Here is a 72,089-nt window from a genome sequence, read left to right as displayed (position 1 = left end):
ATTGCAGTCATATGTTGTGCCCAGGATAGATTTCAGAGATACTGAAAGCAGATGGGTGGCAGAGAATTACAAGGAAATAATTCCAGGAGTGGGATAACACTGAGAGACTTCATAATCTTGGTGGGCTGAATAGCCTTCAAAACCATATGAGATATTATGCAAAACTGATTTGCATCTGAAAATGCATATAACGTTGTTGAATCCCAGCTTCCTCTTTATGAATCAATTCTAAAACAGTACAATACATGATTGAATTTCTTATGCTACCCTAAGCAATTTAACTCAGTAGTTTCTTTTAGTTTTATTACACTAAGCTATGGTTTGCTGCCCAGGTCAGTTCTGGAAGTGTTTTTGCAGTTACACAGAACACTGGTTAGACATCTGAGACTTAAAAATTTGTTCTGAACACTCCGCCTTAAGAAGAATAGATTCACAGAAAATTTATGGCACAAATGAAGGCTGCTTAGCCCACTGTGTCCATACTGTTCAGAAAAGAACTACCCACGTTCCTGCGTACAATCTGCAGATCGCTGCCCGAGTACATATTCAAGTAGCTTTGAAATGTGATGAGGGCTCCTGTCTTCACCAACAATTTGAGCAGTGAGTTTCAGATTCCTACCCCCCACCCCCAATCAAATATGTGTTACACAGAAAGGGCTTCATTATCACTATAATTTGCCTTAAATGTAGGTGACTGTAGAGTCTGTGTGGAGTCGAAGGGAATTCGGTGGGGGGGGGGAATAAAATGGAATTACTGTAGATTTAATGTAAGTGGATGCTTTGCTTCAGCTTGTGCGTGGGAGCGGGTGCACTGGGGTTCTAACATTTTACTGTCATTCATTCTTTGGGGTTTCCTTCCGTTACGTGGATCTCTGCGAAGAGTAAGACTTTCAGGTTGTATACTGTATAGATTCTATGATAGTAAATTGAACCAATGAATAATGAGCCGGGTCTTGTTGGGCTGAAGGGCCTGTTTCCTTACTTTATGACTCTCCGACTTGATTATCAGTGGTGATTTAACAAGAAAAGGACTTAGCCAGAATAAAAATAGGGTTACTAGAGTTTTGTAGTCTGGATGACTAATGACTAAAATACAATAGGGAATCAATGGGGTGTCTTTATGCTTGAGGGAATTGATGGACATTCCTTCAAGTAGAAGTGCCTACAAGGAAGGAAGAAATTTATTTATTTGTTTCCAGGGACGCAAACTTTACTGACAATATCTATATTCATCCTTAACTGCCTGGTACTGAGGCAGCAGTACAGAGTCAATCACATATAGGCCAGACTGGCAATGGCTGGTAGACTCCCATTCCTGGAGGACATTAATGCTTCATATTGGCACTTGTAACAACCCAGTAATTTCATGGTCACTTTTAATTTTGCCATTAAAAAAAAATAAACTATATGCTATTCATCACTCACAAAATGCAGGAGGTACTCAGCAGGCCAGGCAGCATCTATGGAAAAAATATACAGTCAACATTTCTCCTATATACTGCGGAACGTCACCCTTAAGCCGCCTTCATTCTAGGGAAACAAGTCCAGACTATTCAATAGCTCTCCAAAACTAAAATCTTCAAACCAAGTAACATGGTGATGAATATCTTCTGCACTCTCTCCACTGTTTTATGTCCTTGGTATTGTGTGATGAACTGCACAAAATGCTCCTAACTACCATTTTGTAAAATTGCAACGTTGCATCTCAATTTTAGTGCTCCACACCCTAATCTATAAAGGAAGGCATGTCCTATGCCGTCTTTACCGGCCAATCTACCAGTGTTGCCTCTTTCAGGGAACTATGGACATGAACCCCAAGTTCATCAACATTCCTTAGCACCCTACCAGTTACTACCATCTGCCCTACCACTGTCTAACTTTCCAAGATGCATCACCTTGCTAGGATTAAATTCCAAATATGTGCCAAGCTGATTAAAATCAGATGCAGGAAGAAAATGTCATCCCAAGAGTTCTTTTTTTAATATGTTGCTTGATGTCCAGGAAACCACTGTTATAAAATCGATTGAGGTACAGTATTTACACCGAAACTTGAGGACACAGAGGATGATTCCATGAATAGTATTTCCAGTGATGAATAGAATTTACAAGGATACTTATTACTGAAGTGGTATTTTCATCACCAGTGGCAAACTGGGGTCTAGGAGCCCATATTGCTATGGTCAGCCATCTTGTGTGTGGGTACGATATACAGAGTAAAAGCACAAGAGTCCTTAGGTTTTTTCAAACATAACACAGCATGTCCAGTAGAGAGAATGGTCTAGTCTTACTGCTGTGGATCGGTCAGATCAGTAAGCGATTGATCATATGGAAACCTAATGACTTGGAATTGATTGGCATGTATTTACAATGGAACAGATGTACTCTGCATTGGTTGCCATAACATCTTGCACAAGCAACCTTATGATGATTTAGGGATGCTGTGATGTGATTGAATGTGAAGTGGATTATTTGGGAAGACACTTTGCCAACTTTGAACTGAAAGCCACTTCAATTCTATGAACGGAAATGCCTGCCTGACTGCTGGAGGTATACACTGATGACTTTTTTTTTACTCAGCTGGCTTTTATTGTTTTTATTATTATTTATCAACTTCCTTTAATCCTCCTGCCTTCTTGCAACAGGACCTGCTTTTGAACTTTATTTATCTCGCTGTTTGGTGACGGGGAATCATAGCCCCTTGGTAGTGCTTTCCTGCGGTAATATGCAGATGGGCCTGAAAGAGGTCAGCCCAGTAGCTCACAGATTGTGGGTTACTCAGTACAGCATGAAAGCCGTCAGCACGTTGATTTGCAAGCAGCTGTTAATCCAAATGTTTGCTGTAGCCAAACAAAGGCAGACAGCTCCAAAGGGTCCTTGGCAAAGACCCAAGCAAATATGTTCCACGGCACTTTTGGTGAATAAATGTAGCACTTAGATGTGCCAAAAACCTAGCTGGTGGCCTGTTTATCTTCAGACACTTGTCACAATTCATTTCCATATATTGGTCCCCTTTTGTACTGGGTTGGGTTACATAGCAGTAATGGATAGCTTTGTCTACGTGTCATCAACTCAGTTTTAAGCATGTCCTTCAAACAAGATTACTTTTTGTTAGTTTTACAGGAGAAAGAGTGTGTGTGCGTGCATGTGTGTGTTTACACACACAAACCGTAGAAGACTTAATTCCTACAAAGTGTATTGATTGTTTCAAGAAGTGATACAAGCTAAAACTATTGTTCACTTGTAGTACAGTCCTTTCCCGATAAGAGGACCCATGCAGATTTTTTTTGCAGACAGTTTCAGAAGAAACAGACCTTGTGTCGATTCATCTGCTCCAGAAAATTTTATCTGAGGCTTTGTTCAAGGTTCAAAATAAATTTATTATCAAAGTACATGTATGTCACCATATACAGCCCTGAGATTCGTTTTCTTGCGGGCATACTCAATAACTCTATAATAGAGTAATTACCATTAATAGAATCAACGAAAGACTGCACCAACCTGGACATTCAACCAGTGTGGGGAAAAGGACTAATTGTGCGAAATACAGAAATAAATAATAAATAATTAAACAATTAAATAAATAAGCAATAACTATCGAGAACATGAGATGAAGAGTCCTTGAAAGTGAGTCCATAGGTTGTGGGAACATTTCAGTAATGGGGGCAAGCAAAGTTACCTACTTTGGTTCAAGAGCCGATGGTTGAGGGGTAATAACTGTTCCTGAACTTGATGGTGTGAGTCCTGGGGGGTTCTGTTCCACCCTCCTGGTGGCAGTAGCGAGAAGAGAGCATGTGCTGGGTGGTGGGGGTTCCTGATGATGGCTGCTGTTTTCCTGTGACAATGCTCCACGTAGATGTGGTCCATGGTGGGAAGGGTTTTATCTGTGATGGACTGGGCCATATCCACTCTTTTTCTGTGGGAATTTCTGTTCAAAGGCATCGATGTTTGCATACCAGGCTGTGATGCAGCCACACAATATACTCTTCACCACACATCGAAAGAAGTTTGTCAAACTTTACCTGCGACAAACAATTGAAATCGTTACCTCAACCTATCCCTATGCTTACTGACCTGCATTCTGGTTAAGCAAAGTTTCAGTTTAAAATATTATCACCATGATTGTCCATGTCTTCAGCTGAAAGGCTCTCAGCTTTGGAGTTTCTTCCCTAAACTTTTCTGCTTCCCTTTCCACCTTCAAGTTGCTCCTTAACACCAAGCACTTCAACAAAACTTTTACTCATTTACCTTACCATTTTCTTATATGTCACAGCATCCAACTTTTGTGCGATATACAAATGTAGTTCTATAAAGCATTTTGGTTAGCCCCTTTTTTAATGTTAAAACACTAAAAAAAATGCAAGTTATTATTGATCAGTAATTTTATTTGATTTCAATGCCACAGCAGCATAACTCGTGGGGTTACGGAGTTCAATTCTGGTGCCATTTGTAAGGAGTTTGTACATTCTTTCCGCAAACCATGTGGGTTTCCTCTGGGTGTTCCAGATTGCTTCCACAATCCAATGAAATACTAGTCAGTAGGTTAATTGGCAGTTGTAAATTGTCCTGTGATTAAACTAGTGTTAAAATAGCTAGCTTGCTGGATAGTGCAGCTCAGTGGGCTGAAAAGGTCAGTTCCATGCTGTGTCTCTAAATTTTAAAAAATAATGAATTAATATGAGTATCAATGCTGAATATGGAGCTGGTAGGAATTGCACCTTAAACAAGAAACAGAATTTTGATATTTTTGTGCAGGTTAAACTAGAAGTTACTTGATTTTATTATTTTAATTTGTCTCCAAAATGAACTCAGATTTTTTTTAAATGGAGTACATCACGTTTGTAGAAAATACAATGGCCAAAGAGACTATTTACAATGGCATCATTGTACAAAATGATACCCTTTGTCAACTTAATGCACTCTTTTTTTTTAAAAGGACAGCCAGGTTTAGAAAGTCTCATTTCCATTGATACACAGTCACCACACCAGGCAGCACTGGGTTATCTAGAAAGGTATGTAAAGCAGTTAATGAGATTAACAATGTTATTTGCAAAATTTGCTCTCCACATTCGTGATTTAGTTTCTGGCAATCAACACTGCTTTGTCTGAAGTCTGTAGACCAGGGGTCCCCAACCTTTTTTTGCACTGCAGACTGGTTTAATATTGACAATATTCTTGCGGACCGGCCGACCGGCGGGGGGCGGGTTGGCGGGTAGGGTTGCCAACGGACAACAGTAGCAGTCAAATACGTTGTGTTTAACCTGAGAAAGACTACCATGTCCATGAAGCCTTGCGCAGGCACCTGTGTGCGCATGTGTGTACGTGCCAATTTTTTTCTACAAATCGTTTTTGGCGATTCTGTTCGGGGGGTGGTGTTAATCACAACCGGAATATAGGTGATAAGTGGTTAATACACTTAATTTCGTTTCTAAAAGGGTTTGTCTAACGACTTTAATATTAAACACACAGCGCATATTTTCCTCGCATGAATATGGTGATAAGTCAATTATCAGGGGAGGACAGGAGAGCTTGAAGTAAGTGTTGAATGAACTTCCAGTAGAAGTGGTAGAGGTATCATTTAAATATTATCATTTAAAGGAAAATTGGATAGGTATATGGACAGGAAAGGAATGGAGGGTTATGGGCTGAGTGCAGGTCGGTGGGACTAGGTGAGAGTAGTGTTTGGCACGGACTAGAAGGGCCGAGATGGCCTGTTTCCGTGCTGTAATTGTTATATGGTTATATAAGTCACTTATAAGTCAATAGCATCATAACATTTTAAGTAACGTTTGGATATTAAACACACAGCACATATTTTCCCCATATGAACATATAAAATCATTGAAACACACCAATATCGCTGAATCAGTGGGAGCCCTGGGCTTGTTTCCCTGCAACAAGACGGCGCCATCAAGGGGTGATGGGAGACAGCGATACTCGAAGGGGGTTCCTTATGTCCAGTCTATTCTGCAATTTAGTTTTCGTTGCATTCATTGCAGAAAAGCCCGCTTCACAGAGTTATGTTGGAAATTGAAGCAACGTTTTCGGTGATTTCATGGCTATCTCAGGATATTTAGGTTTGACTTTGATCCAGAATGCCGGCAGAGATGTTATGTCAAACATACTTTTCAGCCCGCCGTCATTTGCAAGCTCGAGGAGTTGATCTCCTTCCCGCGCTGACATGAGTGATGCGCGGGTAATGAACTCATGTGCGTTCAAGTTCGACAGTGGGTGTGACAGGGAATGAGGAAAGGTGCAGCTGACTCATATCGCCAAATCATATCGTTTCCTCGCGGCCCGGCAGCGCATGCTTTGCAGCCCAGTACCAGTCCACGGCCCGGTGGTTGGGGACCGCTGCTGTAGACTGCTCCAGTGCAAAATGTTCTTTACACATTCAGTGGCTACTTTATTAAGGGCTCCTTGTTCCTCCTGTAGAGATGCCATTAAGTGCATGCTTGCGGTTTTCTGCTGCCCATGCCTATCTACTTGAAGGTTCGACATGTGCTCTGTTCAGTGATGCTCTTCTGCACACCACTGTTGTAATAAGACATAAGATTCAGGAGCAGAATTAGGCCACTCAGCTTATCGAGTCTGCTCCGCCACTCAATTGTGACTGATTTATTATCCCTCTCAACCCCATTCTCCCCAAAATCTTTGATGCCTTGACTATCAACCCCCACTTTAAATACACTCAATGACTTGGCTTCCACAGCCATCCATGCAATAAATTCCATAGATTCCTTCTAATCCATATTCTAAATGGATGTCCCTCTATTCTGACACTGTGCCCTCTGGTCCTAGATTCCCCACTGCAGGAGGCATCCTCTCCACATCCGCTGTGTCTAGGCCTTTCAATATGAGCTAGATTTCAATGAGATCCCCTCATTCTTCTAAACTCCAGCAAGTACAGGCCCAGAGCCATTGAATGCTCCTCGTACATTAACCCTTTCATTCCTGTGAAACCCCTCCAGACCCTCACAATGCCAACACATCTCTTCTTAGATAAGATGCCCAAAACTGCTCACAATACTCCAAGAGCAGTCTAACCAATGCCTTATAAAGCCTCAGCATCACATTCCTGCTCTTATATTCTAGTCCTTTCGAAATGAATGCATTTCCCTTACTTACCACTGATTCAACCTGCAAATTAACCTTGGGGAATCCTGCACAAGAACTCCCAAGACTCTTTGCACCTCTGATTTATTTTGGAAATTCTCACAGTTTAGAAAATAGTCTATGCCTTTATTCCTTCTACCGAAGTGTATGACGATACACTTCCCTACATTATAATATTTCATCTGCCACTTCTTTTCCCATTCTCCCAGTCTGTCCAAGTCCTTCTGCAGACTCCCTGCTTTTTCAACACTACCTGCTCCTCCACCTATCTTTATATCATTTGCAAACTTGGCCACAAAGCCATCAATCCTTCATCCAAATCATCGACATATAACATGAAAAGAAGTGGCCCCCTGCGTAACATCACTCGTCAGCGGCAGCTCACCAGAATAGGTTACTTTTATTCCCACAATTTGTGGCCTGCCAGTCAGCCAATCTTCTACCCATGCTAGGATCTTTTCTGTAATACCATGGGCTCTTATCTTAGCCTCAAGTGAGGCACCTTCTCAAAGGCCTTCTGAAAACCCAAGTACACAACGTTCACTGACTCTCCTTTGTCTATCCTGCCTGTAATTTCCTTGAAGAATTTTAACCGATTTGTCAGGCAAGACTTCCTCTTAAGGAAACCATGCTGACTTCAGCCTACTTCATCATGTGTCTCCAAGTACCCCAAAACCTCATCCTTAGCAATGGACTCCAACATCTTCCCAAATACTGAAGTCAGGCTTATAATTTCCTTTCTTCTGCCTCCCTCTCTTAAAGAGTGGAATGGCACTTGCAATTTTCCAGTCCTTGGAACGCTTCCAGAATCCATTATCTCTTGAAAGATCACTATTAATGCCTCGACAATCTCTGCAGCCATCTCTTTCAGAACCCTGGACCATATGACTTATTTACCTTCAGAAGCTTCAGCTTCCAAAGCACCTTCTTCTTAGTAATAGTAACTACACTGTCTTCTGCCCTCTGACACTCTCAAATTTTTGGTATACTGCTAGTATCTTGCACAGTGAAGGTAGAATACTTAAGTTCACTTGTTGTCTCTTTGTCCCCTATTACTACTGTTGCAGCATAATTTTCCAGCAGTCCAATATTCACTCTCTCCTCTGTTACTTTTGCATATCTGATAACACCTTTGTATCGTCTTTGATATTATTGGCAAGCTTACCTTCATATTTCATCTTTTTTCCTCATTATGTTGTTTTTTTAGTTGCCTTCTGTTGGTTTTTAAAAGCTTCTCAATCCTCTAACTTCCCTCTAATTTTTGCTGGATTATAATGGGTAGTTACTTGAGTTACTTACACCTTCCTGGCAGCTTGAACCAGTCTGGCTATTCTCCTCTGATCCCACTTATTAACAAGGCAATTTTGCCCACAGAACTGCCTCTCGCTTGATATCTTTTTTGTTTCTTGCACCATCCTCTGTAAACTCTAGATACTGCCATGCATGAAAGCCTAAGGTGATCAGCAACTTATGAGATTCTCAAGCCGGGGCAGCTGACACCAGCAATCGTTCCACAGTCAGTCACTTTCTTCCCCCATTCTGGTGTTTGGTCTGAACAACAACTGAACCTCTTGACCATGTCCGCATGCTTTTATGAATTGAGATGCTGCCCCATCATTGGCTGATTAAATATTTGCATCAATGAGTAGGTGTACCTAATAAAATGGGCACTGAGTGTGGTCTGGTTTTGAAAGTGCTGACGAAATCCTGGGCTTGCAAAATAGTGACTGAAGGAGTTGGTAGGTGTGATAGAGAGTGCATTTGTACTGAGGACTCCATGTTCATACAGCACACGTTCAACCAGCAATGAATAATAGGTTAGCAACAATCTCAGAAGAAATTACTCCAGGTACTGTAAGCTTCTCAGACAGAATTTCTATCATCTAAGGGTTGAAGCCTTCTGTACGTGGCATTCATAGTAGTCGAATGCACACCTGCAATTCTGCATGAAATTTATCAAACGTTCATTATTAAACCTTGTTCATTTCAATCAAACAATGCAGAGAGAATAGTGTGTGTCATATGCCCAAATTCTGGGCACGAGTTCAATGTAATAATGCCCAACTTTGATAATCAGGGGACTCGTGTCTGCTTCAAGACACTGATATTAAAGAGGGCAGTAATTATGTGGAACATGTCCAATTTCCAGCTTTTACTGTGAATCACCAACACTAACACAACAGGGAATCATTTGTAACACTGTGAGATTTTGGCAACTTTGCACTGGGTTTCTCTGCAGTGACTGGGTGCAGCTTAATAGGCTGTGAGACAAATTTTGGAAGGATTGATTTCAGCGAATATTTTATATATCTTTCCCATATTAATACTATAATCATCAGCTTTAATGATTTCCTTAATCACAGTGATTAAATGGAAATTAAAGAAAGATCCAAAACTTTCAGACTGGTAACTAGAAAGTAAGTTATGAATTAGAGAGTTGTCTTATGAGGAAGGGTTGAGCAATCTGGGTCTGTTCTCTTTGGAGAGGAGGAGGATGAGAGGTGATTTGATAGAGGTGTACAAGATGATAAGATAGAATGGGGAGCCAGAGACTTTTTCTCAGGGTGGAAATATCCAACTTTAAGGTGATTGGAGGAACGTATAGGGGAGATGTCAGAGATAAGTTTTTTTACACTGAGTGTGGTAGGTGTGTGAAACACATTGCCAGAGATGATGGGAGAAGCAATTACATTAGACACATTTAAGAAACTCTTAGATAGGCACATAGATGAAAGGAAAATAGAGGACTGAATGGGAGAAAAGGGTTATATTGATCTCGGAGTAGGTTCAAGGATTGGCACAACATTGTGAACCGAAGTGGTCTCCGTTCTATGTAAAATACTGCTAGAGGTACAAGAAATATGCTGGCCTTTCTTTCCTCTCTTGGTGTGACGTTAAAATAAGGAAAAACTGATAGAAACAGAAAGCCTTGACTCTTCCATCTCTGATGCCCTTCATGTAAGATTACTTGCAGAAAATAAATCTTTCCCACTTCAGCACTTCTGGGTGCTAAGTTGACTACCTGACTTAGGGGACAGCTAGTCTGGGAAATGAAAAAAAAAGATTTTCTACAAGAATTGGGTCAAAATATATCTGTGAAGACAGATTGCAGGAATTTTTACAGTATTTTTTTTCCCAAGCTGTCACTGTCATGGGAGGGCTTGTCATTTATTCTTGTGGGGCATTTGGGATGTGCTTCCAATTAATGAGTTCATAGTCTCCATATATTTATATGTAGAACACTAGAGGGTGCTGTGTTACTATCGGCATAAGTGACCTTGTACCACTGACAATATTCTGATATTTAATGATTTACATTCACTTTTGATATGGAATATTAAAGTAAGAAAGGATTATTGCTTAAAAGCTTTGGGCCCAATTTCAATTCCTGGAAAGAGGGATCAGGATGAGAAAGAGTGAGCAAGGCCTTGCACATCCTGGAAGAACGTTCCATCTGTTTTGTCCCACAAGGAATGTTTCTTACTGAGCATAAAGTTCTGTGGTGTACACGTAACAAATGATCTAACCTGGACCCACAACATCACCTTCTCACTACTCAAGAAAGCACAGAAGCATCGACACTTTCTAAGGAGACTGAGGTCTGCAAGGCCTCGAACAACTTTCTACAGCAGAGCCATCAAGAATGTCCTGTCTAGCTACATCATTGTGTGGTACTGAAGCTGCAAGGAATCGGACTGCAAGACCCTACAGACGATAGAAAAACGGCTGAGAGGATCACCGGCATCTCCATCCCCCCCTATTTGTGACATTTAGCATGAGTGTTACAGACAAAGAGCTTTGAGGCATTGTTGAGGATCCCAACCACCAATCTAATGATCTCTTTGACCCACTGCTGCCAGGAAAGAGATGTAGAAGCATCAGGGCTAGGACTGCCAGACTGGGTAACAGCTTCTTCCCTCAGGCTATCGGACTAATGAATACCCTGCCACCACCAAGGTTCGTCACTAGGACAAGAGCTGTTTATTATTTAGTGTACCGTTAACTGTTTACCTGAGCTGAGACTGCATGAATTTTGAATTATACTTTATTAATTTATGGTAATATTTTGGTTTATGTGCTCTATGTGATATCTTTTGTGGGTGCACTGTGGTCTGGAAGAACGTTGTTTCATTTGGTTTTATATATGTACAGTCAAATGACAGTAAACTAAATTGAACTTCAACTTGAAGCCCCTGCTCTACGAGGGGTGATTGATAAGTTCGTGGCATAAGGTAGAAGGAATCAATTTTAGAAAATCTAGCATGTTTATTTTTCAACATGGTCCCTTCCTACATTTGCACACTTAGTCCAGCGGTCGTGGCGCATACGGATCCCTTCTTTGTAGAAGTCGGCGTCTTGGACATCCAGAAAGTGGTCCACAGCAGGGGTGATTGGTAAGTTTGTGGCCTAAGGTAGAAGGAGATGAGTTATACAGCTCCCAATACATGCACGTACAGCTCAACTCTTTGAGTGATTATGCAGAAAGTTTGAAGTTAATAACTTATCTCCATCTACCTTAGGCCACAAACTTATCAATTACCCCTGCTGTGGACCACTTTCTGGAGGTCCAAGACGCCGACTTCTACAAAGAAGGGATCCGTATGCTCCATGACGGCTGGACTAAGTGTGCAAATGTAGGAGGGGACTACGTTGAAAAATAAATGGGCTAGGTTTTCTAAAATTGACTCCTACCTTAGGCCACTAACTTATCAATCACCCCTTGTATTTCTCTATTTTTTTCCCCATGTTTTTATTCTGTCAGTCAATTTAGTCTGATGGTATAGCCACCATTGTTCCGATTCAGGACTCAGAGTGAAATTGCAGTGTGGGCCTTGTTGATATCATTGCAACAGAATCTGGACTCTGTATGCTGGGGCAGTATATACCATCTGTCTGCATATAAAATTTCAGCTGGCAAAATCAGGGCAGGAATGAAGTGAGCAAATTCTCCCACTCAAAGTTTCCAGTGGGAGGAGGAAGTCCTGATGAAGGGTCTCAGCCCAAGATGTTAACTGTTTATTCCTTTCCACCTGCTGAGTTCCTCCAGCAATTATTTTAATTTATTTAGCGATATAGCACAAAGTCAGCCTTTCCAGCCCTGTGAGTCACTTCACCCCAGCAACCCCACAACCGCGATTAACCCTAACCTAATCACGGGACAATTTACAATGACCAATTAACATACCCAGTACATCTTTGGACTGCGGGAGGAAAGCAAATTGCTAGGGGAAAACCCACGCATTCCACAGGGAAGATGTACAGATAATTTATATGTATTACTCTGGATTTGCAGCATGTGCAGAATCTCTTGTGTTCAAAGCCATGTTTCTGTTGAGTAAATAGCCCTATAAAATGAAATGTCATTGGGAGAGTGATCACAGGACACATAGAAATTGCCCAGTAAGTGGTTTCAGTCAGAAAGTGCTGTCAATAAGCCTGATAACTTCCCAATAAATTTGAAGACATATTTGGGACATCAAATATGCAATTCTTTGGGTTAATAGTGAACAGGTTTGTCAGAATACAATCAAGATAACATCAGGTCAAGAAGTTAGTAACCAAGATACCTGGGCATTGCAAGCAAACATTTGTTGACTCGATTCCAGATCTTTTACCCCAAAAGTTGAATTTCTGTGCACAAGTCCATGATGGCATAACTTGTTTTGGACTTGGTAGGCCAATTGACGCTTTATTTTTGTACAGAAATAAACACTGAGCTATTCAAAGAACATCATAATCTAGACAGAGGCGGAAGTCAGAGTGATTGAAGAACTCGGTCTGAGCCCTGAATTACAGCTTTCAAACTCTGAATATGTTGTTATAGACTACATACAACATATATCTCCTTAATAGTGATTTCAAATTTTATATTTCTGGTTGACAGTAGATATATTGCAGCTGCAAGAGCAGAACTCTCCAAGGATGACCTTCACATCGAGGAAAACTGGCCTATAAAACACAAGAGGAGAACAAGACTGAAGTACTTGGTTGTATCTTGAACACAAACTGCTGGTGTTGATTGGTGGTCCACATATACTGTATATTTAGGTAAAGAACTGAATAAAGACTTGTGTAAGGTTGTTGCAGAGTTAAAGATAAACCATCTTGAGCTGTGTTTGGCTTTTATAGCTTTATTCCAAAACATCTACAATACAGCATTCTTTAAAAAAAATTAAACATGCAGCAATATAATTTTAAAATAAGAAACAGTTTGCTGTGTCAATCTGACCAATGCATCTCTGCCCTGTCAATAGGGTTATGGATATAATGCTGAATAAACTCAATCCACAATTTAAATTGCTAATTTGAGAGTTCAAAATCAAGATAATGAGAAAGCACACGCATAATGTTGTCCCTGTTTATCTGCACTGAGCTTACTTCAAGTTTATAACTCCAGTGATGTGATGCCTTTAATCTCCAAAAGGGCAATGAGATTGACAACACAATTGATTGATAAAAGCATATGAAGGAATTTATGCATGGTAGTCTGAAGATGATGCTTCCACAGATTGGGAAGTCAAGAAACTGTGTGGAGAAACTGCCATTTAATTCAGGAATTGTTTCTGGATGTGGATGACTGATCTTGTCTGGGCACGATGAGACTACTTGGTACTAGTGAGAAGGTAAGTAGTAAAAACTCCCATCATTCCTTGCACCACTCTCCTCTTTGGTGGACTGAAACACATCAGTCATTGGCCTGGTCACATCTATAATTCAACAACATCAATATTAAGTGAGCCAACTTTTAATTATTTGGGGAAAAAGATAAACTTGGCGTCATTCAGTAGACAACTACAGCATCCAAATATCTCACTAAAAAGAGGCAAGATCATATTGGATTGCATGTTGGCATGACAGTTGATGAACGTCACTTCACCTCCACTAGCACTTCATCTCATAGTTGGTGACTGTTAGCAGAGCTGACAAGAAATAAAGGGATGTAAATTTGGTGATTTGGAAGGAATGAATTGAATAATCCATTTCTTTAAAATGATTCAGAAAATATTGCATCCATCTGTTATAGAAGTGGCTTGAAATGTTTGTAACGCAGCTGCATACTTTATAGGCGGCTAGCAGTGTAGTGGCATCTGCATTGGACTTTGAGATGAGTGGTCCTGGGTTCGAATCCGGCTGGCTCCATGCACGCTTTCCATCCGTGCTGGGTTGAGCATCGAGCTAGCAACTCGGCCTTGTAAAAAAACAGACAAAGGTTTCCACCTGATGTGCCTCAAGGCTTGGGGAGGAACTACAACAACATACTTTATGGATGACCCTTCCTAATTAACCAAATGAAATTAAAAGCATTATTCAATTTTCGCCAGATTCTACAATCTACTTGAACCTCAATAATGAGTAACGCTTTCTGGAGAGTGCTTTAGAAATGAGACTTCATTGGTATTGCATACTCATTTGAATAAGCATTCTAACCACTGCTATTCGTAGAGTTTCCTCACAGACTAGGGAAATTTTCTACCAGTGACCGCAGCTACGAGGCACTGTTCTTGAGATACTATGGTAGATTTTATTTAAAGATTCAACTATATCATCCTCTCTTACGTTTTATTTCTCACAATAAGCAGCATTGAAATTGATCAAAAATTTTTGCAGCTCCTAAGTCATATTAAATAAAATTTCCTTTGCCTAAGCATCATCCTCTAACACACGGATTAAGCTATCTCCCCAGTGCATAGAGCTGTTGTCAGATGCATATTGAAAGAATTGGCGGGTCTCTGATGCAGAACACATTGTTGTGATCTAGATACTGTTATGCAATCACTAAAACTCAACATCATTTGCAAGTCAGTGACTTATTGGAGGCACATCAACCCCAGTGGAATCAGAAACTAGAGAAAAAGATAGATTTCACATCTCTCTGCTGGACCCTCTTGCATTTGTATTTCCATGTTACATGTCCTCTTTGTGCATTCTCTGGTGTCCTTTAAAAAAATTATTCACTGCTAGTATCACTTCATCACCTGAAGGAGAGCCCAAGAGGATATGATGGCTTTTCTATATAATGAATATGCTCACATTTAAAGATTTCACCTCCTGCATGAGCTGTTATTTATTTAGAGCCAGCCTTGTGGTTCTCACTGACAGATCAAAAACTATTCACTGCACAGTGTTGCTCCGTATTCGAGACCCGTGTAAAAATAGGAATAATAACTAAGAGGGTACTGCCCACTATGAAAGGCGCAGGTTTAAGCAGTGCTTTACCACATCAGAGTGTTTCCCATGCTAAGGTGGAGTAGCTACTGTAATGCAGGTAAATGTGACATCTATTGAATACGTAGCACGATCACACAGATAACGATGAGATAGATGATCGGTTCATCTGATGTTGATTGAGGGATAAATGTTACAAGTAGTACCATGGGATCTTTTAACACCCAGCTAAACAAGCAGATGGGACCTCGGCTTAACATTTCATCCGATCAATAACACTTCCAACAATGCAATACTCCCTTGCCGGAGAGCCTGGTTAAATTCTGTTGTCAAGACCGGGAGCACAGCTTGAACTCAAGGCCATTTGTGTCCTTTTCATATAAATAATTCTGCTCCGTTATGTCTCTGCCAATGTTGCAGCTAATTCTTGTCTTGTTTAGTAAAATAAAATGCATGTGCACTATAAGACAGAGCTCAGCTGAACAGCAATTTGCCTTACCAAACATTAATCGTCCATATATTGAGTTGCCTTAACTCATCTGTGTGGTTGCTTATACAAAGAATGAAAGGAGATTTGCAACAAGGAACAATTTTGTCTCTCCACTGAATAGCTGTGGTTGAAAAGAAGATCTCTACTGACTTTTAAACAATGACAGGTTAGTGATAAAGGAGTCATGAAAACAGAATACTGTACAATTACAGCAGACCCAAGAAATCGAAAGGAATGAGCATCTCTTAGGCTGTCTTATTTGCATTGACTTGAAGCATAGGAAGGTTAAAATAAATATAGTCTACCAATCTAGTGTTTATCTCAGTATAACATTCTTATGCTAACCCTATTAGCCTTTGATTCTCTTAATATCCAAAGATATAATGATTTCTATATTGAATACATCCCACAGACTCTGGGTAGAAATGTTCAAGAAATTTCATCAATCAAGAAACTCTTTCATTCTCGTTCAAGGAACCTCATTTAAAAATCTTTCATGAGATGCTAACTCCCCCTCCCCTTTTTTAATATTGTAAGCATAGGTTTCAATATTAAAACCTATTTTAATATTTCAATATTAAGATCAAAGCATTTAATAAAATGAAGCACAATAAGTTATTTGAAATATTACAGGAAACTCTAGATCTAGATTTGAAAGACCTTCGCCTAATCAGAAATCTGTACTAGGAACAAATTGCCACTGTAAGAATAGATGGAAAAGAGAGTCTGTTTATGAAACTCAAGAGAGGCGTTAGACAAGGGTGTGTTTTCTCCCCTGATTTATTTAATATGTACAGTGAAACAATATTACAAAAAACAAGAGACATCTTGGGAATCAAAGTTGGCGGTGAAAACATCAATAATTTCAGATATGTAAATGACATTGTGTAAATTACAAGTACGGAGGAAGAACTACAAAACTTAATTGATATAATTGTTGAAGAAAGTGCAAAAATGGGTCTATCTATCAATTGCAAAAAGACAGAATATATGGTGATATCCAAAAAGAAGGAGAATCTTATATGCAGGCTGAGAATAAATGGGGAAGACATAAAACAAGTACAGAACTTTTGCTACTTAGGAAGCTGGGTGACATCAGACAGCAGGTGCGACTTGGACATCAAAAGAAGAATAGGGATGGCAAAAGATACCTTTAGGAGAATGAAGAGTATACTGACCAATACTAATCTAGGCATGAAAACCCCTCTCAGAGTACTGAAATGTTACGTTTATATGTTATATGGCTCAGAATGTTGGACAGTATCTAGTAACATGAGGAGAAGAATTGTAGCAGCAGAGATGTGGTTTTTGAGGAGGATGCAAAGAATATCATGGATGAAACGAATATCTATTGAGGATGTCATGAACAGAGCAAACACAAAAAGAGAAATAATGTATGAGATCATGAAAAGGCAATGTGACTTCATTGGACATGTGATTAGGAAAGAGGAGTTAGAATGCATGGTAATTATGGGAAAGATTGAAGGGAAGAAAGCAAGAGGAAGACAAAGACAATTGATGATGGAGACAGCAGCCAGAGAACTGGAAATGAATACCAATGAATTGATCCACTTGACCCGAAACAGGAGTGTGTGGGCCATGGCAGTCAAAGCTCATACTGGGCATGGTACCTGATGACGATGATGATGAAGCATAGGTTTGAGACATTTTAGCCATTATCCCTCAATATGTCAAGGTTGTGGGAATTTTGCATATTTCAATGCAGTAATTGTTCACACTTTCTAACTCTAGAAGTTGTATCAGGAAAATTGTCCCATCTCAGGAATTAATCATGTGAATTTTCTCGTCACTACTTTCATCATGAATATCTTCCCTCAAGTAAGGAGTCCAGACCTGTACACGATAGTTCAGGTGCCATCTCATCTGGTCCATGTATAATTGTACTAATACTTCCTTATTCTTAAATTCAAATCCTCCAGCAATAAAACCTAAATGCCATTTACTTCTTCGACTGCTTGCACACATACACATTACCCTTCAATAATTCATAGATGCTCCAGCTTCTTTGATCACCAACCTTTGTGATGGTATTGGATTTGCTAACTGCAAAGTTTTAAGCTCAAAGACCTTAAGCCCTCTCCAATATAAATAGTCATGAGTACCCTCACTAAAGGAAATTATACTGTAACCACCCAATCTTCAGAGCTAAGTTTATTTCCCTGTTTATTCTCCACAGTGAGTTTTAGCTGCCAATACCCACTATTTGAGTGATGGGTCCCCCTCCCTACCAAGACGAAGATGCTTCCAGCTAGCAAAGTTTAAACACAGTTCATTTATTTTCACTGATGCACATTTAAATTCTAACAATGTTCTGAAAAACATTTAAAAATCAGAGGATTTCTATGTTATGAAGTATTTCCAAATTACAAACATTTCTAAAACAGAAAAGTTTTTCAAAACACGGGTACAATTCTTATAAACTTAAAACAACATACTAATAATGCTGATGAATGAAACTGAAACCAAAGGAATAAATTCTAGTCACCCTATCTTCCTATCATTCTTCTTGATATTCCTTATGCCACTCATAATAGGCATGAAAATGCTCTCTACATTTATACCTTTTTTTCTGCCACTTGGGTGACTTGACACCTGCAGGATATGATATTTCCTCAGATATCCCTTTAACACAAATAGTCCAAAAGCATTTTGGAAACATAGATCTCAGCTTAATGTTCCTAGTTCACAATTAATGGTGTAAATCTTAATTCCTTGGGCATATAAACCTTCCAACTATAAGCATATTGATTATTCGGTATGCTAAATGAGTTTCTCCATTTAGTTCTGCAAGCTTCCTTGAACTAAGCAACTTAGAGTCAGCTTCTCTGTTTGAAACAAGCCAAATTAAACAACCCATTGTCTTATACTGCATCTCAGACAGCAATACTGAGATGCAGTATAAGACAGTGAGCTAAGTCTTATATCTCACAGACAGAGCAGCTACTATCTACAGAGCTCGCTTGTAAAGCTGTTCTATGGATAGTACTTGTTTTAACTTCAAGCTCATTGCTGCTTGCCAGTTACGTTTTAAGAACTGAAGATAGACTTCAATTTATGATTTTGTTTATATAAATAAATAACGGCTGGGGTATGAGGGGCAGGTGGGGCATTAGCGGAAGTTTGAGAAGTCAATGTTCATGCCATCAGGTTGGAGGCTACCCAGATGGAATATAAGGTGTTGTTCCTCCATTGGCTTCTATAACTTCCGCTAATGCCCCACCTCCCCCTCGTACCCCATCTGTTATTTATTTATTTATATACACACATTCCTTCTCTCTCTCTCCTTTTTCTCCCTCTGTCCCTCTGACTATACCCCTTGCCCATCCTCTGGGTTTTCCCCCTTCCCCCTTTTCCTTCTCCCTGGGCCTCCTGTCCCATGATCCTCTCATATGCCTTTTGCCAATCACCTGTCCAGCTCTTGGCTCCATCCCTCCCTCTCCTGTCTTCTCCTATCATTTTGGATCTCCCTCTCCCCCTCCCACTTTCAAATCTCTTACTAGCTCTTCCTTCAGTTAGTCCTGACGAAGGGTCTCGGCCCAAAACGTCGACTGTACCTCTTCCTAGAGATGCTGCCTGGCCTGCTGTGTTCACCAGCAACTTTGACGTGTGTTGCCTGAATTTCCAGCATCTGCAGAATTCCTCATGTTTGTGTAATTTTAACCACATTATATTCTAGTTGCCATGTCCTGACCTATTCTCTTAGCCTGTCTATATCCTCCTAAAGGCTTTTCATATTCTCTTCAGAAGATACACTTTTATCCAACTTTGTATATTAGCCATATCCAATCAGATTACTCACTATTACTCAAGTACAGGTTCACTGAAAAGAGTATATTTTCACTCAACAAATGAAATCTTGAGTAGGTGGCTTCAAACTGTTTTCTCACATGAAAATGGTTTGGCTTTTTATTTAGGCCAAGAGTGATTATTAAAGCTGACCAAAACCTGAGCTGGCCTGAGGTAAAAACAATCAGTTCTTAGTGACAAAAGGTAAAAAGGGATAAAAGGTTTAGAGATGTATTTCCAGAGATTATGGCAAAGAAGACAGAAACATCTTTGCTAATTGTGCAGTAAGGACTCAAGGGTTTTGGATGAGTGGAGCGACGATGGATTTGAAAGTGAAGACTATGATTTAAAATTAAGGCAGAGGAGGGCAGGCAGCCATAGCATCCAGAAACAAAGGCAGGGTTGATGCATGAGTGTAAACTTGTAGTGCGATATTATTGTGCTAAAGCATGACTGCAGGGGCATTCTGTGTGAATTCTATTGTACAGTACCACAGCAGTGCAAATCTTGTGGTACAGTTTAATTGTTCTGTAGTTTTCTAGCTTTCAATCGCTTACTTTGTATCTGTGATACACTATCAATTCAGTGTGACTCCTGTGGTACAGAACATGTGCAGTGCAAATCCTGCCATACACTATCAATGTGTATTTTTTTCTGCGCACTGTAAATTCTGAGGTATGTTATCAATGTAGTTTGAATATCACTGTTGAGTGTTTCCAGTGACACAATTTCTGAGCAGAATAATTTCCCTAGCATACGATCATTGTCCAGGGAACCTTTTGCTACATTATGAGTTTGCCATGAATTCTATGGTCTGCTATCACTATTTTGTGAATTACTTGGTTATGGTAGTGATTCAGTATTGCCATATTGTCAATTCTTTGCTCTAGCATTCCTGACCTGTGACTCTTGGGGAACAGCGTCACTGCCCTGCAAATCTTGTGGTATAGTGTCATTGTACTTTGAATGCTGTGGTATCACTCTCCTGTGAATCCTGTGGTACAGATCACTGTCTCGTGAATCCTAGTGGTAGGGTATCGCCGTACTGTGAGTCCTGTGGTACAGTATTACAGTCCTGTGAATCCTGTGGTATAGTGTTAATGTGTTATGAATTCTGTGGTACTGTGAATCTTACTGTACAGAACAACTACACTGTGAATTCTACTACACATGATCTGTTTGGTGTGGAACCTGCAGTACATACCATTGTTATCTGAAACCTGTGACATACTATCATTCTAATATGAGCCTCATTGGGTAGTAACATTAGTCCATTGTTATGAATGTAAATATGAGCAGCATAGCATATCATTGCTGAATGGCGAATCTAATAGAATTGTAAGTTTTCCATGACCACTCTAATAAAGGATCACTTTCATGATATTGTACTTTGGTTTCACTGTGACTTACAATGTTTGATACAACATTATATAGCATGAATCTCGTAGTTTCATATTATTGTAGTGTGAAGCCAAAATAATTCTTTTTGTTTCTTGGGCCCTTCACTCCCTGTGGAGCACAGGCCATCGATGGACTCCTGTCTCCATTGTCCAAAGTCGATGGTACGGTTGGAATTCATCAGTGCTTCTGCAATCCATTGCATCCTTCCTACAGAGGATTGGCTATACAGCTTCACGAGAACCCTGTTGGCCGGCCTGACCCATTTCCACCTCTCATCACAGGGATGTAGGGCTGGACTTCGAGAGGCACTTCAAAAACTTCGTGCATTTCATGGCACATCATCACTTGAATCCTTTGGTACAACATTACCGCACCATGAATCATGTAGTTCACTTACAAGACAGTGTATATCATTCGTAAACAACATTGCTGTAATGCAAGTTATTTGGCACAGAACCACTATATCTTAATTTACTCATGTCCATTTGAATACTTTGCATGCAGAACAAGCAAAGCAATCTGAACTTAGGAGTAAATTGGCAAGTAGCATAGTGGTCAGTAGAACTCTTTACAGTACAGGTGACCCAGGTTCAATTCCCGCCGCTGACTGTAAGGAGTTTGTACGTTCTCCCCGTGACCGTGTGGGTTTCCTCCGGGTACTTCAGCATCCTGCCGCAGTCCAAAGACATATTGACTAGTAGGTTAATTGGCTAGTGTTAAATCAGGGTGGTGGGGCAGGAAGGGCCAAGTCTATGTTGAATCTCAATAATAGATAAATAAATAAAAATTGGCTTGTTAATATTAAAAGAACTGACATTAAAGGTTTTGTAACCCATCCTTATGGATCATTTCATCACCTCAGTGCACTGAGGTAGCATGAGGGAAAACAATACCAGAATGTAGAATAAAGTCTGACAGTTACAGAGAAAGTGCAGTTCAGGCTGACATTAAGGTGTAAGGCCATAATGAAGTAGATTGTGAGGTCAAGAGTCCTCCTTTATTGCACTACAGGATCATTCAATAGTCTTATAACAACAGGATAGAGGCTGTCCTTGAGCCTGGTAGCACGAGATTTCGACCTTTGTATCTTCTGCCCGATGGGATGCAGAGAAGACAGGATGTCCAGGTTGAGTGGGGTCTTTAATTATGTTAGCTCCTTTACTGAGGCAGCAAGAAGTATGGAGGGAGTCCACAGAGGGGAGGCTGATTTTATGATGTGGTGAGCTGTGCCCCAACTCTCTACGGCCACAGGCAAAGCAGTTGCCATAGCAAACCATAATGGGTAGGATGCTTCCTATCAAGCATCTATTGAAATTGGTGAAGTTCAAAGGGGGCATGTGATGAACCTTTTCAGGCTACAAAGGAAATAGAACCACTCGTGCACTTTCTTGGCCATGTGATTGGACTAGGGTAGGCTGTTGGTGATGTTCACTCCTGTGATGTTATGGTGATGTTTTTATGACGAGAGAGTAACCTACACATAGTATGAACTCTGAAGCAGAATGAGACTGAAATGTTTTTTCAGCTCTGTAAGCCTGAGCTATCAATCAAACAGATAATTGATTTGCTTTTCTATATCGTTTAGATGACAATTAATATCTAATCATAAGAGGGATTCAGTGCAAGATGTGTGTGATCTTGCACTTCTGTCCAAAAAGAGGTAGATGGAGTATTCTCCAATGGGTGAGTTATCAGGAAAACAAAATAATAGAATGTTACATGACAAAGATTATTAAAAAGGAAATTATCATGTTGTCCTTTATTTCAGAAGACTAGCATACATAAAGATGAAGCTGTGCTGGAGTTGAACTAAATTCTAGCTTAGCCACAAATGCTGATCACAACACAGGAGGAAGATATGAACATGCAAAGAGCAGTTTAATCAGATTGATTCAGGGCTAAAAGGATTAAAGTGCAAGGATTAGGTGAAAACACTGGCCTTGTCTCCCTTGAGCTGAACATTATGAGGTGATATAAGACAAGTGTTTAAGGTGGATAAGGATTTACTGGGAGGAGGTTGCCTCTACTGGGCAAGTCCAGAACAAAGGGTATATGCTATAAATGAGAGCTAGGTGGTCCGTAAAACAAATCTTCAAATAAATTCAAACTGTTCTCTAAATGAAGATGTTGACTGAAAATTGAAATTAAGTTTTGGTAGGCAACAGAATTACAGAATATGGGGCCAGAGCTGATAAACATTTTTGAAATACAGATCATAAAATGATAAAGCAATAAGATACACTTAGTGGCCACATTATTGGATACGCCTATACATCTGTTCGCTAATGCAAATATCTAATCCGCCAATCATGTGGCGGCAACACAATGCATGAAAGCATGCAGACATGGTCAGGAGATTCAGTTGTTGTTCAGACCAAATATCAGAATGGGGAAGAAATGTGATCTAAGTGACTTTGACTGTGAAATGATTATTGGTGCCAGATGGGGTGGTTTACATATCTCAGAAACTGCTGATCACTTGGGATTTTCATACACAACAGTCTCTAGAGTTTACAGAGAATGGTGCGAGAAACAGAAAAACAACATCCAATTCTGTGGGTGAAAATGCCATGATAATGAGAAAGGTCAGATTGGTCAAAGCTGACATGAAGGTAACAGAAATTCAAATAACCACATGTTACAACAGTGGTGTGCAGGACAGCTGCTCTGAACGCACATCAAACCTTGAAGCAGGTGGGCTACAGCAGCAAAAGACTACAAAACATACCTAACAAAGTGGCCATGAGGGTACACAGGAGCAGAGTTAGGCTATTTTGCCCATGAAGTATTTTCTACAATCAAGTGTGAAGAGAACCACCTGAGTAAGAGAGGGGACGGAGAGAGGACCAAGGAGACTAGAGAGAAGAAACAGATTTGTCATGTGGAATAAGGATAAAAGTCTTAAAGGATCCAAATGTTAAATAATCCCAATATATTCATGGCAATGTAATGGTGGCAACGGAAGTTGTGCTGGCTGCAGTGAAATATTATAGGGGGCATGGTAGCATAGTAGTTAGCAGAATGCTTTACAGTACTGGAGACCTGGATTCAATTCCCACCGCTGCCTGTACATTCTCCCCGTGACCGTGCAGGATTCCTCCGGGTGCTCAGGTTTCCTCCCACATTCCAAAGACTTACTGGTTAGTAGGTTAATTTGTCATTGTAAATTGTCTCGTGATTAGGCTGCAGTGAAATTAGGGGTAGCTGGGCGGCAAGGCTCAAAGGGCCGGGAGGGCCAAATCCGCACTTTAATCTCAAAAAATAAATAAGTAAATAGATTAATTAATTGATTGATTGCTTGTTGGTAAGTCGCAGTGAAAGGCTTTTTTTCATGACTTTATTTTTATTTAGAGGAAACAGCATGGTGATTGGCCCTTCCTGCCCATGAGCCTGTGCCACCCAATTACACCAAAGTAACCATTAACACATGAATTGGGTGTCTTTGGAATTTTGGAGGAGACCAGACCACCCATAGGAAACCCACACCGTCATGGGAAGAATGTACAAACCCCTTACAAGCAGTGGCGGGAATTGAAACTGGGTCACTGGCGCAGTAATAGCATTACATTAACCACTGTGCCACCTTGCCACCGTATACATGAAGAATAACCTTTACGATGAAGCACACATTCTCTCCGGTTAAGCACAATAATCATTTTTGCATCTGACAATTGTTGGTATTTACATTAAAGCCACAAGACATCACAGGTTGATAATCATGGTACTCGAACAGTCGGATTTTCTCAAAACTGTATTTTTGTGACAGATACCTGTGTAAAATAGACTGTTCCTACTTCCTTTACACCTGCAGCAACCGATAAATGTTGATCCGGGTTTCAGACTGCAGAAATATGATGTGCGTGTATAGAGTTAGTTGATAGATTGAACTGTTTACCAGGACGCAGCTTGGCTGGTTTGATGAGCACTGAGGACAAAGAATGACATTCTAATATGTTGCTCTACTTCATGCCTTTGTCCCCTGGTGCTGCCACTAATTCTTTTATCTGCCCTCAACACTCCAAGTATTATGTGCATTCATAAAAACTAACTGATGCAGGGAAAATTACTGTTTTATGCTATGTAGTGTAGATAAAATCTGTTGAATATTGATTTTTTCCCCCTCACAAAGAAACCAACATAAGTTGGTCTTTAACCCTTTATCTTAAGCATGCAGAAAGACATTGGGACATCTTACTCAGTGAAAAAATAGGATGCTAGAGAATTACTGTTATCTTATACCCAGAAGAGAAACAGGGTAGATAAGGCTGCTTGAAGAATTAAAGGACTGTTGTGTTTTGGCTGTAAATTCGCACTCAAGCCACGCTATTAGACTGTCACCAAGGTTCATATTTTTGAAGCTGTTTTGATAGACTCATTGTGGGGAAACTACATAGAAAACTCATCAGCAGTTGATGCCTGAGAGCGTTATCATCACTAGTAACCACATGGTTTAGACTAGGAAAGATAATGGTGGGCGCATAAAAGAGATAAAGACAAGGCGCTTCTCATTAAGGGCTATCTCAGGCTTTGCACGCCACAGTGTATTGAGTGGCCAGAGCCCTCCACATTGTGCGGATAGCAGTGCATGAATTAAGAGGAGTGTGAATGAAAAATCCAGTGTATGCATACAGCAACTATCCTGATAAAACGATGCTCCTCCGTGCAATTTACAATACAACCGAATTCATTTGCATGACAAAATTGGATCTTCTTTTGCTGTGTTATAGCAAAACAGCTGTAACATTCCAAAGAACAAGTAACCATGGGGAAGGTTGCTGTTTGCAATAAAGAAATGTGCTGACCTGAATTCATTGTCATTTTTTTATTTTTGCTTCTTATCTTGGAGAAAAATGAATGAGTCTGTTGTCTATGAATAATATGCTGCTTTTCATTACTTCAATAAGAACTTAAGATTTCCCACATAATCTAAATATATGTGTCCCTGGAACTGTAAAATTTAAAGTGTTGTAATTGTAGCTGTCTCATATCCCTCTTGGTTAAGATGAAAATTTAAAATTTGAGGGAACTTACATACTGCCTTTTATGCTGCTGGCGATTAGGGCAGCAATGAAGGTCCCCCATCTCTGGCAGTGTTCAGGGCTTCCTTTATCATGTCAGTAGCCTCCCCTCAATTTTCACCACTGTCAGTCATGCAAGTCTTGAATGGAGGCTCAGGAACAATCACACTCAGATGTAGAAGGATACATCATTGATGTTTCCGTAAAAATTTTGTTTGACCAGTCAGGGTTGTTAGCCCTGAGCTGAATCCCCGAATCTGGAGGACTGGTGAACCACTCTTAGCCTGGCTTCTACCCTTTGACCTGTTTGGCATGGGTCACCCTGCCAAGAGCCAAAGCATAAAGCCCTGAATCCAGTCAATATAGCTGTCTGGGTCATTGAGGCACACAAACCTCCAAACCACAACAAGGTTGTGGTCCTCTTGAAGGAATTTGAGGGAAGCCACAACAAAAATGTACTCCAAGAGGACCATAACTTTGTCGTAGGGTTTGTAGGCTTGTGTGCCTCAATGACCCATAGAGCTATGCTGGTGGGTTTTGGAAATTTTAATAGCTTCTTCATGTTGGAAAGGCATAATGAGTTACATAATAGTGGAGTCTATCAAAGGGCACAGTGACACAACTGGAGCTCCTACTCCACAGCTCCAGCAACCTGGGTTCGATGCTGACCTCTCTGGTACTTGTGAGGAATTGGCATTTTCTCCCTGTGGCTACATGTTTTCCACATGCCAAAGATGTGTCTTGGTAGGTTACTTCATCACTGTAAAACATCCCTAGTGTGTAGGTGGGTGGTAGAATTTGAGAAGTGGTAACGATAGGAATCTGCAAAGAATAGGTCATGGAGGAAACTAACATGAGCCAGCAAACTATTGACAGGCTGAAATGGTATCCTTCTATTTTGTATGGAGATGTGAAATACATGGAAATCAGAATATTTCAATGTGTTTTGAGAAGTGGTTAAAATTCAGGAACTTAATCCCAGTACAATTGGTGTGTGTCCTACAGTTGAAATTGGAAGTGAAAACATTTCCAAGTGCTGGAAGTCAAGGGTTTGGGAGAGACTGATAAGGAAAGTTACGCTGATAGGAAATACATTTTTGATTAAGCCATGGAAGTTGTGTTTTCTGCATAGAATGAACTGTATCGAATTGGACACTTTTGATAATTTGCTGTTTTTGGATGTACAGACATATAATCATTTCTGTCAGTAATAAAATTAAACTTGGAATGAAGCATGATAAATAACTCAAAACTTGATTAGAACATGATTCACATTAAAGTTCATGCACTTTTTAAAATCGTCTGCGATGAGAGAGGATACAATGGCCAAGTAATTCTACTAACATGCAATAAGTACACACCAAAGTGGCCTCCTTCTGGGATTCCAGCTAGTTTTCTCTGATGGTATGAGGTGAGACATGTAAAACATTTCATGCTCAAGAATCATAAAGCCCGTGTGCGCAGTGCAGAGAAACATACACAAGATGCTGGAGGCCCTTGACAGGTCAGGCAGCATCTATGGAGCAGAATAAAAAGCCAACATTTCAGACCAAGACCCTCCATCATGACTGCAAACAAAAGAGGTTAAAGCCAGAATAAAGAAGGTGAGTGGAGGGGAAGGAGTACAAGCTAGAAGGTGATAGGTGAAGCCAGGTGAGGGAGAAGGTGGGTGGTGGCAAAGGGTGATGAAGTGAGAAGATGGGAGGTGATAGCAGGAAAAAGTGAAGGGCTGGAAAAGGAATCTGAAAGGAGAAGAGAGTGGACTGTTGCAAGAAACGTATGGTTGTGATAATAGGTGATTTCAACTCCCAAATTTCTCTCTAATTAACTCTCAAAATAACTCCCAAACTAACTGTCTACTTAAGTCTCAAATAGGGAGAGTGCAATACTAGATCTCCTATGAGGGAATGAGACAGGGCCGGTGACAAAAGTTTGTGTAGGGGAACACTTTGCACCTAGTGATCACAATGCCATTAGTACTGAGGTAATAATGGAGAAGGACAGTTCTGTCTTCAGGTTCAGATTCTAAATTGGGGAAAGGCCAATTTTGATGGTATCAGAAAGGATCAGACAAATGGGGATTGAGACAGGCTGTTTTCTGGGAAAGGTGTGTTTGGTAAGTGGGAGGCCTTCAAAAGTGATATTTTAAGAGTACAGAGTTTGTATCTTCCTATCAGAATAAAAGGCAAGGATATTACGTTCAGGAAACCATGGTTTTTGAGAGATATTGAGGCCCTGGTTAAGAAAAAGAAGGAGGTGCATAGCAAGTATAGGCAGGCAGGAACACACGAGGTACTTGAGGAGTACAAGAAATGCAAGAGAACACTTAAGGAAATCAGAAGGGCTAACAGAAGACACGAGGTTGCTCTAGCAGACAAGGTGAAGAAGAATCCTAAGTACTTCTAAAGATATATCAAGGGCAAAACAAAACTGGTGTTCCAAAAGATCAGAGTGGTAATCTATGCGTAGAACCAAAGGAGATGGGGGAGATCTTAAACGGATTTTTTCCATCTGTATTTATTTGGGAGATGGACACAGAGTCTATAGAAATGAGGAAATGCTGCAGCAAAAAAGATCTAGTGCTTTCCCAGTGGTTATGATGAATGAACTCTTATTGGGCTTCCATCCAGGTACAGGTATCGATTATAACAGACGCTACGAAGACAAACTCTGCCATCTTCTTCAGGTATTATGCCTGGACATGTCTAGTCCAGTGGTATTTATACCTCTGTATTCCATCCCTACTGATCGGTTAGTCCTCATGCAATCAGGTTTCCAATTTCCCACTTTGCTTATGATCAAATTCCAGTTCTTATGTCGAGCGAGACAATCAACTTTGTTAAACCTTGTTGCAGCAACTTCATCAACCCCATACAGATTACAGAGGAGGAAGAGGAGGTGTTTGCTATCTTGGGACAAACTAGGATAGATAAATCCTCAGGGCCCGACAAGATGTTCCCTCAGACCCTGTGGGATGCTAGTGCAGAAATTTCAAGTGTCCTAACAGAGATATTTAAAACATCCTTTGCCCACAAGTGTGGTGCTGGAGGATTGAAGGATAGCTAATGTTGTTCCTTTGTTTAAGACAGTCTCTGAGAATAAGCCAGGAAACTATAAGCTGGTCAGCCTCTTATCAGTTGTGAAAAAGTTACTGGAAGGTATTCTGAAAGACCAAATATATAAGTATTTGGATAGACAGGACTGATTAAGGACAGCCAACATGGCTTGTGCATGGTAAGTTGTGTCAAACCAATCTTAGAGAGTTTCTCAAGGAAGTTACCGGGAAAGTTGGTGAAAGCAAGACAGTGGATATTGTCCACATGGACTTCAGCAACGTCTTTGACAAGGTCCAGCATCGGAGTTTGGTCCGGAAGGTTCAGTCGCATGGCATTCAAGATGAGGTAGTAAATTGGATTAGACACTGGCTTCGCGGAAGAAGCCAGAGGGTGGTTGTAGATGGTTGCCTCCGACTTGAAGCCTGTGACTAGTGGTATGCCGCAGGGACCATTCCTGGGTCTATTGCTGTTTGTCATCTGTATCAACCATCTGAATGATAATGTGGTAAACTGGATTGGGGGTGTAGTGGATACCGAGGAAGATTTAACAAGTAGACAAGGATGGGAATTGAATGTTAAAAAAATAGGACACAATAAATTAAGGATTAGTTTGCCAGTGCTGGAACATCACAAAGATTCATTATTGAGTTAGATCTTCAACAAAGTTGCACTTCGAAGCATTAGCAGATAGGCCTGTTACTGGGCTAGTTCCTAGAAGAAGCTGTATCTCAGGCTTCACTTGGAAGATCCCAAAGGTGTGAAATAGCACAGAGCTGATTGACTCCTCATTGTGTACTTGACTTGCTGAACCGGTGCCTGGTTGACCTGTGCAAGTATAGCCGTCTCATTCAAATGAACTGGACAAAGCAGCTGCCAAGAGAAAGGAAAGTGTTTAATGACAAACAAGAGAAAATCTGCAGATGCTGGAAATCTAAGCAACACGCATAAATGCTGGAGGAGCTCAGGAGGCCAGGCAGCATCTAGGGAAAAAGGTATAGTTGACGTTTCGGGCCGAAACCCTTCAGCAGGACCCTGAAAGTGAATAATTATTTCACCTCATTGCATTGTTCTAAAAACATATAATTGTTTGAAGTATATAAACGGTCCATATATGTATGTGTGTGCACACAGATTGTTGGACCTTGTGTACTCGTTTTACTCAGCGTAAGTATTCTTTATGTTCCCTCAGCCATAAGTTTATTATTGTTTATAGCAATTGTTTAGAAGATACTCAGCAATTCCAAATTTAGTCCCCATATATAAAGATTAGCTTTATTTGTCACAGGTACATTGAAATATAATGATGTTTTGTGTCAATGACCAACACACCTGAGGACTGGTTGGGGCAGCTTGCAAGTATGTCCACGCTTCAGGCGCCAACATAGCATGCCCACAACTTACTAATCCTAACCCATACGTCTTTGGAATGTTTTGGGGGGGGTGCGCGGACTGGAGCATCTGGAGGAAACCCATGCTGTTAAGAGAACTTACAAACTGCCCACAGACAGCGGCAGGAGTTGAACTCAAGATTGATTCCTCCAATCGATTTTACATCTGGAAGCTTATTTAAGGAAGGATTTACTGACCTACAGAAGATCCATAGAGATTCACAAGAATAATCCCAAAAGTGAAAAGCTTAACTTTTGAGGAACATTTTATGTCTCTGAGCTTGTACTCAATGGAGTTCAGAAGAATGAGGGAGGATCTTACTGAAACCTACCAGATACTGAAGGGCTTGAATAAGGCGAATATGGAGAGGATGCGTCCCTTGGGAGAGTCTGGGATCCAAAGGCATCGCCTCACAATAAAAGCGCATTCCTTTAGAACTGAGATGAGGAAGAATTTCTTCAGCCAGTCAGTGTTTCTGAGCATATAAGTCACAGCAATTGTTAAATACCAACTATTCTTTTTGTTGTTTTAACACTTTCTTGCTTTCAGGCAGGCCTTATATGAATCTGAATTTCAAAGGTATTCATAAGCATTTGATTTAAGCAAATTTGAGAGCAGGGAAACCTACGGTTATGTTCTCAGTCGCAAAGCTGTTCCAACTGGGAATGACTTTGCATGGCCCTGGAATTCACACATATTTATATTCTGTTACAGATTTATTTATCAAAAAAATGTAACCCTGCCACTGGAGTCCTAGCAAACTTCACTCGTTAGCAAACTCTGGCGAATGATCCCATGACTTATCATCACATGGATAGCAGTGAGAAGGCCACCTTCAGTAAGCAATGCACGTCTAGGGTTGGTACGATTGGAGTTCAACCAGACAGGAAAATTGGAATGTTCCAGTGAGGGAATGAGAATTGTGGTGAATGCTGTGTAAACACTACCCCTTGCAAAGTTATCATTCATCAGGAAACATTTGAATCAGGTTTATTATCACTGGTTTGTGTTGTAAAATTTGTTAACAGCAGCAGTTCAATGCAATACATAATATAGAGGAAAAAAATAATAAATCAATCGATCAATTACAGTGTATGTATATTGAATAGATTAAAAATCGTGCAAAAACAGAAATAATCTATATTTTAAAAAGTGAGGTAGTCTTCAATGTCCATTTAGGAATTGGATGACAGAGGGGAAGAAGTTGTTCCTGAATCACTGAGTGCGTGCCTTCAGGCTTCTGTACCTCCTACCCGATGGTAACAGTGAGAAAAGGGCATGCCCAAGGTGCTGGAGGTCCTTAATAATGGACACTGCCTTTCTGAGACACCACTCCTTGAAGATGCCCTGGGTACTTCGTAGGCTGGAGTCAAGATGGAGCTGACTAAATTTACAATCCTCTGCAGCTTATTTTGGTCCTGTGCAGTAGCCCTCCCATACCAGACAGTGATGCAGCCTGTCAGAATGCTCCCCACGGTTCATCTATAGAAGTTTTTGAGTGTATTTGTTGACATACCAAATCTCTTCAAACTCCTAATGAAGTATAGTAGCTGCATCGATATGTTGGGACCAGGTTAGGTCCTCAGAGATCTTGACACCCAGGAACTTGAAACTGCTCACTCTCTCCACTTCTGATCCCTCTATGAGGATTGGTATGTGTTCCTTTGTCTTACCCTTCCGGAAGTCCACAATCAGCTCTTTCATCTTACTGACGTAGAGTGCCAGGTTGTTGCTGTGGCACCATTCCACTAGTTGGCATATCTCACTCCTGAATGCCTTCTTGACACCATCTGAGATTCTACCAACAACGGTTGTATTATCAGCAAATTTATAGATGGTATTTGAGCTATGCCTAGCCATACAGTCATGGGCATACAGAAAGTAGAGCAGTGGGCTAAGCACACACTGCTGAGGTGTGCCAGTGTTGATTGTCAGCGAGGAGGAGGTCCTCACCCAGGTTGTCACCAATCCACACAGGTTCTGGTCTTCTGGTTAGGAAGTCAAGGATCCAATTGCAGAGGTGGGTACAGAGGCCCAGGTTCTGTAACTTATCAAACAGGATTGTGGGAATGATGATGTTAAATACTGAGCCATAGTCAATGAGCAGCATCCTGACGTAACTGCTTGTATTGTCCAGGTGGCCATGTGAAGAGCCATTGAGACTGCATCTGCCATTGACCTATTGTGGCAATAGGCAAATTGCAATGGGCCCAGGTCCTTGGTGAGGCAGGAGTTCAGTCTAGTCATGACCAACTTCGCAAGGCATTTCATCACTGTAGATTAGAGTGCTACTGGGTGATAGTCATTAAGGCAGCTCACATTATTCATCTTAGGCACTGGTATAATTGTTGCCTACTTGAAGGAAGTGGGAACTTCCGCCCGTAGCAGTGAGAGGTTGAGAATGTCCTTGAATACTCCCACCAGTTGGTTGGCACATGTTTTCAGAGCCTTACCAGGTACTCTGTCGGGGCCTTCACATTGCGAGGGTTCACCCTCTTTAAAGACAGTCTAATATTGACCTCTGAGACAGAAATCACAGGGTCACCGGGTGCAGCAGGGATCTTCACAGCTGCAGTTATATTCTCCCTTTCAGAGCAGGCATAGAAGGTGTTGAGTTCATCTGGTAGTGTAACATCACTGCCATTCATGCTGTTGAGTTTCACTTTGTAGGAAGTAATGTCTTGCAAACCCTGCCAGAGTTGTTGTACATCCGATGTCGCCTCCAACCTCATTCGAAATTGTCTCTTCACCCTTGAAATAGCCCTCTGCAAATCATACCTGGATTTCTGGTATCGATCTGGGTCGCCAGACTTGAATGCCACAGATCTAGCCTTCAGCAAACGACGTACCTCCTGGTTTGGGAATGTACAGCAAGCTTTTGTAGGCACACACTCATCCACACAGGTTTTAATGAAGTCGGTAACAACTGCAGCATATTCATCCAGGTTTGAAGATGAATCCCTGAATACAGTTCAGACCACTGATTCAAAGCAGTCCTGTAGGTGCTCCTGTGCTTCCATTGTCCATAACTTCTTGGTCCTCACTACAGGTGCTGCAGTCTTCAGTCTCTGCCTATACTTAGGGAGTAGAGGTACAACCAGGTGATCAGACTTCCTGAAGTGAGGGCGTGGAATTGCATGGTAGGCATTCTTGATGGTGGTGTAACAATGGTCCAGTATGTTGTTTCCTCTGGTATTGCAAGTGATCTGTTGATGGTAACTGTTTAGTGATATTTTTCCAGACTGGCCTGGTTAAAATCTCCCAAAACAATGGTGATGACGTTAGGGTGTGCTGTTTTGTGCGTGTTGATCCCATTGCTTAGATCATCTAAAGCCTGATCGACATTGGCCTGAGGTGGAATGTATCCTGCTACCAAAATGATCACGGAAATCTCCTGCGGTAGGTAAAATGGACAGCACTTAATTGCGGGATATTGCAGGTCTGATGAGCAGAATTGGGACAGCACTGATATATTTGTGCACCAGGAGGAGTTGATCATGAGGCATACTCCTCCACCTCTGCTTCTGAGAGATTCTATAGATCTATCCTGATGGTGTGTAGTAAACCAGTTGATCTGAATTGCTGCATCCGATATAGAAAGGGTTAACCGGGATTCTGTGAAACAAAGGACACACATGGTCCCAATGTCCCTCTGATCCCACACTGGAATAAAATTACAGTGGAAGTACATTCACCAATATTTCAACTTTAACAAACATTTAACTGGAAAAGAAAAAAAAGGGTCCATTACAGTCTAACTGTACACATAAACGTTGGAGCTCGTTTCCGTAGTATTTGGGTGTATTACTTTACTCATGGTGCTGAAATCCCATCATCGGCCACAGGTCGAACTTCCCTCAAAGAACGTCACAAGCAAACGAGCTCATTCAGAAGTACTGTACCTTTCTCCTTGAAACACTCCTTGCAGTAGAGTCTACCCTACGTGTGGGATTGTTGAAGCATCGTCCCTTGTGCCCTTCTCTGCACCTCCTCACTAAAGACCCTAAACCAGACTACTGTCCTTCAGAAATCTGATCCTGCCCAGCTCTCTCGACCTTTACATGGCATCCCACTGGGTAGAATGTTACATCACATTACCAAGACAAACCTGATTGGCTGACACAACATTCCTAAATTGAGCAAATGGCTCCTTATCTCAGCTGAAGTCAGAACACTAGGCTATGAGGCTTAAATAGCAGGACTCACTGTGTTTGCAGAAAAACTGTTGAAATAAAAATACCTCACAGCGTAGCAGCAGAAATACAATAAAACATGTTCTTAATCAGGGCATTACAGAAACATACAAGGAAATGTGCCATTTGCATTAATGACCAACACCACCTAAGGAAGCGCACACACTCACACCCATACCCACACCCATACCCACACTCCTCCACCTCCAGGCCTCTGGGCATCCAGTCAGCTATCGGTCTTTGATTTCTGAACTTTAGATCAACCTTCGGGCTTTAATCTTCAGCAGCAGCCCCGGTCTAACCAATGATGGAACCTTGAACTCCAGGCTCAATCTCCGGACATGTCAACGGGCTGGCCCTCATGCATCTTGCTCACATGGACATCTGATTCTGGGACCTACTGACGTGGGAGAGCCCGACATTCGTGTATGTCATTTATCGTCTGTCCACATCGATAGCCTTCAAGCACGGAGCAGAGGCCTAGGCTCCAGGTTTCCATTCATCACTTCAAGCCTGGAGCCGAGATCTGGATTCCAGATTTCCTTCATCACCCATTTACATCACTGGACTTCAAACTCCTCCACATCCCCATCTCTAAATCCTAATCTGTCCCCTAACCCCCTCCCTATCCCCAAAATCATCCCTACAAACTTAAGAAAAAGATAAATCTTGACATGGTGCTATAGCTAGGTGCCCTGAAGTAAATTGTGCCTGTAAATCTACTGGAAGGAATAGCTTAGTCCAGGGTGAGACAGAAGCAAATGAGACAACCAAAGTTTGCAGAAGAACTGTGGCAAGTTCTTCAAGATGCTTGAAACAACCTACCAGCCATTTTTCCTATAAAACTGCACAACAGTGTACCTCAGAGAATTGATGCAGCTTTAAAGGAAAAAGGTGGTCACACCAAATATTAATTTGATTTAGGTTTTTTTTATAGTTCACTGCTCTTCACAGTATTTTTTTTGATATTTAGAAACTTTTGATTTCATTATTTTTGGAGGTATCTTTGCTTTACAGAATGTTTTACATGACTTTTTCACAGTACTGTATAGCTAAGATGTCCAAGACTTTTGCATAGTGATGTATGCAAAAGACTTTTGCATAGTGATGTATGTTCTACCAAGGTAGAACATACAGAGTAAATGGTAAGGCACTGAGGAGTGCAGTGGAACAGAGGGATCTGGGAATACAGATACAAAATTCCCTAAAAGTGGCATCACAGGTAGATAGGGTCGTAAAGAGAGCTTTTGGTACATTGGCCTTTATTAATCAAAGTATTGAGTATAAGAGCTGGAATGTTATGATGAGGTTGTATAAGGCATTGGTGAGGCCGAATCTGGAGTATTGTGTTCAGTTTTGGTCACCAAGTTACAGGAAGGATATTAATAAGGTTGAAAGAGTGCAGAGAAGGTTTACAAGGACGTTGCTGGGACTTGAGAAACTCAGTTACAGAGAAAGGTTGAAGAGGTTAGGACTTTATTCCCTGGAGCGTAGAAGAATGAGGGGAGATTTGATAGAGGTATATAAAATTATGATGGGTATAGATAGAGTGAATGCAAGCAGGCTTTTTCCACTGAGGCAAGGGGAGAAAAAAACCAGAGGACATGGGTTAAGGGTGAGGGGGGAAAAGTTTAAAGGGAACATTAGCGGGGGCTTCTTCACACAGAGAGTGGTGGGAGTATGGAATGAGCTGCTAGACGAGGTGGTAAATGCGGGTTCTTTTTTAACATTTAAGAATAAATTGGACAGATACATGGATGGGAGGTGTATGGAGGGATATGGTCCGTATGCAGGTCAGTGGGACTAGGCAGAAAAGAGTTCGGCACAGCCAAGAAGGGCCAAAAGGTCTGTTTCTGTGCTGTAGTTTTTCTATGGTTTCTATAGTTTCTATGTTATTTCTTTCCAGTTGCCAAATAACACCTAACACTGCTAAACTAATTCACAGCAAGGTACTCTCATTTCTGTTTCCCAACCACCTTCCTATACTAACCAATATACAGTTCTGTGCAAAAGTCTTAGGCGCCCCCTCTCTCTATATATATGTGCCTAAGACTGTCACAATCCCGACTGTTAATTCCTCTTATTCTCCTAATTCCCTTTTTCCTGTGTTCTCCTGAGCTCCTTGATTGCGACAACTGATTCTCATCTAAACCTGCAGCCTAAAAACCCCGGCTTTGCATCCACTCGTTGCTAGATCATTGCTTCAATCAGTGCGGTAATTCACATTCCTGGCCGTTTAGAATGGTGTATTCTAAGTTTTACTTCAGTATTGAGGTTTACCGGTGTAACTCTGTCTCTCCGTGTCAAGATAGGTATTGCCTGCCGTTTGTCTTTCCGTTTGCTGCTTCGTGTCAAGATAAGGATTGCCTGCCATTTGCCTTTCCATTTAACACTCCGTGTCAAGGTAAACGTTGCCTGCCGCCTTTCTCCTGTTTGCCGTTCAGCTCCAGCAACGCCCTGTGTCAAGAAAAGTTTTGCCTGTTCCTGCTCTTGCATTCATCCGCGCTGTTTGCCTGTGTTATCTCTGTCTCTCGACCGCTTAGAATTGTGTATTCTAAGTTTTGTTTCTGTGCTGTTGTTTGCCTGTGTTAACTCTGTCTCTCCGTGTTACTAGGAGCATGGCTTGCCGCCAGCCGTTCTCCCCTAGCCACGCTCATCCCCTTGTTTGCATCCCTGCTCTGCCTCGTCCCGCCGTCCGTCTACACTCTCTGTTGGCTCAGTGATTAAACGCCGTGTTCTCACTGTAGCAACCCGGGTTCGATCCCCGGTCCAGCCTTGCCCACTCCTCAGCCTTCCTCTGCCTAATCCGCGCTCCCCGATCTTCCCTGCAACCATTAATAAACACTCGTCTGATTACGCTGCCTCCGTGTCAGTGTCCTGCGTTTGGGTTCACCCCTTCTTCGCTACAACAAAGACTTTACTGTAATTGCAAAGTATAATAACATGTGGTTAGCATTTCCCTCTCTGTTGCACAATCATTTGTGTTTGGATGCCTCTCGGCTATAGCATTTTATCATAACACTGAACTTTAGTGGCAAAAATGAAATTTCTATCCATCCAATAGGGCAGGATATCTCTTCCTGTACAAGAGAAAAACAGGTTTAGCGTTGCAATGCTCAGTGCACAGTAGTTCATTTTGCAATTGGCTTTCGGTGACATTTAGTTCCCTTGACACAATAGTAAGCGTTGAGCACTTTCCTTCTTTTCTAAGCATTTCCTTCCCAATTTTACTTTGCAAAAAAATGTACAACTGAAGATTATATGAATTCTATTTTGGTACATTCACTAGTTAAAGAGATATTTTGGAATGAACATTCAAAGTCTCAACATTGACAAACTAAGGCGTACAAGTGATTGGCGTGTGGGAAAATCAAATCCATCATTTTGTGGCTTAGGCCAATATTTCTTCCTCAGACAAAAACTCCACTGTGGACGGTCCCAAGCCTGGCTGTGAAAGGAAGAGGATTGGGGCTGGAGCTGGCAACCCCATCCGTAAAAACCACATGCTACAAAAACTCCAAAAACCTCATGTGGGGGAGAAGAAGGATCCGAAGGTGGACTACACATGGGGACAACTTGAAAGACTGACCTAGGTCAGAGGACTCCGAGTTGATATCAGTGGCCTATATCAGTAGGGGTGATGGGCTTAAAAAGGTGCAGAAGAGGAAGAAGCAAAATCTAATATGGTGTAGGGACACAACACGCCAACCTCCTCTGACGTCTCCAAATCTTATCCTCCCCTGACCCTGCCTCCAACTTCTGCCATGTCTGCACCATTCCCTCTGATCATGCCCTCTCTGAGAGAGAGAGCGTTCTGTCCTCAGAAAGAGCCTTACCTTTGACCTCCTGTGCCTACATCTCAGTGAGTTCCATGCCTGCCAAGCTTTTCTTCCATTGCCTCCATATCCAGGCCTACATTTTTGGCAAGGATTCCCCAACCCCTCTCAGCTTCTCTTGTTTGAACCTTCCTCCTCCTCCTGGACATCCCGCTCTGGTCTTCTGCCTTCTCTGGATCTTTTCCTTCATTAACTGCTGATGGGACATCAACCACCTTTACTTCACCACTCCCCTCACGTATTCCAACCTGACCCCCTTTAAATGCGCTGCCCTCCACTCTCTCCACACCAGTCTTAACCTTATCATAAAACCTGTGCTGTTATTGTCTGACGAACTCACTCTACCTTGCTGAGGCCAGACAATAGCTCTTGGACACCTCTTCTTACCTACCCCTTGCATAGTATTCTATGAAGAAACATCAGGTTATTGCCTGCCACGTCCCTACCAACTTCATCGCCAGTGGATACTTCCCATATACAGCTACAAATCTCATAGTTCCCGTACCCTGCACTGCTTGTTGCTACATCCCACACAAGATACACAAACCTGACTATACCAGGAGGCCATTGTTTCTGCCTGCTCCTGTCCCATTGTATTCATACCCCACTCCATTTTGTCCCCCTTGGCTCAATCCCTTCTTGCCTACATCCATGATGCTTCATGTGCTTCCCTTCACTTCAATAACTTTCATTTCCCTGGCCCTGACAACCTTATTTTCATAATGGATGTCCTTATACACTTCCATCCCCTCATCAGGAAGGCCTTGAGGCTCTCTGCTTCTTTTCCCCAACTACCCATCCTCCCCCTCACCTGGCCTTACCTATCACATGCTGCCTTGTACTACCTTCTTCCCCACACTTACTTATTCTGGCTTCTGCCCCCGCCCTTCCCAGTCCTGATGAAGGGTGTCAGCCTGAAACATCAACTGCTTGTTTCCCTCCATAGGTGTTGCCTGAGCCGCTGAGTTCCTCCAGCATTTTGAATATGTTGCCTAATATGCTGAGCATAAACTAGTTGCCGTGTGTCTTACAGCATTGACTATACTTTGAAAGCAATTAATAGGCTGTAAGTCACTGTGGAACACTCAAGTGTTCTAAAAGGAACTGGAAAGAGGTTAATGTTTCTTACATTAGAAACAGCAACTGTAAAATCTTGATACATAATTTGATTATGAGTGGAACAAAATATGTAGCCAGTTCATTCTTGTAAGTTATTTTTCCTTTTCCTTTTCTTTTCCCTACATTTGCTTACACCACCTTTATGTCAGAAAACAGAATTGAGATCTTCACACATTTTCTACAAATGGGCTTCCTCAGATTGCTACAACTCTTACGCAATGACAGCCAGCTTGAGCCTGCCTCTCCAGTATCTGTTCAGTGCTCTAGCCAGGTTTGCACAGAAGAGCTCTGTGGGTTTGAAACTGTAAATAAATACAACCGGATTGCATAGTGTGATGAATAAGAACTTCATCCCCCTCAAAGTAACCATCTTCAAGTTGCATCTTCAGTCCTTTCGTGTGCTTAATGATGTGTGAGATGCTTCATCACTCCTTGGAGTCCTTACTGGTATATTCCTCACCGTAGAGCTTTCATCCATTAAAACTAATGGATGGGAAATTACAACCAGTGGGAATTAGTTGACCTTGAGTAACACTAACGTGCTACACCTCCACCTCAAAGTTCCAGTCCAGATCACTGGCATTTTAACTTGGAAATTTATCGCTTTTCCTTTGAAATTGCAGGACCCAAGTCTTGGAACCACCTACCTAATACCACCTTCAGATTGTGAGTGTAATTGCTCAGGAGAGTGGCTGAAAGGGAATCGGGAGTGGGCATTTAATATTGACCTTGCCTGCAACGCAATGAAAATCTCTCCTGTTGCAATTAAAGTTGCTACTTGTTAACCATTCCATATATAGTATTTCAAACAAGTGGAAGGTGTAAAGTTATTTCTCAGCAGACTCTGCTTTCCTCAAACTTCCTATAGTGCATCAAGCCTATAAAACGCAACACTAGAGTGATCAGCAATGTGCACCTCCATTCTAGAAAAGATATTATCAAACATTGGATTGCAGGAATTACACAAGATTAATCCTAGAAGAGAATTTAAAACTTTAATCTGCTTCAAAGTGACTGAATAGTTTTTGAAAGAAATGTGAGTAAATAGGATTGATGACTTGTTAAAAAAGTGAATATTTAGCATAGTAATTTAATGAGATTTTTGTATTCGGTGCTTATTTCCAGCACCACACCTTTTAACATAAAATACACTACGTGTGGAAAATACCCATCTTATGTGACTTGGAAGAAAATATTTAATAGAGTGTTGTGTACCTGAGATAATGTGGTAAATGCAAAATAGATATCTGATGGCATCAACACAGCAATATTTTAATATTCAGTCACACCTTTAATCAGTCTTCCAACCAGCATGACACTTATTAAGTAAAACAGTGGCAGCATTTTCATCAAGCAAGTCCAATCACATAGACTCCTTTCTGCTCTGGCTGCTAAAACAGGATTAGGTGCCTGACACAGGTACTTGATATTTTAAAAGGCTGCTCTTTAGAAAAGGCCTTCTCAGCAACACAGTAGGTAATCCCTTCAATTACTGTATTCTGCACTGTACAGAACAAATCTGTTACAGGATGACAAACCACTAATTTTAATTTAATATTTCAGGTTCCAACAAATGACAATGTGTAGGAAAGGAAGCATATATCCCATCAATGCTTCATACTGCTTTCCCGATGGGGAGTTTTAGCGAAATTGTTAGAGAACAATTGACTATCTTACATTTGAATTAAATTTAACCCTGGGGTGCTGCAGCTTTCGAGCAGTTGGAAGCCAAGTTGTAAATCACGATTGTGGATTCCATTTCTGACAAGTACTTCCCATCAAGATGACATTTAAACCATTAATTAATTAACAGATAGAGAGACAAAGAGATTCTGAATTATCCCCATCTGGATAATTAGTATTGAGGACATTCATTATTGTGATTTACTTATGGAAGGTATTCCTTGCTACTTCAGAAACAACTTGATAGGTATAGCATAAGTAAATGCTCAAATAAGATCCCCTTCTTAAATGAATGTGCTGACCAAATATGTAGATTAGAAGTGTAGAAGTGGAATTAATAATTTAACTGCCATCGCTTGCTTTAATTAAAATTATTTTGTCATTGCAATTTGGAAGGATAAATGATTACAAACAATTTCCAGTTGCAAAGCTGAAAACATAAACTGAATGGCAAATGATCCCATTTGACAGACTTCCCAGCATGGGAGTTGTTCTTTATTCTGTCAATGAGATGTGGGCATTGATGGCAAATTCATCCTTTATTTCTCATTGCTAATTGACTTCCAGAAGCTGGCAGTGAACTGCCTTCTATAACGTCCATGGCTCAAATTATATCACTCTCGCCTCTAAGTTAGAATATTGTATGGTCAGGGCTTCACATCCAACCCCATAGTCTTGAGCAGAAATAGTTAGGAGGTACAGAAGCCTGAAGGCACACACTCAGCGATTCAGAAACAGCTTTTCCCCCTCTGCTATCCGATTTCTCAATGGACATTGAACCTAAGAGCACGTCCTCACTAGTTTTTTTTTATTTCTGTTTTTGCACTACTTTTTTTAATTAAACTATTTTATATACATATATACCTTAGTCCAGTTCTTTTTCCTATATTTATTATGTATTGCATTGTACTGCTGCTGCAAAATTAACAAGTTTCGTGACATATGCTGGTGATATTAACCTGATTTTGATCCTGATTCTGGTTCATGCTCCACCATGGTACTAAGGGAAAGCTGTAATAGAAACATAGAAACATAGAAAATAGGTGCAGGAGTAGGCCATTCGGCCCTTCGAGCCTGCAACGCCATTTATTATGATCATGGCTGATCATCCAACTCAGAACCCAGCCTTCCCTCCATACCCCCTGACCCCTGTAGCCACAAGGGCCATATCTAACTTCCTTTTAAACATAGCTAATGAACTGGCCTCAACAGTTTGCTGTGGCAGAGAATTCCACAGATTCACCACTCTCTGTGTGAAGAAGTTTTTCCTAACCTCGGTCCTAAAAGGCTTCCCCTCTATCCTCAAACTGTGACCCCTCGTTCTAGACCTCCCCAACATTGGGAACAATCTTCCCGCATCTAGCCTGTCCAATCCCTTTAGGATCTTATACGTTTCAATCAGATCCCCCCTCAATCTTCTAAATTCCAACGAGTACAAGCCCAGTTCATCCAGTCTTTCTTCATATGAAAGACCTGCCATCCCAGGAATCAATCTGGTGAACCTTCTTTGTACTCCCTCTATGGCAAAGATGTCTTTCCTCAGATTAGGGGACCAAAACTGCACACAATACTCCAGGTGTGGTCTCACCAAGGCCTTGTACAACTGCAGTAGTACCTCCCTGCTCCTGTACTCGAATCCTCTCGCTATAAATGCCAGCATACCATTCGCCTTTTTCACCGCCTGCTGTACCTGCATGCCCACTTTCAATGACTGGTGTACAATGACACCCAGGTCTCGTTGCACCTCCCCTTTTCCTAATCGGCCACCATTCAGATAATAATCTGTTTTCCTATTTTTGCCACCAAAGTGGATAACTTCACATTTATCCACATTAAATTGCAACTGCCATGAGTTTGCCCACTCACCCAACCTATCCAAGTCACCCTGCATCCTCTTAGCATCCTCCTCACAGCTAACACTGCCACCCAGCTTCGTGTCATCCGCAAACTTGGAGATGCTGCATTTAATTCCCTCATCCAAGTCATTAATATATATTGTAAACAACTGGGGTCCCAGCACTGAGCCTTGCGGTACCCCACTAGTCACCGCCTGCCATTCTGAAAAGGTCCCGTTTATTCCCACTCTTTGCTTCCTGTCTGCTAACCAATTCTCCACCCACACCAATACCTTACCCCCAATACCGTGTGCTTTAAGTTTGCACACTAATCTCCTGTGTGGGACCTTGTCAAAAGCCTTTTGAAAATCCAAATATACCACATCCACTGGTTCTCCCCTATCCACTCTACTAGTTACATCCTCAAAAAATTCTATGAGATTCGTCAGACGTGATTTTCCTTTCACAAATCCATGCTGACTTTTGGCACTACTTTAATTTGGGTCTCTAATGGATATACTTTCAGTAATTCACAGTTTTTTTCTCTGTTATTATGTATTGCATTGTACTACTGCTGCAAAATTAACAAGTTTCGTGACATATGCTGGTGATATTAACCTGATTTTGATCCTGATTCTGGTTCATGCTCCACCATGGTACTAAGGGAAAGCTGTAATGCTGTCTTTCAGATGAGACAACAAAATCGGGTTTAATACCACTGGCATATGTCGTGAAATTTGTTGAATTTGCAGCAGCAGTACAATGCAATACATAATAACAGAGAAAAAAAACTGTGAATTACTGAAAGTATATCCATTAGAGACCCAAATTAAAGTAGTGCCAAAATTGAAATAATCAAAGTAGTGAGGCAGTGTTCATGGATTCAGTGTCCATTCAGAAATGTGTTGACTGGAACTATTGCTGGTCAGCTAGATGTCTCAGACTTCTGCATACCCCAGCATCAAGCAGGTCTGGATGCTGTTTGCATCAGGCCCCTTAACATTATGCCCCAGTGGAGTGTTGCAGAACACTGACTGGGTTGCTGACACTGAAAAGCAAGGTAATATAGATCATGGTCTTAATTATTTTAATATGTTTTACTTTACCCCAGTGTTTTAACTATTTTCAGTATTTTAACATACTTTTAAATTTATTTGGTTTCTCAGTTTTTCCAGTTTTTTGTGTCATATGAAGACTACTCAACGCTTGGAGCCATCTTTACTTTGTCAGATCTGAGGCTCCGCGTTTCACAAAAGTAAATGTGGGCCAGCAGATTGGGCTCAGGGAAACTTTAATGGATGTAAAAGACCCCGTGGTACCACTATGAAAAAGTGCAGAGGACATGATGGGGTTGCTGATAGTTGAGAATTTCAACCGGAAGAAATAGAGATTTAGCTTATCACATGCTCTTTGAAACATACCGCGAAATGCATCATTTGATAAATAAGTTAATCTGATCTGATCTGATCTGAAAAATATGAGGCAAAGCATTTTGGTGAAACGTAATAAAACTAGAAAATGCACAATGAGCTATATGATTTTGGGAAGTAATGAGACACAAGGAGACTTTAGTGAATCCCTTAAGACAGCAGGCAGTTAAGATAACTAAGAATTCATGTGTCAAAGTTGGTTTCATTAGCAGGGATATAGAATATAAATGGTTATGGTACACAAAAATGGAGAATTGTGTATAGTTCTGCTCACCACACTGTAGGAAGAATGTGATGTACTGGAGAGCATATCAGGAAGATTCAGTAGGACGGTGCCTGGTGTGGTGAGTTTTAGCAGAGAAACCTGGGGGGGGTGCAGGGGGGACTTGAGTGATGTATGCAAACTAATGACGGCATAGATAGGGCAGATGGTGGAAAATATTTCTCCTTGGTAGAGATGTCTGCAACCAGTGCTTATAGATCTAAAATAAGGTCCCTGTACCTCCTTCATATACATACTTGAAGGCTAGCATTGATATGTTGAGCCAAAGAAACCATTTGGATGCTGTATAATTTTATGGCTCTAAGGGGTGAAAAAGATTGGGGAACTCCTGCAAACGTATATTTGAGCTAAGATTGACCTTCAACAGTACAATCATCTTAGTGCTCGGGCTACTGATTCCCATTGATTTCTCTGTGGTGCCAAATTCAATCAAATGTGACCTTAATGTTAGGAGCAGTCACTCTCATCTCATCTATGTGTTGTCCATGTTTAGGTCAATGCTGGTAATGAAGTCTGCTGCCAGATCCCAAACTCCCAAACAATTGATGAATAAATGCCAGCTGATATCACAGTTAACAACATCTTCCATCACTTTGCTAATGATTAATTGTAGGTTGATGTGGGTTTAATTGGCTGGCTTGGATTTCTCCCATGTTGCTTGGAAGGAACATACCTGAGCAATTTCCCGCATTGTTAGATAGATTCCAGTGTAATAGCTTTACGCAGGTGAATGGCGTAATAGCTCCAATATCGGCAAGAATGTTAAAAATTATAAGTGCCAATAAGAAGTAAAGGGTTACAATATGAAGGAAAATCAGGCCCAAGCCAAGAGGCGGCAAACTTGTGATATCAATCTTCTTGGCACCAGGGCCTAACAACCATGGGATCTGCAGACGATCAGAAATTGTATCTGATATTCATTCAATATTCTGTGAACTGATAGATTGCCTTTCAAGCACCTGTCACAGGCCTCATCCAGATCCCCACAGTCACAGCAACTAGCCAGTATATCAGTTCTCTCTCCATGATGGTCAATGAACTCATAACAGCAGGGAGTGCCATCCTCATCAGACATCTTAGAACATTTTTTCTTCATGATAGTTTTCTCTTCCTCTCTTATACTCTCTGAAGAACCAGTCTTCTCTACTATAGTTGGTCTGTTATTGTTACCATAGTCTTTACTGTACCCACTGATATTGGTCCTCCTGATTTAATGTGAAGTGATTCTAATTAGCTTGTGGCGAGAAAAGATCACAGGATTATCATTTTAAATTTATTGTGCTGTTCCTAAAGAATAGGGGTCTTTTTGTTAGAATTTTATATGAATATAAATATCTAGGATTTAAATATTCTGACCCACACTCTAGTTCAGAAGGTGGCGGTAATACACCTTAAAGCTGTTTGTCAACTGAATAAGATCTCAGATGTGTTGGCCAAGTTGTTAAGGCGTCAGTCTAGTGATCTGAAGGTCGCTAGTTCGAGCCTCAGCTGAGGCAGCATATTGTGTCCATGAGCAAGGCACTTAACCACACATTGCTCTGCAACGACACTGGTGCCAAGCTGTATTGACCCTAGTGCCCTTCCCTTGGACAACATTGGTGGCGTGGAGAGGGGGCACTTGCAGCATGGGCAACTGCTGGTCTTCCATACAACCTTGCCCAGGTCTGTGCCCTGGAAACCTTCCAAGGCACAAATCTATGGTCTCACAAGACTCACGAGAATAAAGATCTCAGAAGAAGATAATTATGGTGGGGAAGTTAGGAGATGTCTAAGATGAATCATCGATTTGACATCTTTGCCTGACGTCTGACATGTATAGGAGCAGGAGAAGATGGCGGCGTGATGGCAGCGTGCACGGCCTCTCCAGTGAATGATATCTGTAATCTGTCAAGTAGGGGACCGTGCACAGTTCTGATTTGATGGAGACAGACGTGAGAGTATGGAGGAACATCTGGAGAAACTTCTGAAATGCCCGCTTCGCTGCCGCTGCTACTGTGTGGTAACTGGAATCTCCAGAACAGAAGGCCCTGAATCCCTGGCTTTGCTTGTTTCAGCAGCTGGGGTGAGGTTGAAGGCGCTCGGCAGAGGATGGCGCTTGGGAGGCTGAATCGGAGGGGCTGGTTGAAGGCGCGAAGTTTTCAGATGGATGGACTCAGTGTTGGCTGCTTCCAAGGCATCAGCAAGTTGACGATGCCTGGAGGTTTATAGCAGGGAGTTTCTCCCTTTTGCCGCCTGCTATCAGGGACTCGGGAGTCAATCGACTCGGGACTTTGAGACTTTTTTTACCATGCCCATGGTTTGTTCTTCATCAAATTATGGTATTGCTTTGCACTGCTGTAACTATATGTTATAATTATGTGGTTCTGTCAGTGTTAGTCTTTGGTTTGTCCTGTTTTTCTGTGATATCACTCTGGAGAAACATTGTATCATTTCTTAATGCATGTATGCATTTCTAAATGACAATAAAAGAGGACTGAGTGTTCTCATAATCTAATCTAACATGTGTATTGTTAATTATTCCTCAGGCTCCTCCCCCTTTTCAGGATAAAGATGTTTACAGAATGTCTTCCTCTTGTTAGTTGCTTCATTATATACCAGTATTCACGGCTGGATCTTCACAGTTTGATCTGACTTTGTGGTCATATGCACTCAGTGGCCACTTTATTGTATACTTGCTGGTTAATGCCGATATCTAATCTGCCAATTATGTGGCAGCAACTCAATACATAAAAATATGCAGACATGGTCAGGAGATTCAGTCGTTGTTCAGGAGACTGGGGAAGAAAGGTAATCTAAGTGACTTTGACCATGGAATGATTTTTGGTGCCAGACAGGGTGGTTTGAGTATTTCAGAAACTGCTGGTCTTCTGGGATTATCATGCACAGCGGACTCTAGAGTTTACAGAGAATAATGAGGGAAAAAACATCAGTGAGTGGCAGTTTTATTGGCAAAAATGCCTTGTTAATGAGGGAGGTTGGAGGAGAATGGCCAGACTGGTTCAAGCTGACAGGAAGATGACAGTAATTCAAATAGCCACATGTTACAACAGTGGTGTGCAGAAGAACATCTCTAAACGCACGACATGTCGAACCTTGAAGTGGTCACTTTATTAGGTACACCAAGTGTAGCTCTGCCTCAAACAAACAGTTTAGCCTGTACATAAACCTGTTTTTGTAGTGTCACCAAATTCAGGCCTTAGCCAAGCTCAGTAAACAAGTGTTCATCCATTGCCTTGATGATAAACACAATATAACTGGTCACAAGATTACAGATTATCATGAAGTCCTGTTCTACTGTTGTTGATAACCCACATGGACTCACAAATGCCCAAATCTGAGCTTCGAGATCTGTTATAGATCTACTTCACCAGGCATAATCGTAGTGTTGTGCAACAAGATGGTCGTATACTTCGTGTAAAACCTGGTGTTCACAAGGACAGTGCATGATTACTCTTACTAATATTTTCATAATCAGATATAACAGCAACAGGTATTCTGATGAATAAAAGTAAATTAAAGATTCAAAGTCTTCAAAGTATATTTATTATTAAAATATCCAGCCCTGAGACTCGTCTTCCCGCAGGCAAACATGAAACAAAGCAACACCATGGACCCCGTTTAAGAAAGACATCAAACACCCAGCATGCAAAAAAAAGAACAAATTATGCAAATGAAAAAAACAGTGACTATCTCACAGAATATTATACATCAAACAGCAGAGTCCTTGAAACAGTCCAGGACTGTTCAGTACAGTTCAGTTCAGTTAAATTTAGCACTGTGTTGACTACAGGCCACAAAGGCAGCCCGCGTCGAAGTGGCCTGATTAAAATTGTGCAAGATAGCAGTAATAAAAGGAGTAACCAGAAACCAGAAACAGATAAAACATGAACTGCAGAGTCCTCAAAACTTGCCCAATACCCAAGACTCCTGCACTTTCCTCCAGCAGCCCTGAGGGAGACGAGTGAAATACAAGCATTGGCACTGAACACCCACTTGCCCTCCGCTCTCATCCCCATCAATTTCAAACTTGCTCAACGTTTTAATCGTCGAGATCAGCGAGTAATGGAGACGATCGTGAGTTCGCTATCTGCCATTAGGCCGCACCCTCAGTCTCGCCAAATTCCCTCGGAGCCAGCAAAAGCACCAGATCTCTCAGTTAGCCCAACACCATTGTTATCAAAATGTAAATTACAGGCTCCAAATGCACACAGATTAGTAGTGGAAGTATACTTAAAAGAAGGAGAAGAAATTCCTTCATATCAGGCATACTCTGAATGCAGCCTTCGTTATTTGGGGCTTTGCTAACGGAGTCCACAGTGGTGTACCAGGCCTCTCCCCAGGGCCATTATGATCTTTCTCTCTCACTTCTCTCACTGTTTCTTCCAAATGGAGTTCAATATGAAGAACAACTGAGTGGAAGGGAATGCGGGTAATGGGTAGGAGGTTTTCTCGTCCATGTTTGACTTTACGCTGTGAGTTTCCATGATATCTGCAGGTAATGATGACGACATCCAGAGCCAATCCAGTCTTATTGTCTACCCCTGCACAATGCCTCTGATGGTGCAGGATGTAAACAGGACAGCATCTGAATATTGGCTGAATTTGTGAGTTTTGCTCTGTTAGGCTTTTGCTGATCAAGCTTGTAGAAACACTTACCAGTTTAGGCACAGCCTACTATTAGTGCAGAGGAGCTCAGATGAATGAGAAGAGATTGGATAGAGGTATACAAAATTATGATGGGTTTAGGAAGAGGTGAGTTGGAGTCTCTAAGAGAGTCCTTCATTGAGTTCAACGCTGACTGGCAACTTCTGCGATGCCGCTGGTGCCAAACTGTATCGGTCTCTGCCATTCCTTTGGGTTCATCAGCTACGTGGCGAAGGGGAGCCCGCTGCGCGGGCAACAGCTTGCCCTCCATGTCGTACTGTCCTGGCTTGCATATCACATAAACAGCTAGGATGCTACATCCATGGTCATCCCCGACCAATGGAGGGCTTAAAGTTGGGGTAAATGCAAGTAGGCTTTTTTTCCGCTGAGCATGGGTGAGACTAGAATTAGAGGTCATGGGTTAAGGGTGAGAGGTGAAATGTATAAGGGGACCATGAGGGGGGTGGGGAGAGTGTGGGACGAGCTGCCAGTGGAAGTGATGCATGCATTTCAACATTTAGGAGAAGTTTGGATAGGTCCATGGATGGGAAGGGTGTGGAGGACTATGATCCAGGTGCAGGTGGATGGGACTAGGCAGAACAGCTTTCAGCACAGACCAGATGGGCGAAGTCCCTGTTTCTGTGCTGCAGTGCTTGAGAGCTCTATGAATCTACTTTCACAAGAATCGCTGAAACAAGTGCGCCTTTGTCACGCTTAGATTCAATATCCATATCAATATAGTGTCTTCATTACAATTTGGCAGAGCCATTTTCTAGTCCTAATTGGACCAAGAGGCAATTTCAGAGGGCAGTTAAGCACCAGTGGTGTTGCTGTGGTTCTGGCATCACATCTGAACCAAACTAGCTATGGATAGCAGATTTTCTTCCCAAGAGGACAGCAGTGACAGTGAGGAGCTTCTCTGATAATCTGCTGGCCTGCTACTAACAGTAGCCACGACTGACACCTCACTTACTGTGTTTTCAAAAACTGATTTCTTAGGAATAACACAATTTAGGAAGCAATGAGTCACAAATGAATTCAGCAGATGTCAGAAAAAGTGACAAAAATAAACTGTACCAATGTGTTAACCCAATTAGTGTTCGTTCTCGAGTCTGCACTTGAGAACTCATACTAATCAGTGGAGATGGTCACCTTTGCCTTTGCCTTCCATTTGTATGACCTGAGCTTTCAGTAGGGTAATAATTGCCATCTTGGTTGATATGCTAAAGTCCTCGCACTTTCATTGGTCATCTCTCTTGGCAGGAAAAGAAGGGAATGCGAGGCATTTCTTGGCATTTGAGATGGTAACATGTTCTCCTGTCTTTTGGATCATAAGATTCCTTTTTATTTGTTTTTTTACTGAGTGGCCACTTTATAAGATACTACCTAATAAATTGGCCAATGATTACATATTCATGGTCTTCTCCTGTCGCAGTCTATTCACTTCAAGGTTCAATGTTTTGTGTATTCAGAGATGCTCTTCTACACACCACTGTTGTAGCGCATGGTTATTTGAATTTCTGTCACCTTCCAGTCTGGCCTTTCTCCTCTGACTTCCCACATTAACAAGGCATTTTTGCCCACACAACTGCTACTCAGATTTTTTTTTTTTTGCTTTTTGCACCATTCTCTGTAAACTCTAGAAGCTGCTGTGCACGGAAGTCCCAGGAGATCAGCACTTTCTGAGACACTCAAACCAACCTGTCAGACACCAACAATCATTCCACAGACAAAGTCACTGAGATCACGTCCTTTGGTCTGAACAACAACTGAACCTCTTGACCATGTTCGCTTGCCTTAATGCATTGAGTTGCTGGCACATGATTGGCTGATTTGCATCAACAGGTATACAGGTGTGGTATACAGGTATATAGGTGTGGTGTACAGGTATACAGGTGTGGCCACTGGGAGTATTACAGCAGAGCATTCCCCGCCTGGGGTGAATGACACAAGGGTTGAAGGAGAACACCAAAGCTTACAAGGGGTGTGTGAGGCTTCAATAACTTTGAGTTACTTTATGTAGGCAGTTCACACAGAGTACAAATAAAAATATATTCTTTTGGCCTTCTGACCTAGTCGTAGAAAGCCAGCATTGGGCATTTACTGGGGAGGGTGTTGCTTATTCTACTGAATACAAACAATTGGATCCTTTATTCAAAGGAGAAACTGCATTAGAAAACCCGCCACTGCCTGTAAGGAGTTTTTTCCCGTTCTTCCCATGAACTCCAGATACTGCGGTTTCCTCCCAGATTCCAGAAGTGTATGGGTTTGTAGGTTAACGTCACATGGACATAATTGGGTGGCATGGGCTTATTAGGCCTGAGGGGCCTGTAACCATACTGTATCCTTATATATATAAATACATAGATAAAAATGTGGTTGACTTGGCTGTCGATGGATGATATGAAGTCCTTTTCAATGACTTATTGAAACATTTCAAGCCTGGGGAACGATTTTAAGGCAGTTTTGTGCGCATTGGTGGGAACTAAAGTTGGCAGGAGTGAGCTACTGATCAGGAACGCAAAAGCAGCAGCCGAGGAAACAAAATCAGCCACTGTAACAAATCTTTCCCAAGCAACGGAACTGAAAACACCATAGTAAACGACCTGCGGGTCAGTAACTGTTTAACTTTGATCGCATCAATAGCCAAAAAACAGTAAACTCCTTGTAAACTTTCTTTTAGTAGGGGGATTTTATATTGAAGTTCACAGAGTAATTGGGAAGAAAATGTGACATTCCTGTTGCAAGCAGTTGTGGATGTTACTACTTTGACCTGGTGGCTTTTTCACGTGGGGAGGGGCAGTACTGCCTTTCTCATCCCCCCGTGTCCCTTCCTCCTCCTCTTACTTCAATTGTCCACTCTCCTGTCCTATCAGATTCCTTTCTCTCCAGCCCTTTACCTTTCTTACCTACCTAGCTTCACCTATCACCCTCCAGCTATCCTCTTTCCCCTCCGCACACCCATTTATTCTGTCATCTTCCCCCTTCCTTTCCAGTCCTGAAGAAGGATCTCGGCTCAAAACACTGACCAATATTTCCACAAAACCTTGGCACTAGTGGCATAGTGTGACAATTAGCTTTTATTACTTCATCCAGAACAATAGTGACGTAGATGGATTGCATAACACATGTGGATTCCTAATCTGGTGGCCATCCAACACACACAGTAGTTTTTGATTTCTCCAGCTAGTAAACACTTTCACCTCTCCTGCTTCATCTTTTCCCCACTCTGACTTTCTACATCTTCTCATCTGCTTATCACTTCTACTGGGTCCCCTCCTCCCTCACTTTCTCCTATGGTCCACTCTCCTCTCCTATCAGAATCCTTCTCCCCTTCTCACTGAACTGGCCTCACCTATCACCTTCTAGCTATCAGTCTTTCCCTTCATGCACCTTTTTGTTCCAGGTGTCCTCCCCCACTTTTTTAGTCTTGAAGAAAGGTCTCGGCCTGAATCATTGATAGTTTATTCATTTCTATAGATGCTGCCTGACCTGCTGAGTTCCTCCAGCATTTTGTATGTGTTTTTGAGTGCACTGTGTCATTAAATGCCCAGATCATAAACCTCTCCAACCCTCTTTTCCTTAAACTTAATATTTGAATAAGCATTACCATTTTAATGTCTCAATATGTGGCAAGCAGTTTCAAATTTTGTTTGACAATGCATCTCGAAAGCACCAAGGAACGTTCTGCTATGTTGAAGTTGCTATATGAATGTTGCTTGCTGGCACACTTCCAATGACTTCAGTTGTTATGTCTGACGGTTTTATGACAATGTGATAAATGTTGGAAAATAAAAATTACTGAACATGCTGGTAAACGGAAATGAAAACAGAAACTGTTAGAAATGTTCAGAGAGTCTGTCAGGAGAGAAAACAATGACACCTGACACAGGACATAGAACTGTACAGCACAGGAACTGGCCATTCAGCCCACAACCCTGTGCTGAGCTAATTAAGATATTGAAACCTAATCCTTCTTGGCTGCATGAGGTTCATATCTGTGGATTGTCTGCATATTCATATGCCTGTCTAAGAGACTCTTAAATGCTTCTGATTGTACCTGCTTCCACCACCACCCCTGGCAGGCAGCCACCACTCTTTGTGTATTATAACTTGCCCTGCATGTTTTACCTCAATACTTCCCCCTCTCACCATAAATACATGTCTTCTAGTTAAATGATAGTAAATAGTAGGAGGAGGGAGGAGAAGATGGTGGCATGACGCAGCGCGCGCGGCCATTCCGAATGATATCGTATGTGTTAACTAGGGGGCCGTGCACAATCCTGATTTGAATGAGACAGCCATGAGAAGCATGGAGGAACACCTGGAGAAACTTCTGAAATGCCCGCTTCGCTGCTGCTGCTACTGTGCGATCGAAAATCTCCGGAGGGGAAGGCCCCAAATCCTTGGCTTTGCCTATTGCCTGTTGCCGGGGCCGGGGTCGAAGCGCTCGGCAGAGATGGTGCTCGGTGCTCAGTGTTGGAGAGCTGGTCGGAGGCTTGGGGTTTTCGGACGGACTTGTAGTTGGACTGTGGTCGGATGCTTCCAGGATGCTGCATCGGCAAGTTTGCGGCGCTGAAGGTTTACCGTCCGCGTGAGATGATGGGACTTTCGAGAGACTTTGAAACTTTTTACCGTGCCATGGTCTGTTCTTATCAAATTACAGTGTTACTTTGCACTGTTGTAACTATGTGTTATTATCATGTGGTTTTTGTCAGTTTTTCAGTCGGTTTGTCATGTGTTTCTGTGATATCATTCTGGAGAAACATTGTATCATTTCTTAATGCATGCATTATTAAGTGACAATAAAAGAGGACTACGTGTCCTCATAATCTAAAAAAAACTGTTTCTCCCTCCATAGATGGTACCAAATACACTCAGTGACCATTTTATTAGGCACACCAGCTCGATAATGCAAATATCTAATTAACCAATCATGTGGCAGCAACTCAATGCATAAAAGCATGCAGACGTGGTCAAGAGGTTCAGTTGTTGTTCAGACCAAACATCAGAACAGGAAAGAAGTGAGATCTAAGTGACTTTGACCGTGGAATGATTGCTTCTGCGAGATGGGCTGCCTTGTGGATCTCAGAAACAGCTGATCGCTTGGGATTTCCGTGCACAGGAGTCCCTAGAGTTTACAGAGGATGGTGCGAAGAATAAACTAAATGCTGTGAGCAGCAGTTCTGTGGGCGAAAACACCTTATTACTGAGAGAGCGCAGAGAAGCGTGGTCAGTTTGGTTCAAGCAGACAGGAAGGCGACTGTAACACAATTAACCACGCATCACAACAGCAGTGTGTGGAAAAGCATTTCCAAATGCACATGTCCGACCTTGAAGTGGATGGTGAACAGCAGCAGAGGACCACCCAGGTTCCTCTCCTCTACCTAATAAAATGGCCGACAAGTGTATACTCTGTTAGCTGCTGTTTGTTGTTAACCAGGTTGTTTTTTCAAAACATGCCTTTTCTTATCTTTTTCAGTAAAAGAAAGGAAGTAAATGCTAATATTAAGTGGGATTATGTCGGCCTTTATGGTTTGAGTGAAGGAAGTACACCAGACTCAAAGAGTCTTGTTCTGATCCTATAACAAAGTGCTTGTCTTCCCCCAGCGTGACGAAATCATCCGGTGAATTGTAATTGTGATCCACATTCCATTGTGTAGCTTAGAAATAAAGATCTGCATTTCTGCATTCAGTGAGTGGTTAAAGAAGTTGTTCTTCATGCTGCTGATATCTACAATATATATTGAAAAAATACTTTTTTTTGGTTATTAAGCATACTGGGAACTTCTGGAAGATATGTTACAGGTACTAATTAAAATTCTTTATTTCTCATTTGGAGTCATTTTTACATCATGAAATTATTCCTCAATTCTTGTACGCGAAAATAGAGGGGTAGTTTTCACAGGCATTGACCCGGAATTCCTCCATAATTTGGGCTGTAGTAGGGAATAAAATGTCCACAGATCTACCACCAAATCTGTGAAAGAGGATCACACAAAAGTTCTATTCCACAATCTTATAGAACAGTATAGGACAGAAACAGTCCCTTCAGCCCACAATGTTTTGCTGAACTAATTAAATTAGTAATTAAATGCCCAACTGAGTTGAACCAATCTCAATCTATGCCATTATGGAGTTGCATGCTTCGAATTAAAATTCACATGCTGTTCTTCTTTAGGCCTTCATACACCACAATTTAAATATTGATAAAAATGAGTACCACTATCATAGTAAACTCCGTTTGCTACACCAACCTCTGCACAGCAGCTAAAGCAGAGCTGTTTCATGATGCTTGCCTGGTATTTTTGTTCTAATTTCTTTTGGTATTTTGTCACTCTCAAGAGTGCTGTTGGAAATGTGTACAGAAGCAACATTAAAACTAGTAATGATGATGATTACACAGGTATTTCTGACTGGCTATTCTTTCTTCTCCTCTGGAAAAAAAAACACACTTGTTTCACAGACTCTCAGGTTAAATTTATGTTATGAAACCAATATGACATGCAAGAATTAATTTATTTTATATATGTAAGCTACTTTTATGGTAGGGTACATTTGGAAGATTTAGGTCATATTTATGCCTAGTGTTTGAACTGTTATATGGTTGAGTTCATCCATCTATTTGTGAGATCATAAAACAGACTCCTGTAAATTGTATTCTCCAGAACTATAAATTATAAACATACTTACAAACAAAAAATGAAGCACTTGCCCAGCTAATGCACTCTGAATGCTAATAATGTTGAAGGATAGTATTTCAGTATACTGTCAATACTGATATATTTTAAGGCACTTATTTACTTAATTTCTTTGCTAATAGTAAACTAAGTCTTCACAATGTGTGAATGAAAGCTTTTACAGCAGGCTATACTTCAAAATATTTCTTTGCCGTGTCTATTAAGACTTGAGTTCAGCCCAACACTGCTGCAGTGATGTACGTTTTGAAGAGATTTATCATTTTATTTTAATTTTCAGGTGATTCTTCACAACACCATTTTTGTTGGGGGTGAGGGAAGCATTATAATGAAGGCACAAAAGGTAAATCAGGAAGGTTTCAATTAATAAAGTGTAAAGCAGCTTATAAATAAAATATACCGGCTAATAAGTCAGATGAATGATAGAAGTTGAAGCTGTTCAGTGGCTTTCCATGAAAGATGGTCTTAGTCCAGTGAATAAAACCAATTTAAAGGAAAGTACTGGAGGTTTATTTTTCTTACTTTCATCGGGCTCCCTGCTTTTGGGAAAATCAAAATCATTTTTTTAAGCTTGTTAGGCTTCGTTAACAAAGAAATCAAAAACATTTATTACAGACTGTTGATCACTGAACCAGAGTAATATTCTGCTTCTCCTTTAAGTCAGTCAAGTATGTCGACTTATGCAAATCTTTCATCAACTAAAGGACTAAACTACTGAGAAATGAACAGGAATGGTTTCCCTTATGGAATGTACGTTTTTCTTTGCTGTGGAATCATTCCATTTACCTGAAAACAGAAAATGTCCACTGTGTGTATACTTGTGGTCTTGTACTCTGTAGACCATCTATTTTAAGGTTTGACATGTTATGCGTTAAGAGATGCTTCTCTGCACACCACTGTTGTAATGTGTGGTTATTTGAGTTACTGTCACTTTCCCGTCAGCTAGAACCAGTCTGACCATTCTCCCCTGACCTCTCTCATTAACAAAATGTTTTGCCCACAGAACTGCCACTCACGGGATGCTTTCTGCACTAAAGACTGTTGTGTGTGAAAATGCTCGGAAATCAGGAATTTCTGAGATATATAAACCACCTCACCTGGCATCAACAATCATTTCAAGTTCAAAGACACTTAGATTTCTTCATTCTGCTGTTTGGTCTGAACAACAACCGAACCTCTTGACTGTGTCTGCATGCTTTTATGCATTGAGTTGCTGCCACATGATTGGCTGATTAGATATTTGTTTTAGCAAGCAGATGCACAGGTGTACCTAATAAAGTGGCCACTCAGTGCAGGTGAAGAATGGAGAGGGAATTCCCCACACTGGCTAAGGGTGCTACTACAAGGCACTGAAAGTGGCAGCAGGTTAGGGTTAAATAAAATCTGATCCGAGACCCACTCACTTGTACCTCACAGGGCTTATATCGCAAACAGTTTAGGGACAGCTGCCCATTCTGACTTCTCTAAGAATCTTCAGAATCATACTACAGGTAATGGTCATGAATGCACAGGAGTGCTGAGGAAGGGCCTCGACCCAAGACGTCCCTCTACTGATGTTAACCTGCTGAGTTCCTTCACCATTTTGTGTGTGTTGCTCAAGATTTCCAGCTAGAATATAGGACGAAGAACAGTATAGCACAGTACTGTTGTTGGGTATATTTAAAGCAGAGATTGATAGGTTTTTGTTTAATAGTGATGTAAAGGTTATGGGGAAAAGGCAGGAGAATGGGGCTAAGTGAGATTTCTCCAGTGAGATGGCGACGCGTTCAGACGCAGTGGCCTCTCGGATGCCAACCAAAGGTGTTTCTTTTTTAAATGCCTTTTTTACGATCACAAGACAAAGTTTGACATTAAGAACTTCCAGCGCTGCAGATCTAACCCAGCAGCGAGCCGCTTATTGGTGAAGGAGCTGGAGGAGCTGAACCTGGTGCGGACCTTGTTACTGCCTGCCACAGGAAGTCGTCGAAGTCGGTGCACAAAGCTGTTAGCAGTCTAAGATATTTCTCTTGTAATCACAAGACCCTGTTGGACATTGGTAACATAAGATGCTGCAAATCCCTTTCCCTTGCTTATTGACAAGACAGTCAGCGGGGAGCTGTGCGGCCTCAGTTGTAGCGTGGACTAGGCCTCAAGCTGTGGGCTTGCCTGTTGCAGCAGTCTAGGAGTGGAGATGCCAGAGGTGGTGAAGCACAGTGTCCATGCTGGTTTGGGGGCTGGCCTCTCCCATCAGTGCTGCCATCCAGTGTTCAGTTGGTGGAAGGACATCTGGATTATGAGTGTGCATGCATACATTTGTCTGCAGACTGCTGAGAACAACTTGTTCTTGCCAATAACACCCATACACCATCAATTTACATGGCATGTCACTCAGGGGTTCAGCCTATATGTTTTTCTGTGTGACTGTACAGTATGTTTACTTGCAATCTTATATGTGCTATATGAGCCTTGTGTTATGTATGACTGTTGGCACTGTGTTTTGCATCTTTACCTTGGAGAAACGCTGTTTCATTTGGCTATATTCATGGGCAGTCGTGTATGGTTGAATGATAATTACACTTGAACTGACTAAATTTATATCAGCTAATATCGGAAGGCAGAGCAGACTTGATGGGCCAAATAGCCCAACTCTGCTCCTATATCTTATGGTCTTATAGCACGGCCTTTCAGTCCACAATGCTGAGCTAACCTTTTAACCAGCTCCACCATCTGCAGAATCTCTTGTGTGCCAAGGTGGATCGAAAGGAATATGCAGATGAATCACAGGGCAAAGAATGATCTGACAACCGTTTGTTCTAGCATTTGGAAATAATGATGCCAGTGCTCCATCAGCCACTGTTCAGTATCCCCATTTCCTGGTCAGCAGTCTTAAACAGAACCAGGGGAATAGCAGGAAGAGAAAGAAGCCCATACCCAGCCAACCTACCCACACTGTGAAGATTACACAGGCACAGAGTGAATGGAAGTAGTCAGTCCAGACAACAGCAGTGGAGTAAGATATTCCCTTCTTATTGAGCACCAGATCTATACATTAATGGCGGCATAGTAGTGTAATAGTCACCATAACTCTATTACAGCAACATCGGCTGAGGTTCTTATTCTGCCACAGTCCGCAAAAAGTTCGGATGTTCTCCCCCATGACCATGTGAGTTTCCTCCTGGTGTTCCGGTTCCCTCCAACATTCCGGAGATGTAAGGGTTAATTGGTCACATGTATGTAATTGGGCAGTGGAGTAGGAGTGTGTTATCAGCACATGGCTCTCCTTTCATCATTTATACCCTACTTCTGAAGGGTATTTTTAGTTTCCTCATCCCTAAGGCTACCTTAGAATCAGAATCAGGCTCATTATCACTGACACATATCATAAAACTTGTTGGTTTGTGGCAACAGTACAGAGCAAGACATAAAAAAATACTATAAATTACAAAATCGAGGTAAATAGTGCGAAAGAGGAATAGTGAGGTAGTGTTCAGGGTTCACGGACCGTTTGGAAATCTGTTGGTGGAGAGGAGGAAGCTATTCCTGAAACATTGAGGAACAGGTTCCCAGGTTCCTGTACCTCCTTCCCAATGGTAGAGGACTTGTCCTGGATGGGATCATGGAAGTTTGTAAAATGAGAGTATTGTGGCATTTTCAAGCATTGTCGTCACTTATTACCAATTTTGAATTAAACATTGAATGTGGTGGAAATACTCAGGTGGAATAAACATATAAGATGATGAGAGGCATTGATCGTGTGGATAGTCAAAGACTTTTTCCCAGGGCTGAAATGGCTATCACAAGAGCGCACAGTTTTAAGGTGCTTAGAAGCAGGTACAGAGGAGATGTCAGTGGTAAGATTTTACAAAGAAAGTGGTGAGTGGGTGGAATGGGCTGCCGGTGACAGCGGTGGAGGCAGATACAATAGGGTCTTTTACGAGACTCCTGGATGGAGCTTAGAAAAATAGAGGGGTATGGGTAACACTAGGTAATTTCTAAAGTAAGTACATGTTCGGCACAACATTGTGGACCAAAGGGCCTGTATTGTATTATATGTTTCTATTCTATGTTTCTATGAATATATGTTATGAAAAGCAGAGTTAATGCTTTGGGCCATGCAGTCCTGAGCTGTCCTTGAACTGAGTGAATTTCTCAGCTATTTTTGAGGATAATTAAGAGTCAACTCTATTGCAGTGGGTCATACCAAGGCCAACAAGATAAATGTGTTGCATGTCTATTAGCTGCTAAGGAAAACTGCTGTCTTAAGGTTGGTGGTTTGCAACTACTTCAGAAACTGTGTCATGCATTGTCCCTTGTAAATTTGTAGCACCAAGCTAGAAGTCAAACTGCTACAATAAACAATTGCATCAACTGACTTAGCATCCATGATTCATATACTTAAAACCATAAAACACACAAAGCAGAATTAGGCCATTCGTCCCATCAAGTCTACTCCACCACTTCATCATGGCTGATTTATTATCCCCTCTCATCCCCATTTTCCTACCTTCTCCCCGAAACATTTGATGCCTTTACTAATCAAGAACTTATCAATCTCCACTTTAAATAAGCTTAAGGGGATGGGGTCAGGAACACTGGGGATTAGGAACATTGGACAGAAAAACAGGAAGAGGGAAGCTGGGATTCTGAATGTGGGTTGTGTGTGTGGCTGGAGCCAGGCCCTGAAGTGTGGTTCTGTTACATGGGTGGAAGCAGGTGGCATAGGGCGTCAGGAATATGAATAGGTTTACATCCAAACTGAACGAGAGACTTCTCAGCAGAAGCTTACAAAGAATAAGCACAAGAGATTCTGCAGATGCTGAGAAACACATGCAAAATGCTGGAGAAATGAATAAATAGTTGATGTTTCGGGCTGAGACCCTTCATAAAATCTTACAAAGAAGCTGTTATATCCATGGAGGATTTGATCACTATATCCCATTGTAGCCTTGAAGTCATTGCCAGCAAGTGTTCTAATATTATCCATGACCCTATTCCCAAAGGCATAGCATACTTGATGGTCTGTGTCGACCTGAGTGAAGGAGACAACCCAACACTACTCTTAACGTGGACACAGACCTTCCTTATCTGAAGGATATTAGATTGGATTATGAGAACACTCAGTCCTCTTTTATTGTCATTTAGAAATGCATACATGCATTATGAAATGATACAATGTTTCTCCGGAGTGATATCATAGAAAACAGGACAAACCAAAGACTAACACTGACAGAACAACATAGTTATAACATATAGTTACAGCAGTGCAAAGCAATACCATAATTTGATGAAGAACAAACCATGGGCACGGTAAATAAAGTCTCAAAAGTCCCTGAGTCAATCAACTCCCGAGTCCCCGATAGCAGGCGGCAAAAGAGAGAACCTCCCTGCCATAAACCTCCAGGCACCGTCAACTTGCTGATGCCTTGGAAGCAGCCAACACTGAGTCCATCCGTCCGAAAACTTCGAGCTTCCGACCAGCCTCTTCGATACAGCCTCCCGAGCACCATCCTCTGCCATGCATCTTCGACCTCGCCCCGGCCGCTGAAACATGCAAAGCCAAGGATTTTCGGGGCCTTCTGCTCCGGAGATTCCGGTTACTACACAGTAGCAGCGGCAGCGAAGTGGGCATTTCAGAAGTTTTCCAGATGTTCCCCCATACTCTCACGTCCATCTCCATCAAATCAGAATTGTGCACGGTCCCCTACTTGACAAATAACAGACATCACCACCGAAGTGGCCGCGGGTGCTGCTGTCGCGCCGCCATCTTCTCCTCTTATTAGTGAGCTATTTACATTTGTAGGATGCTTCCAAAGTTTCCTACTCCCTCTCTCCATTAATGGTTCTAGGTTTTTGTAATTTCCAATCAATTATTCCCAATCTCGATTAACTGATTCAATTCCATAGCTTCTTAGTGTTACGCCCAGAGGTGTAGTGCCAACACATTATGTTGTGTAGTGAAAGCATTTCATATCCTGCCCCTCAGTGGCCTCTTTATTAGGTACCTCCTGTACTTTGCTGCCAGGAGCCTGTTTAGCCTTGCTGGATGCCTTTCAGGGTCAGTTCAGTCAGCCCTTCATATCAGGAACAGTTTCGTGCTGATCAGTGGTAAATTGGACAGCAGGGTCAGATCCAGAGTGGTTGTATCACAGGCAATAATCTGAAATCCTCTGCTTTACCATCAAAACAATTAATAAAGAAGCATGATGTGAATATGTGTTATTAATATTGTTCTAAAGATTTCAAGCAGCATGCATTGGGAAAAAATGTGTGACTTAATACTGTATTTTGATTGTGATTGCATTCAAAACCTTAAAATCAGAGTGGATGGGGAGGGAGGCTGACAGGAATGCATGCAAGACATTAGGAGAAAAAGGGGACCTTGGACGCCAATAAAATTGCAAATTTCAGTGTATTTCATGATATCCTAAATAAACATGAGCAGCACACATTTCTCTTCCAGCATCAAATATTAATCCATTTGAGGTTGGAGCTGCAATTGCCATTGTGTGTGCATTGACACTGAGCAAACAGTTAGGATATTGCTATTCCAGCCCTCTCATTCTTAGGCAAAGTCAAGAGCTTGACAAATTCTCTTCCTAATTATACCTGCCAGTGTTTGCTTCCCAATACAGTTAAGCTTCAATCAGGTTTTTAGAATTCAGGATTAGGTTTCACGCTGTAATGCTTCAATGTGTGGAAAGCCTGCATTGTTTAGTTTGCTTTGTCTAGATCATAACGCTGGCCTTGATTTAGTCAAATATTTCATAGTATGATTAAACACAAAATGTACAGTGCAGAACATACCTGAACACACATATACAAATTATAAATAGCTGTATAACATAGTAATAATTAAGCATGAAAGACAGTCAAAGCATTGACTTCAGAGGCTGTAATAACTTTCCGTACAGGGTGAGATTTAATTCCAAAGTGTTTGGACTTGATAGAATTGTGCATGTTTTGTGTGAGTTACTGCTTGTCTAAGTCACATGCAGTCAGTGGCCAATTTATTAGATACCTCCTTCAGATTTGGAAGGTGCTGTACCAAGACCAAATAATTAATTTATTGATGTAGACATTTACCTTTAATTATTTCTTCTCAAAATGTTAGCCAAAAGTACTTTGCCCACACCAAAATTTACCAAACTGAATGCTCTTACATTACGTTTCTATACTAAACTTATCAAAAAGGCTGAAGGCATTTGCAAAGGCCCTTAGATCCTTGTGGCAAGGCAGCTCCAAGAGATTCTGGAGGAACTCAGTGGGTCAGTCAGCATCTGCAGGGGGAAATGGACAGTCAACATTTCAACCGATAGTCTGGCAGAGATGGCTTTCCAACTCCTGAGGACAGTTGTTTAATGCAACTGGGGATGAAGTAGATGTGGACTCAGATGGGAGACCTGGTGATTCTATTGTGTTACTCAGTATATGGTATATCTATCATTCCCAGTTTTTGCAACATCTCTCTAACTACTCCTACGCACTTACTGTTCACAGTTTACTCTCATAGTCACCCTAGTTTTACCCTATCAGTCTGCTGTCGCCAATACAATATTCTATGCAGTGGTGTGCTGGGGCAATGGCATCAACACGGGTGATACCAACAGGCTCAATAAACTGATTAGAAAGGCTGGCTCTGTTATAGGAGTCAAACCAGACACACTGGAGACTGTGGTAGAACAAAGGACCCTCTGAAAAGTCCTGGCAATTCTAGACAATGTTTCTCACCCTCTGCGTGCCATCTTGGTTGAATAGAGGAGCAAACTTAGCAATAGACTAAGACAACTGTGCTGCTCCAAGGAGCACTAAATTAGGTCATTCTTGCCCTCAGCCGTTAGGCTCAATAATGAGTCAACTTATAGCCGGGGGAAGTGATTACCACCTCCTGTTAGACTGTTTGAGGTAACTTTTTGATTTCTTTTTTACTTCTCTTCTAATATTTGTATAACTGCACTGGTAATGCTACTGTGACACTGTAATTTCCTCTGGAATGAATGAGGTATCTATCTATCTATCTATCTATCTTCTAGCGCTTTACAAGATTCTATTGTCTCCTTTTCAGTCCTGATGAAGAGTCTCCAACCTGAACGATTGATTTTTTTCTCTTTCCACAGATGTGGTTTGACCTGCCGAGTGTTTCCAGCATTCTCTGTTTTTGTTTAACAACTGTTGCCAGTTGTTGCTAAGAACTGCAGTACAATACTAAGAGGACAGCATTCCTGTAGCCAGGTTACTGAAGCTCCAAACTGAAAATGCTGGATTCAGTTTGGAGCCTTTGCAAGTATCATGAGGTCATTAATGAGATTATTAAATTATGCTTTTGATGCACGTTGTTGGACATGTGGCCGTGGTTAAGGCATTCATCTAGTGATCTGAAGGTCACTAGTTCAAGCCTCAGCTGTGGCAGCGTGTTTGTGCCCTTGAGCAAGGCACTTAATCACACATTGCTCTAGTCTGTGCAAGGAATGGTGCCCCACACAGACTTCCAATCTGCGCCTTGTAAGGCATGAAAATGCCCGACGCAGGCCTCTCATGGTCTGAGTCAACGTTCCCTCCCCCCTCTGATGCTGCTGTTTCTGGAACAGATAATCTTGCCACTTTCTTCCAGTCCTATTGTATGTCTATCTTTCTAACCCTCTTCCCAGAAAATAGATTTCTGCTCCTTCCCTTTATAGAGCACTGCAGAACCCTGATTTTCTGCCTCATCCCATCTACCTGCACCAAGACCATATCCTTCCATACCCCTTTCATCCAAGTACATATCCACACTTCTCTTAAATGTTACAATTGAACAAACATTTACCACTTACACTGCCAGTTTGTCCCACACTACACTTTCTGAGTGCAGAAACTCCCCCTTAGATTCTCTTTAAAAATTTCACCTTTCACACTAGACTTATGACCTATTGTTCTAGTCTCACCCAACCTGAGGGGAAAAAGCCTACATTTTTCATCCTGCCTATACCCCTCATAATTTTCTGCACCTCTGTAAGATCTCCCTTCATTTTCTTACACTTCAGGAAATAAAGTCATAACCTATTCAACCTTTCCCTGTAACTTATGTCTTCAAGTCCCAACAAAATCCTTGAAAAATTTCTGTATGCTCTTTCAAGCTTATTGGTAACTTTCCTGCAGGTAGGTGACCAGAATTCGACCTCACTAGTGTCAACATAACATCCCACCTTCTGTACTCAGTGACCTGATTTATGAAAGCCGATGTGCTAAAAGCTCTCGTTATGGTCCTATGTATTTGTGATGCCACTTTCAAGGTATTATGGATCAGTAGTCCAAAGTGTAGCACCCCGCATTTGTCTGCATTCAATTTTTCAGCTCAATTTCTCAGATGATTGAGATCACCCTGCAAGATTCAATAGCCTTCCTCACTGTCTACTACACACCCAACCTGTTGATAATGGAAGGTCTAGGGTAGCTTGTGACCCACTGCCCATTATATCCACAAGAGGAAACATTGATTCATTTGGTATCCTTCTGAGAGCTGCATTTTCACACTGGAGGTTCTGGAGAAACCCGGAAGCTTCAAGAATGCAAGATCAGAAAACAAAGGACACAAAATTCTTGTGTGTCTAAAAAATATTGATCAGAGGTGTTTGAAAGGCAAACAGTGAAATGATTCTTGTCAGGAATACAGAAACATATTGCTTTTTTCCAACTCCAAATCCAAGTTTATCAATAATCCGACTCCATCAGTACACACTGATCTTCACTAGCTGTTCAATCTAGGTTCTTTTGAATGGCCAATTAAACAGGTTAATTATTTAATAGGCATTTAAATGCTAAAACACTCCATTAATCTCACCAGGTGCTCATTTCTAATTAATCTTTCCCCACTGACACTCCACTTCGTATTTCTTTATAACTGTTTGGTCTTGCTCAAGATGTAGACTGCCCTACAGCCACCACTCATAAAGGGATTTGCAGTAAGTGCATGTGAATGTGTGGCTCGGCACATAGCATTCCAAGAAATAGTCTATCATTCCAAGTGTTTCCCCCATATATAGTGCATAGAAAATGGAAAGAAGAACAGAACAACATTTTACAAGTCCTTCAGTCCATGATGTTCTGTCGACCTTTTAACCTGCTCCAAGATAAATCTAATACTTCACTCCCACAAGGCCTTCCATTTTTCTTACATCCAAGCGCCTATCTAAGGGTCTCATAGATGTCCCCAACGTGTCTGCCTCTCCCACCATGCCCAGCAATGCGTTCCACTCACTTACCGCTCTCTACATAAGTGACATTTTACATTTCTGTCCAATCACCTAATATTCTCTCATAATAGCATTTCCATTCTGGGAAAAAGGCACTGGCTATCTACTTTATATATGCCTCTTAGCATCATATACACCTCTATCAAGTCTCCTCTCTCATCCCTCTTCACCCCAAAGAGAAAAACCCAAGTTTTCTCAGCCTTCCTCATAAGACATGTTCTCTAATGTATGGAACAAAATTAGATTTCTCAAATCACTTAATCATTGTAGAGATTACCATTGATACTTCAAGACACTTAAAAATATACTAGGGACTAACTTTTAAAACTTGTGCTGATCAAAATGTGGAATAATCATGGACAAAAAACAATAAATTTCTCCCTCTGATCATCATTATGTGCCATGTTGTATAATGTAGGCAATCAAGGCCTTTTGACCATGACTTTTCTTGGCAAATTTTTCTACAGAAGTGGTTTGCCATTGCTTTCTTCTGGGCAGTGTGTTTACAAGATGGGTGACTTCAACCATTATCAATTAGAGATTGCCCGCCTGGCGTCAGTGGGCGCATGACCAGGACTTGTGATATGCTCCAGCTGCTCATGCGGCCATTCAGCTGCTTCTATGGCTTCACGTGACCTTGATCTGGGGGAGGGGGCCGCTAGGCAGGTGCTACACCTTGCCCAAAGATCACCTGCAGGCTAGATTAGATTAGATTAGATTCAACTTTATTGTCATTGTGCCGAGTACAGATACAAAGCCAATGAAATGCATTTAGCATCTGACCAGAAATGCAAAGAATAGTGCTACTTACAAAATAACTGCGAATAAAAAAGTGCTACAGCACACAAATATAGAAGTACTGAGACAGTACAATACCGATGCAATACTGCTTAGCGCTGTGATGAGAGGTTCAGCAGGGTCACAGCCTCAGGGAAAAAGCTCCTCCTGTGCCTGCTGGTGCGGGAGCGGAGGCTCCTGTAGCGCCTACTGGATGGGAAGAGAGTGAAAAGTCCATGATTAGGGTGAGATGCATCCCTGATAATGCTTTTCACCCTGCCCAGGCAGTGTTTATGGTAGATGTTCTCAATGGTGGGCAATTGGGTGCTGATAATCCGCTGGGCAGTTTTCACCACACGCTGGAGTGCTTTGCGGTCTGATACGGGACAATTGCCATACCACACTGAGATGCAGTTGGTGAGTATGCTCTCAATGGTACAGCGGTAAAAGTCCGTCAGTATCCTGGGACAGAGGTGAGCTTTCTTCATGCTCCGCAGGAAATAAAGGTGCTATTGCGCCTTTTTGATCAGGATGGAGGAGTTCAGGGACCAGGTGAGATCCTTGGAAATGTAGACACCAAGGAATTTGAAGTTTGTACACGCTCCACTACAGTTCCGTTGATGTGGATGGGGACGTGAGTGTCACTCCTGGCATGCCTGAAGTCCACAATGATCTCCTTGGTCTTCTGGGTGTTAAGGGCCAGATTGTTGTCGGCACACCACGCAGCCAGGGGCTAGTGAAAGGAAGGAGCACCTTACACCTCCTTTGGTAGAAACATATCTCCAGTCCACCACCTGTTTCTTCCTCTACCTTATCTTTTTAAGGCTATTCACAGAGCTTGCATTATTAAAGCATTCCCTATTACCTTAGGACATTAATGTAGCTAGTAAGGAGAAACGAAGCAGCCAATTTTTATACTAATTTTAATAGTGCTGTGGGATCTCGTACGCCTGCCTCAGAGATTAGATCTCGAGGGGCTTCGATTTAATTCTTCATGAAGAGCGCAGTATCTCACAATACTGCACTGGAACCTTGGCAGAAATTATGTGCCTGAGTCTCTGGCGTGGGTCTTGAACTTCTGTCTCAAGGCCAACGGTTCTGCATTAAGGGTAGCACACAATTTTTTAAACGAGTGAGTCGGTGCACTGCAACACAGCTAAATACACAACAGGATGTTTGTTAGCAGGGAGCAGGAGTTAAGACTGTAGATGGTGCTAGTTCACTTGAACTTAGCCACATAAATAGTAATGGTGCTATAACAGGCATTGATGCTCCGGGCTCGAAAAGGGTCCATTTATTTATGAAGAATATATTCCTGGCTTCTTCCACCTTCCTTTCCATTCCTGATGAAGTGCCTTGGCCTGGAATGTTGTCTGTTTAGTCCTTTCAATAGATGCTGCCTGATACTTTGAACTTTGACCTTCTGAGTTTCTCCAGCATTCTGTGTGAGTTGCTCGAGATTTCCAGTATCTGCAAAATCTCTAGTGTATATATCGCTGAGTATCAGTTGTGAAAAGGTTGGAACTTACTGCAGTTTGTCACAATTGAACAGTTTGATTCCGCTCATAACTTAGAACCTAAAGTATGATATTTATCGTGACTGAGGCAAACAAGAACATATCAGAGCATATCCCAGGAACTTTATAAAGGAGAAAGATTAACACAATCTTTCTTCCTGCACAATACCAGTGAAAATGACGTAGATACCTCCAGAGTCACATGTCCAATGAGTGTGTCTCTGTTACCTCCAGAGTCACGTGTCCAATCAGTGCATCTCCGTTACCTCCAGAGTCAATGATTCCATCACCCTTCTGGCCAGCTTCCCGTCTTGGCATTCCACAAGACATAAGTTCATCTCGACCACTATCGGACACACATGACTGGTATCAGTTCCTTTGACTGTCTAGCATTTAGCTCTAGAAGTCCTTCCTTCCATGCATCTTTAAGATGCTATTCAAACCCTTCCTCATAAAAGCCAGGACCACCAGGCTCCGGGACAGCTTCTTCCACCAGGCCATCAGACTGAATAATTCAATTGTATTTCTATTGTTATATTGACTGTTCTGTTGTACATACTATTTATTACAAATTACTATAAATTGCACATTGCACATTTAGATGGAGCCATAATGTAAAGATTCTTACTCTTCATGTATATGAAGGATGTAAGTAATAAAGTCAATCCATTCATTCATTCATTCATCCTTAGCCAAGGGTTTATCCATCTATCCTTAGTTCTTTCATCATCATCATCATCATTATAACAAATTTTCCACAGAAGCAGTTTACCATTGCCGTCTCCTGGGCGGTGTCTTTGCTACAGGTGACCCTAGCCATTATCAGTTCAAGGGTGTCTGCCTGGCATCAGTGGGTGCATAACCAGGACTTGTGATGTGCATCAGCTGTTCATGTGACCAGCCACCACCTGCTCCCATGGCTTCATGTGACCCTGATTTGGTTGTGTGGGGGGGGGGGTGGAGGTGGTTTGAGTGGAGAGGCTAAGCAGGTGCTACACTTTGCCCAAGGGTGACCTGAAGGCTAGCAGATGGAAGGAGTGCCTTCCACCTCTTTTGGTAGAGACATATCTCCACCCTGCCACATGGCCTTGTTCTTTGGCACTGCTATTTTTTTGTCTGTTTAATCACTTAGGAAGCTTGCCAAGATTAAAGGCACTATATGGGTGCAAGCTATTTCATTTTATATCAAGACTGAATAGGTTAGGATTTTATTTCTTAGATCATAGAAGATTGAGAGGAGACATTATAGAAGGATACAAAATTATGTGAAGTATACATAGAGTAAATGCAAGCAGGCTTTTTCCACTGAGGTTGGGTGGGACGACAACTAGAAGTCTTGAGTTAAGGGGGAAGGGTGAAAGGTTTAAGGGGAACATGAGGGGAAATTTCTTCACTCAGAGGGTGGTGAGAGCATGGAATGAGCTGCCAGCACAAGTAACACATGCGAGCTCCATTTCAACATTTAAGCTGCATGGATGGTAGGCATATAGAGGACTATAGTCCCGGTGCAGGTCGACAGGAGTAGGCAGTTTAAGTGCTTTTGGCATGGACTAGATGGGCTGAACGGCCTGTTTATGTGCTGCACTTCTCTATGACTCGGTGACTCTAGCCAGAAGTCTGTGTTGTCTAGCTTTGAAGCAAAAATATGCTCCCTGATTTTTCACTTTCTGAGCTGATAAAATAAATGTCACAGTTACTTTATATAGATGGCCAGCAACCTAACAATATGCATTGAAAGGTTATACCTAATTCATGTGTATTGTTTCTTTTTCATAGAAGAGTTTATGATCAGACAGAGATCACAAACCATTTGTATTCCAATCACAGGTCATGGTAAGAGGTCAGTTGCAGTTTCTGAATTGTCCTGCCTGGCTGAAGCCTGCGCTATTAGGATGAATGACTCCCCTTGTCGCCAAGAGTAAGTCCCACAATGCATGCTTGTGACCATTTCACTCACATTACAGTTAACCCAAAATTGGATTTCAACTGGGCTAAAATGCCCTAAAAAGTGTCCCAAAACCTTTCAGTAAGAATAATCTGCATTGCATAAATTATAAACCTTTTGTCTAAACTGTATAAAGACAAGAAGGGTTATAAGAAGTCCAGCTGTGACAAGCTGCTGCAATAAAAGCTGTGAGGTATTCTCCTCTTCCTCACAGAATCGATTTTAACACCTACAATATCCTCCTTTTTATATTACATGCTTTGGCAGTTCACTCCTCACACTTTCCATCTATCCGATCAATAACATCTCAGTTTTCAAGAGGTAAAATAAGGTGGTGTAAGTCAAACAGCACTCTCATAGATTTTTTTCCATGTGATATTTGCTTTTTAATTCGCAAGTTCATTCAATATGGTTTCGCTGCTTTCAAGGAGTTGTACAATTGCACTTTGCAAAGCCAGTGAGATTTTTGCACTGGTTTGGCAGCTATCCTGTCGAAGGTTGTTAAAAATCACAAGTGCACAAGTCATCAAATCAATGTTCTCCAGTAAGATTAAAACTTTTAGCTAGAGGGGAATGCTAGCTTTCAGTGTTGTGGCAATGTGTTGAATTGTTAAATCCCAGCAAGGAGTCAGCATCATCAGGTAGAAAGCAAAATACAAGTACGAATTTTTCCACAGATGGTTCTTGTTGACATTGACACTGCCGCATGCTTAACTGTACTATGAAGAGATTGCCTCCTGTCTTATGTTTGAGATTAGGCCGTGAGCTCTAACAATAAAAATTAAAAGTGTGAACTTCATGAGAGAGAAATAAATTATTTTGCACCTAATGCTAAAATAGATTTCGAAAAGGAATAATGTTCTCACAAGAATTGGAAATTGTATTAAACTACACTTGTCAAAATAAGCTTTCCAAGTTAGAATTTAAGTGGGAAATATTATATCCAGTTTGGTTAATCATTTGGTTGCAGGGGTGTTGGAATGTTTACAAACACTGCTGTAACTATCGGGCCTGAGGCTTTGTAAGTCGTTGGTCAGACTGCGCTTGGAGTACTGTGAGCAGTTTTGGGCCCTTTATCTCAGAAAGGATGTTTGGCATTGAAGAGAGTCCAGAATAGGTTCACAAAAATGATCCAAGAGAATGAAAGGAGCATTTGATTGATGACTATGAGCCAGTACTCGCTGGAGCTTAGACAAATAGGTGGGCGGCGTAGATCTCATCGAAATCTACTGAAAACTAAAAGGCCTAGATAAAATGGATGCGGAGAGGATGTATCTTACAGTGAGGGAGTCTAGGACCAGAGGACATATACTCGGAATAAAAAGGCGCCCCTTTAGAACTGAGATGAAAAGGAATTTCTTTAGCTAGAGGGTGGTGAATCTGTGAAATTCATTGCCACAGACAGCTGTGGTGGCCAAGTTACTGCGTAATTCAAAGAGGAGGTTGATAGTTTCTTGATTTGTAAGGGTATTAAAGGTTAC

The sequence above is a fragment of the Mobula hypostoma genome, chromosome 23, assembly GCF_963921235.1.
Source record: "Mobula hypostoma chromosome 23, sMobHyp1.1, whole genome shotgun sequence".
Lineage (NCBI taxonomy): Eukaryota > Metazoa > Chordata > Chondrichthyes > Myliobatiformes > Myliobatidae > Mobula > Mobula hypostoma.
Note: the sequence above shows the minus strand (reverse complement) of the source record.